Source organism: Erigeron canadensis, chromosome 9 (assembly GCF_010389155.1).
Source record: "Erigeron canadensis isolate Cc75 chromosome 9, C_canadensis_v1, whole genome shotgun sequence".
NCBI lineage: Eukaryota > Viridiplantae > Streptophyta > Magnoliopsida > Asterales > Asteraceae > Erigeron > Erigeron canadensis.
The window spans coordinates 6,865,199-6,937,287 of NC_057769.1; the positions used below are offsets into that span (position 1 = coordinate 6,865,199).

The 72,089-nt window shown below is 32.0% G+C and overlaps 8 protein-coding genes and 2 pseudogenes across 8 annotated transcripts; 4 read left to right on the forward strand and 6 right to left on the reverse strand.

Annotated features, from left to right (window-relative positions):
• Positions 1 to 5,848: 5,848 nt before the first annotated feature.
• LOC122581171 (iron-sulfur protein NUBPL) lies at positions 5,849 to 10,149 on the forward strand. Its single transcript, XM_043753338.1, has 8 exons — positions 5,849 to 6,030; positions 6,121 to 6,250; positions 7,251 to 7,373; positions 8,474 to 8,571; positions 8,691 to 8,817; positions 8,984 to 9,069; positions 9,531 to 9,656; positions 9,755 to 10,149. Exons 1-8 carry the CDS (start codon positions 6,004 to 6,006, stop codon positions 9,923 to 9,925), a joined length of 888 nt encoding a protein of 295 aa, XP_043609273.1. The 5' UTR covers positions 5,849 to 6,003; the 3' UTR covers positions 9,926 to 10,149.
• Positions 10,150 to 11,192: 1,043 nt separating this feature from the next.
• Positions 11,193 to 18,239, reverse strand: LOC122581167 (flowering locus K homology domain-like). The gene is made up of 7 exons (XM_043753333.1): positions 18,146 to 18,239; positions 15,571 to 15,955; positions 13,535 to 13,772; positions 12,976 to 13,124; positions 12,309 to 12,593; positions 11,910 to 12,104; positions 11,193 to 11,631 (listed from the first exon to the last, which is right to left on the reverse strand). The coding sequence occupies exons 2-7, from the start codon at positions 15,943 to 15,945 to the stop codon at positions 11,446 to 11,448; spliced, it is 1,428 nt and encodes a 475-aa protein (XP_043609268.1). The 5' UTR covers positions 15,946 to 15,955; positions 18,146 to 18,239; the 3' UTR covers positions 11,193 to 11,445.
• A 4,964-nt stretch (positions 18,240 to 23,203) lies between these two features.
• Positions 23,204 to 26,580, reverse strand: LOC122583116 (annotated as a pseudogene).
• LOC122581177 lies at positions 26,474 to 27,249 on the reverse strand (annotated as a pseudogene).
• A 12,589-nt stretch (positions 27,250 to 39,838) lies between these two features.
• LOC122581174 (ethylene-responsive transcription factor 8-like) lies at positions 39,839 to 40,447 on the forward strand. Its single transcript, XM_043753341.1, has one exon. The coding sequence runs from the start codon at positions 39,900 to 39,902 to the stop codon at positions 40,275 to 40,277; it is 378 nt and encodes a 125-aa protein (XP_043609276.1). The 5' UTR covers positions 39,839 to 39,899; the 3' UTR covers positions 40,278 to 40,447.
• A 2,864-nt stretch (positions 40,448 to 43,311) lies between these two features.
• Positions 43,312 to 44,436, forward strand: LOC122581169 (cytosolic sulfotransferase 11-like). Its single transcript, XM_043753336.1, has one exon. The coding sequence runs from the start codon at positions 43,327 to 43,329 to the stop codon at positions 44,326 to 44,328; it is 1,002 nt and encodes a 333-aa protein (XP_043609271.1). The 5' UTR covers positions 43,312 to 43,326; the 3' UTR covers positions 44,329 to 44,436.
• A 6,365-nt stretch (positions 44,437 to 50,801) lies between these two features.
• LOC122581170 (probable WRKY transcription factor 21) lies at positions 50,802 to 52,973 on the reverse strand. The gene is made up of 3 exons (XM_043753337.1): positions 52,162 to 52,973; positions 51,669 to 51,791; positions 50,802 to 51,153 (listed from the first exon to the last, which is right to left on the reverse strand). The coding sequence occupies exons 1-3, from the start codon at positions 52,809 to 52,811 to the stop codon at positions 51,009 to 51,011; spliced, it is 918 nt and encodes a 305-aa protein (XP_043609272.1). The 5' UTR covers positions 52,812 to 52,973; the 3' UTR covers positions 50,802 to 51,008.
• A 1,278-nt stretch (positions 52,974 to 54,251) lies between these two features.
• Positions 54,252 to 57,912, reverse strand: LOC122581176 (signal recognition particle 9 kDa protein). Its single transcript, XM_043753345.1, has 4 exons — positions 57,719 to 57,912; positions 57,553 to 57,621; positions 55,210 to 55,303; positions 54,252 to 54,514 (listed from the first exon to the last, which is right to left on the reverse strand). Exons 1-4 carry the CDS (start codon positions 57,788 to 57,790, stop codon positions 54,441 to 54,443), a joined length of 309 nt encoding a protein of 102 aa, XP_043609280.1. The 5' UTR covers positions 57,791 to 57,912; the 3' UTR covers positions 54,252 to 54,440.
• A 3,405-nt stretch (positions 57,913 to 61,317) lies between these two features.
• LOC122581172 (major pollen allergen Lol p 11-like) lies at positions 61,318 to 62,179 on the forward strand. The gene has a single exon (XM_043753339.1). The coding sequence runs from the start codon at positions 61,387 to 61,389 to the stop codon at positions 61,936 to 61,938; it is 552 nt and encodes a 183-aa protein (XP_043609274.1). The 5' UTR covers positions 61,318 to 61,386; the 3' UTR covers positions 61,939 to 62,179.
• An 88-nt stretch (positions 62,180 to 62,267) lies between these two features.
• Positions 62,268 to 70,209, reverse strand: LOC122581168 (E3 ubiquitin protein ligase DRIP2-like). Its single transcript, XM_043753334.1, has 8 exons — positions 70,020 to 70,209; positions 69,678 to 69,809; positions 68,401 to 68,500; positions 67,104 to 67,431; positions 65,655 to 66,091; positions 65,134 to 65,181; positions 63,061 to 63,133; positions 62,268 to 62,825 (listed from the first exon to the last, which is right to left on the reverse strand). The coding sequence occupies exons 2-8, from the start codon at positions 69,787 to 69,789 to the stop codon at positions 62,619 to 62,621; spliced, it is 1,305 nt and encodes a 434-aa protein (XP_043609269.1). The 5' UTR covers positions 69,790 to 69,809; positions 70,020 to 70,209; the 3' UTR covers positions 62,268 to 62,618.
• Positions 70,210 to 72,089: the final 1,880 nt, after the last annotated feature.

Consider the following 72,089-nt stretch of genomic DNA (forward strand, 5'->3'; position numbering starts at 1 on the left):
AGATTGCCAAAAAAATTAATAAATATGTAGTAGATCATGCAAGTATTTACCTCCCAGCCAAGCACATAAGGGTCGCGGGTTGGAGGGCGTCCACTATAAGGGGGCAAGGCTGATATTTCAGCATGCTATAAGATAAAGTAACATATGTTTAAGTCAGGTTATACGTGCTTGCTAATAACAGATCATTCAAACATATGTATATGAAGTAAATTTACAATTAACGCAGAAGCAACATCACATATATATTTTGTATGCAAAAGCAAATTTACAATTCTGTGTCATTTCCATAGTTTTTTTAAAAAAAATTTTGTGCATACTTCATTATTTTGCTGCATAGTTAAGGAATAAAATATCTACAAATTCATAATATATCACATACAACATCATAATACAATTTGTTAATTATGTTTATAAGCATTTTAATAGTGTAAGGGATACGTATAAGGCGAATATTTACCTCCAAAGGAACCACATGCGGGGATGGCTGGACAGGCGGTGGAGAAGGTGCAACAACCGGGTTCAAAGCGGGATTGGGGGTTGGAACAGGTGGGGTCAGAACGCTGGTGACTGCAGCGGCATTGGGGGCTGCAGATGGCGGGTCTGGAGCTCGTTCATTGGATGCATTGATGGCAAAAGCAGGTTTTTGAGGCCCTCTGTGTGAGCGTCGGAAGGGTTTCCTTTTGCGCGATGAAGAAGCTTCCGTAGACCGACCTTTGTTAGTCATTTGAGTAGACAATGTAGAGATGGAAACGTTCTGTAGTATGAAAGTTTTTGTGTTGTGAGGAGCATATATATATGAGTTTATATATATATATACACCAGAATTTAATTGCACACATTGGGAATCATTATAAAAGCATGGGATATGTAGTAATGAATATAAAGGGGCAAAAGAAGTCTATAACGGCAGACAGATACATTTAATATTATTAAATGTATTGAAAATACAAAGAAGAGAGTGATCACATAAGGGACAAAATCAAGCCAAGTTGTCAGGTTATTTTGCAGCACGAGAAGGAGAGTGCAACGGTCTTTGAAATAAATGTTCAGTTTCAAATACAATGGATTGCATTGTGAAGCGTATAATAAGAAGTAACAGTAGTTACTTTTTTGGTTCTTTAGCTAGTATTGCTTCAACTGTGGCAGTGGTGATCCTCAGATATTCAACTGTGGAAGTAGTTACAATGGATGTGCTTTTTAAAAGGGTAGAAGATAAAGAGTCCATCTCTTACATATATCTTTCATATATCTTCCATATTAATTGGGTTGAGAGTTTCAAAGAGGAGACGGGCGTGAGATGGGATGGAAGGAGGCTGGAGGCACGACATTAATATTGCCTGGAAAAACCAAAAATATGACGACAAGAATATTAGGGTAGCAGAATAATAATAATAATAATAATAATAATAATAATAATAATAAAGAATTTTAAGGGAATTATTGTAGTGTTTGCACAGGAAGGGCATATTGGTAATTTTGCATCTCTTTTTTCAACAGGATGCCATTTTTATTATAAAGGAGTAGAGATATATAAAGCTAATTCATTTTTAAGTTAAAAGATATTTGGTTGAGATGGTTAAAGTGTTTGGTCTTTGATACAAGATTAAAGTCTTGTCATCAATATTATCTCTTATTTTGATATAATATTCAATAAAGGATGATCGGCAGAACTTTAGCCACTGCTTTAGTCCCAAAGACTACCGGGTTTTATCATTAGTGGGCCTTTGGGCACGTGTATTTTATCCGATACATGACGTTAAGTGGGCTAGATGCTTCGTGCGTCTGAATTGAGTCAGGTTGTTTGTATCTTTAGCTAGGGAGATTGAGGTTAAAATTTTTTTTTAAACAATCTAACTAATGAATAGTTCTTGACACACCTCAATATTCAAAAAGAAAAAAAAAATAGTGCCCCAAGTCCATATCAAAGTAGACAAGGTGAAGCCAAGAACTCTGGAAAAAAAAAATCCTCCGATGAATGTTATTTCAAAAGTAAAATCCATGATCTTAAAGTAAATTCCCTAAGTTTTAGTCCCCACGTTACGGGTCACAGTTATCGTGTTGAAACAGTTACATTATTTTATTGTATTTTGTAAATATTTGTTAAAACCAAAATTAAATCAAAAGTCTTAATGAGAAACACCTTGTACAGAACAACAAATGCATAATAAAATTTATATGTATGTGGAAAAAAAAACATAAAGCAATTAAAAACATCATTGTAACATATGAAATTACATATATTGGTTTATTTAGTTTATATTTAGAGAAAAACAAAACAAGATGAAAGGGGGGTTAGAAGACCTCTTATACTAGCATTAGAATTTAGAAGTCCATTAACCTAAACCAATTATTTAAAACCAAATTTTGTTTTGAAATTGCTAAAACACTTATCTATATTATCTAATAAAACAAATATTTTTTTCCTTAAATTTTTAGCCTTTGAAAGACCAAAAATACCCTTATCATTTATTTACTAATTTAAACATATTCATCTAATACATATGTATAAATATATAATACCCTTAATGAAATAATTTACAATATAGATCTCTCAACATTTAAAATAAATACACTAGCACCTTTAAACATCAATTACTTTTACATTCACCACCATCGCAGCCCCCACTGTCGTCCCTACTGGCCGCCTCCACTACCGTCATCACCACCACCTCCACCATCACTATCCCCACCATCGTCGTATTGTGCGGACATAAGTCTAATATATTGTAATCTCAATGTCTTATAAGATCGCTCAATAATAGATTCTACATTATGCTATGAAACGTACATTTTATGATTCACGTCAATTTCTGTAAATTAAGGTTAATTGGTGGATTTGTAGACAAATTTAAAGATCTAATGTCGGCATCTGTTGTCGACATTGGAAAAAATATATGATTGAATATAGAAGAAGGAATATTATATAAAGTTGTTAAAAGGAAAATTTTCAATGAAATCTTAAACGGTGTCAATATCATAATCTATATCTATTTATAATTTATATCTATAATCCCTTATAAAAAGAACAATGATTAAGAAATTAAGCATTTTTTTTCCCCCAAAATACCCCTACTTAACATAAATCCAATATATACCCTCCTTTCCTCTATTCTCACTAATCATTACACACTCTCATCGACCTTCTATCACCCTCTGCCGCCACCCTCCTTCGCCACCGTCTCCCTCGATCTCCACCACCGCCTTCCTTTTATATTGTCTTTATCTTCTGACCGCCGCAACGCGCGAATACTATGCTCGTTTTAAATAGAGATAAAGAATTGCATATAATATCATAAAATTCTTATTCTTAATATTATCATACTTCTAATCTAAAATTAAAAATATATCACATATACCCATCAATTAAAACTAAAAGAGTTTTGTTACAAAAACTTAAGGGTTGTAATTAACATTAATTAAATAATTATACACTTATTATAAAATTTAATTTTAAAGGTGGGTTTAATATAAATACATATTTTAATATAAGGAGTGATATATCTATAACAGATTTTGACCATCTATAACAAATGTATATATTATATTGTACAATTATATAAAATATGCATTATTGTAGATGTCCAAATGATATTAGATTTATCACTCCCCTTTCAATATAGTACTTGATTGGCATCTATTCTTATTTTATTTTGTCTTATATTGTGGATATGCATGGACACCTACTATAAACATTCATTATTCCCTCCTATAATGAAGATATGATTTAATTAAGCGTAACAAACAGGTTTTAATTTTTTTTTAAGTGTGGAAGGAGAACAAGGATATAATTGTTAGGGGTAAGGATTCCCTCAAGTTAACTGTTAGACTAATTTTAGTCATTGGATGAAAACCAAAAGCCAAGATTCAAAGATAACATTTGAATCTTAAACATTGATTTTCATTTAAGGGTCAATAACTCTCCAACCTGACTCAAGTTGGTGAATCAACTTGAAAGAATCTTCATCCAATTATTACCTTGGTTTTAAATACAATTAGGTATATATGATATCATTTTTAAACTTTAGGTTATGTTAATTTGTATTTAGAGTTTTAATTCTACATATATCTCTCTATCAAAACTACATATCAAATCATCATGCATATATATATGTTCTATGTTGTACAAATATACATATTACAGTATATGAAAAAGTACACTCAAACGTATTTAAATAGTTGTTAACTAGATTCTGTTACGGATAAAGCAACTTGTAACTTATATTTATTATCAACATGTCACAATCGACATAACTTTTATTTAAGTGGCAAATAAAGAGTACATGTGTCTTAAGAAAAACTTAATATCACAACAGAAGTCGTTGGTGCGAATTTAAATGGCTCGTGGCCTATTCCATATCAAATAAAGTTGGACTTGACTCATCCATGTATTTGGATACTCTTTTTCGAAATTATGATGATATTGCTTAAACTTCAAAACTAACACATTAAATAAAGTTGGTTGTAAGGAGTAATAAATTAGATTACTTGATGTCACATTTCAAAAACGTCACTCCTACTAATTAGTGATAAATCATCATTTGGAGCCAATGATTTCTAGTCTAGCTGGTCAAAGATATTTTCGGTTTTATCTCATTATCTAGAGTACGTGTTAGGCTTCACCATTATACGGTGAAGATTCTCTGATTTCGTATACCGACTGAATATTGGAAAAAAATATCCATTTGGAGTAAATATGTTTTAAAAACTATTTGGATATCGTCGATCTTTTAAATAAGTTGCTCATGAAAAACTAAACAATTGTAGATAAATCTCGTAACAAGTTTCACAATATATATTTTGCTAAAAATTATGTCATGTTATGCTCACATTGGCAAATGGCAACACAAAAGATCTTACCATGAAGGAGTAAGAGAGTTAACGGTTATAAATTTAAAATATTAGCATGTAAAAAAACTTAGACTGTAAAAATAATTTTTATAAAGTGATAGTTTTACATGAAGCTCGTTATTTATACGAACTTACAGAGTATATTACTACAGTAGAATTTTTATATATAAATGATACTACAAATTAATAATTCGTTAAGTTAATGTCATGAATTGGATGACAATAAATAATAGGTTACCAACTGTGGAGGCGTTAAAAAGGAGAGGAATTATTATATCACCGTCATTATATGCTTGGTGCGGAGAGGTCAAAGAAGACCTGGAGCATATAATCAATAAATATTTGCTCACCCAACAGGTATGGACTACTATATTTTCTTGCTGCAAAATTGTTCACCCACTTTGAATCTCGTTAAGAAATGTATACACGTTCCATGAAGGTTGGAAAAAACTGATAAATGTTATAGTGTTGACTACGAGTTGGAATTTATGGAAGTCAAGAAATTATAGAATATTTAATCAAATTCAGTTGTGTCCAGTATAAGTAATCTAAAAAAAAGTCAAGATATTATTTTTTTTGTGTGGATATCAAATAGGTCGAATAAAATGGGTAATAATTGAGATGAGTGGAAAGATTTTAGTGGGATAATAACTTTAGTTGTTTTCTTTAAATTGTTGTCATTGTTATCAATTACATCTTATGAAATGAAAATATCTCAACTTTAATGTTTAAAAAAAAAATACTACTCGCATTAGGGGAAAAAAATCGATTTGGATCTTCTAAAGTTGATTCAACTTTATACGTAAAATGGTGCGAAGATTAAATTTTTAAATGTTAACAATTAGATATAATCCAATGACCAAAGTTAATTTACGGACATTTTGACATTAGGACACTCCGTTGCTGGGGCCTGGGGGAGAAAACAAATTTCAATTTAACTTTACCAATGATCCTAATCACACAAAAATGGGTAAATACACGAAAGCTAATTGATTCTCTTGGATTGCTCCAAACAAATGAGCGAGATTGGGTTATACCCAAAACCCGACATATAAAGGGAACTCCACCTCACCCAAAACTTCCCAGCAGTTTTCCATTTTCAGTATTTTCACTCCTTCAATATTCCCAAAATATCAATCAAATACTGAAACATTCATGAATCAATTTTCCAAGATTACCACTGTAAGTTTCTGGGTCCTTTCCAAGATCCTATCTTTATCATATAATTTGTTGTTTTTTTACTTAAAGTTGTATTCTTTATGTTTAAACTAGAATACCCATTTAAGAAATAAGGTTGGAAGTTTGAGAAGATATGCCACTCAAAGCTTAAAGATTGATGGTGTTAAAGATATTATAGCTGTTGCTTCTGGTAAAGGTGGTGTTGGCAAATCAACTACTGCTGGTAATTTTATTTATTTTTTATAATTTTTTCTGGTTTTCCTTTTCAAATAAGGTTTTATAAAAATATTGCCTTTTTTTCTTTTCTTCAGATGTGACCCTGATGTATATGCCCTTACTAGTATTTCTTTGGCCATTTCTGGACTATCTATTACAATGAACATATTAAGATGTTTGTTTTCTTAGGGAGGTTTCGAACCGAGTCTTTTTGAGACTTTCGGGCCACCTTGTCACTAGGCCGTTTTGGAGATGGTTAATTTTAAGGGATTTTGCTTATTTAATCATTGATTTAGATAGTTAACTTTATATTTACTCTAAAAAAGTCTGTGGTATGGGCAAGCTGTTTGAGAATGTATTGAACATTTTTGCTTTTGTATGTATGGAATAAAAAAGTGCTCTATTTTATGTAGCAAACTTGCAGTTATTCCTATTTCTATTGTATCTATCTGAGTTCCTATAACATGTTAGTCGGTGCCACACGACACTTATCATAATGAAGTGATCATGAGATGACACAGTGGTGTGTATGGCTGTCATGTTTTTAAGGTGACCTGGTGAAGAGGTCATGGAGTAAATACGCTAGAAAGTTTTGAAAGTTTAATATATATAAAAGGAAGATTTTGAGTACGATGCATACAATAGCAAAAAGCATAAAGCTCAATGTATTCCCAATTATTGACCTTTATTTATATTTTTGAAACTTTGATCATTTTGGCCTTATATCAGAAAAACGGGCTTTGAATTAGTTTTGCTAGACAATACCTTGACAAAACTAAAAGATGTGATTGATAATAGGGGTCGAGTTCCAGTGGAAACACCCCTTTTTTTGTGAGAATTTTGTTATGGCTACGTTATATTGTGTGAAGGTGGTGAACTTTGACATTTCACGTTTTTGCCCCCTTCATACAGTGTAATGTATCAATTATTGAGGATTTCCCTCAAAGTAGGATATTCTCACATGAAACTGACACTTGATGATAATAGCATGTTCTTTGTATGTGCAGTGAATTTGGCTGTTTCATTAGCCAATAAGTGTCAACTTAGTGTTGGATTGCTTGATGCTGATGTATATGGACCATCGATCCCTACGATGATGAAACTACACGGAAAGCCTGAAGTAAGTGCAGGTGAAATTTGATTTGATGCTCAAATTTACATTCATCTAGCCCTATGTCAATTATTTCAAGTTGATTATATGCACTTCATTGACAATAAGATAGAGTGATCTTTAGGACCATGATATATGTTGCAAATAACTTTAAACAATATAGACAGCCTGCCTTCGAACTCTGCCAAAAGATGACAATGTTTAGGTTTGTTTGGTTCGTTCTAAGGGGGAATGGTGGGTATAAAGGTCTGTACTTTATTACAAACCCACTTGGAGGTTTATGTTTTCCAGTGCGTTTAGTTGTGTAGGTGATCTAGGAGGATTTGCTTGTCATTAGAAATCTCATGTTATCTTTTTCTCTATGATTATTGATTACATAAGCTTGAAGAAGCGAGCCTATTAGAGAAAAATAGTTGTAGCATGCATTTCGCCTTTCCAAATAAAAGACTCCCTTTGCTTTGGGAAATAAGGACCAAGTAAAAATGAAAACGTCTGTGAATGCCCATGGGAGAAGATTTTATAGATCAGCAATGATTTTAAAGTTTATGTAACCGCTATGGAGAAACGGAATGAAGTTGTGTAATGATATCAAGTCTGACAATGTACATTAACATATCTTTGTGCCAAAACCTTTAAGAACTACCTTCTAGAAATGAGGAATTAGCATGTAACTACACATACATGTGTAGGTTTGCCGGATCCAGTTACAGGTTATTAGAGGTGGCAATTTAATCCATTAACTGACAGGTCAAATATGCTCTATTATCAAAACGGGTCAAATGGGTTGCACGGTTCCAAAGTGTCCCAAAGCTCATTACAAAACCTAGTAAAACGCTTTATATAATTCATATTTTAGTAATACTGTAATATAATTTTGTTACCTTATCTGACATTTAAGTATTTATTAGGAGTGTTAAAGAAGTTAGACAAAAGTGTTTCGGGTCAACCCCAACCTGACCCTTTTGACTCTTATAAAAAGTCAAAAACTATACTTTACTCGAACCCATAGTTACCCTAGCTACCCACTTTGCCGCCTGTACGTGTTTTATAAGGTTCCAGTTCTCTGTGCGCTTGACTAATGTTCTCGGAACTCCTATTCTGATCTTCTATTACACTCAGGTAATAAAATGATTCCTATTGAAAACCATGGAGTCAAGTGTATCTCAATGGGATCTCTTGTTGAGAAAGATGCTCCGATTGTATGGAGGGGTCCTATGGTATGTGTTTTCCTACAGTGTTGCTTCCTTAGGTTGAAATCTAACTTTTCTATTGAAAAGATAGAGGATCTCAATGAAAGTTATATTATTCGACATTTTTATATAAGCATCATTTATAGGTGATGAAAGCTCTTGAACAAATGACTAGAGGAGTTGAGTGGGGGGAGTTAGATATCCTTGTGGTGGATATGCCACCTGGCACCGGTGATGCTCAGATTTCCATGTCACAGAGGCTGCAATTATCAGGTATATAACTTTATTACTTTATAGTGATAGTTTCTGTTGTAGAGATGTGATGTGAAACTGATGCTCTTTTATATATAGTATATGCTTCCTCGGTTATAAAAAACTATCTTTTGGAGGTTTAAAGCGTTGCATTTGCAACTTGATCAAATCTGTTTCTTGGTTGTAGGAGCTTTGATTGTATCAACTCCTCAAGATGTTGCATTAATGGATGCTCGAAGAGGAGTCAAAATGTTTTCCAAAGTCTCGGTTCCAGTATGATTCAATTTTATATATTTTTTTAAATATGAATACAAGACGAGTATTACGAATTATCATCCTTTTAAACAGTTGACTAGTTGAGTATGCTGTGGCGACTATTCAACCTATCCATTTTCTTTTCAGCCGGTTTATGTCATTCATATGAACCATAGTCGAGAATATTTAACCCAAATTGACTCATTTCACACAAATAGTTTAAAATTGCTTCATATAAGATTTCCAATAACACATGTTTGCCAAACAATGCCATCTTAACTTGTATGTGCCACAATTTTTTTCATTTTTTAGATGATTTGATTTTGTTTTCACTGCCAATGCAATTTTCATAAATTGTAAAATGTTCGTAGTTTCATTCGTAGATCTGGGCCAAAAGAGAAGCAATAATCGTTGTTGTTTCATACTATAAAATATTATCTTTTGATAGATATCAACACATTTATCATTTTTTTTCTTAGATATTGGGGCTTATAGAGAACATGAGCTACTTCAAGTGTCCACACTGCACCAAACATTCATACATTTTTGGAAAAGGTGGTGCCCGTAAAACAGCCGATGAAATGGGATTGGGATTTGTTGGCGAAGTACGTTTATACCCTTTGACCTCTTATGCACTTTATGTATTAACAGATCCTTTATTGACATTATGTGACTACTTAATCATGATGATTTATGGTTTTAGATTCCTTTGGAGGAGGAGATCAGAAGCGGGTCTGATGAAGGTGTCCCTGTGGTTGTATCTCATCCAAATTCTGCCGTTTCAAAAGCATATGGTGATGTAGCTCAGAAAATTATTAGCAGACTCCATGAATTAGCATCTGACCGACAGTTTAGACCTGAAATAACCCTTTAAAAAGCACCATTTGTTTGACTACCAGTTGTCCTAATGTTTCCATATTTATAATTTACGATATATGAGAGGTGAACACATAGCAGGCATTTTAAAAGTAGTTGAAGCGAATAAATTTTGGGAATTTTTGCCTTGCTGAACTTTTTGTAGTTAGAGATTTGAACCTATAAATTACACTGAAAAGGTCCTAATCATAGGACAAGATCAGTTCGGCAGTATTGTTATCTTGTTTGTGATGTGTTGGCATTTCATTTCATGTTCTGTATTGTTCTATAAGTATGAAATTTAATACGTGTTTTAGGTGACTTTTTGTTAACATTTTTTGCTCTCAAAAGGGAAAAAATTAGGTAAAACATGCAGTACCTATATTAGGTAAAACTGGGAGGAATTATGTAAAATTTAGGGGGATTATGTAAATTTCATGGAGGGTTTGTATATCAAATTCAAAGGTTTAATTTATAACTTTTTTTAACATAACATTACCTAAGATAGGTAAAGCGGTACAGTATGGATTATTTTCCCTATTATCTTTTATAAAAAATTTTCAAACTAGATTCTGCCCTTTTGAGTTATACGGTTATACCGGTATTTCAATATAAACCTTATTTCGTAGTAATATCTATAGTTCTATACTATGTTATCAGCGAAGTCATTGTCATCCCACTTCTCACCAGCCAACTATTATTACGTGATAATCATAATATGATGTACCGTAGCGGCGTTAGTGCATTGAACGGATATGATAATAGTGAATCTTTATATCAACCAATCTCTTTCCAACACTCTCAATGAGTCGATCACTTCTGCAATGTTCTAAGCTAGGAAATCATAAATTGGACTATTTTTATATTCTTTCTAAAATCTCAAAGAAAGCTCTTAAGTCTAGTAATATGTTTTTCAGAACAATATTGTGACTTTAAATTGAACTTCCGACTTTTAATCATTTGTAGAATGGAGCCTTTTAATGTTTCATGTCAAAGAGACAACTTGGTAGCTCAAAAACGTTCGTTAAAAGTTAAAACTATAAATCCTTATTTAGCAGAAAAGTTGGAAATTTTTAATGAAATAAAATTTTCAGATAACGGTTTGATTCATGCTTTTCTAGATATACTAATTTCAGTGTTTATAACTACTTGAAGTTGTACCATTTTACAGATTTTGTGGTTATATGTAAAAATTAATTTATACTCATATTTCAATTATTCAAGGTAGTTACTAAAGAAACGCAACCACAGAATCTCATGTATATCTAGCATTTCAAAACATTGCCTTCGTTGCAAAAGCTCTTGCTTGTATAAACGGCATCTATAAATGAAGAAATGCCTTCATAATCTCTCGACACAATCATTCAGAACAGAATTGCATAAGAGCAAAGAAAAAGAGACATAAATCAAAGATTCTCATGTTCTAAGCAGTTCCATAACGAAAGACCTAGCTATTTCTAGACAAGCACACGTCTGTTACAACAGTAGCCCATACTCCTTGAAAAACATCTAAAGGGCTTTTATATCAGAACAAATTCTTTAATATCCGTAATTCCCTCCATAGACAGGTCCACCATACTCAGCACCTGGAGGCGCATGGGCAGCAGGAGGAGGTTGAGATGGGTACACAGGTGCATGGCCAGGGTAGGGGTTATTGTAGCCTCCTTGAGCAGGAGGCGGAGCAGCAGCATTCTGGGCAGCAGCTGCAGCTTCAGCTACAACATTCTGAATCATGAAACAGAAAGTTAAAGATTAATCACTAAACAAAATTAATAATTACAAGATGCAATTTCCTTTAATTTAGTCCAAATAGGGAAATTCAGTTTTATGTTTATCTCTAACAGGCCAACTGGGGTTATGCTTCATCTCTGAAATGTACATAAATAACATGTAAATTATAGCACACAAAAATAAACGGGTCCGAACAGAGCCAAAAGTTGCCCAAATCCTAAAATGTGTTTTTATGCATAGTTTGACAGGCTAACCATTTATGGAATACCTACTTGTATCAACTGCTGAGCTGTCTGAACTTGTGACGCAGACCCGTTGATCTCAACAGTCATTTCATCAGGAACGCCTCTTGTTTCTTGTATTGCAATAGTTGCACCACTGGCACGCCGAATATAGCTAATATTAGTACCCGAGGTACCAATAACAGCATCAGCATATGAAAGAGGAATTTGCATGTTCTGCGATACCTACATAGACACAAGCCACAATATTTAATTTAGAATACAAGTGTAGTTTAAGTTAAATGGTTGGAACTTAGAATATTGATTGGAAATGGAAGTGGCAAATTTGCATAGGTTGGAAGGTAGGCAAAGGGACAAAAAGGATAAACGTTTATGGATAGGACAAGGATCAAACAGGCTTATAGTGGACTGCTTCCATAACAGATATACCTTCGTTACTATCGACTGTTGTGGCTGCACACTTGGTGTGTGAGGTTGTCCAATAGACGGATCCCTACCATAAGAAGGTGGACCCTGGTGATGCTGTTTCTCCATCGGTGGAGGCATCTCTGCTCGTGAATAATAGTTGTCATATTGGTGTTGTGGTGGCATAAATGGATTGGGTCCAAAACCGTGCCCACCACCAGTATTCATCGGGAAACCTTGATGAGATGGTGGCCCCCATGGTTGAGAAGGTGGCATCTCCTGACTTGGACGAGCATTTGGTGTTTGCATCTATCACAAAGAAAAACAAAGTTAACTCAATCAAGAACTGCTACATTTGAGTAAAATAACACAGCTTTTTATTCAAGGGTCAGATAAACCAGATATTAGAGTTAACAGGCAAGTACTATAATGCTCAAACGTTTGACAATGCGATCATTAACCAGCTGAGAGGTTGAATTTAATTAAACAAACTCACATAATCACTAATAAAAAAGCACATCAAAAAACCCTATGTATCAAACCTATATCATCCTCCACTTAATTAGCAACACATAGTCTAATTCTTACTCTGCAAGCCGGAATGATCATATTTAAAAGCATACATCCGCATTTATTAGTAATCTAAAGATCAATAACCACACTTAAGACAATGCTCAGCAAGAGGACTTACTTGCGTTTCAAAAATGCTGATAACACTTCGATCAACTAAAAACTTTCTTAGATGAGTTGCAATTAATTCTAGAGCAGTGCGCACACCAGCAGGGTCTCCTTGTATCTCAACAACGCTATCATCAGGTATAGCAAAAATTGGTAGGTTTTCTGAAGAATCACATCAGATAGATCACATCAGCATCAACTGGAACAAAAGCATAGATTCCACACGACTAAAGGCAGAAATTGAGCACCCATTCGTGATTAGGTCAATATGTACCAAATATTATCTTTACGACCTCAAATTGGTAAAATCACCTACATGGTTTCTTTACTTTTTGTCTTTTTCAAGTATAAAGCCTTCCCAGGTACAGTATTATATTCAAAATTTAGATTTTATTTATGTAGTATTTATCATGTAAAAGAACAAAATACACTCCAAGTCAACCCAACTTTTATGCCACGCCCCTGTTTAACCCAAACCACAGTTTTCCACCTCTACGTACTAGCTATAGGCCATAGAGTAGATGAGGCTAGAGTGAACTATATATGAAGAATGCGTTAAGTTTTATACATACCACTCATAACCCGAATTTTACAATTTGAAGAATCTTGAATGGTCTTTATGGTGGCACCTTGCTTGCCTATCAAGCTTCCACCTTGTGCACCTGCAACGAGTAACCTTGAGCAAATAGAGGTAGGTGCAGCCTGAGTAAACTCTGTGTCAGCATCAATGATGCGTTGATGAACCTTCAACAAACCATCCATTGCTGGAGGCATGGGAGAATCAGGCTCTTCTTTTGCAGAGATCAACACCTAGAAACATAGTGTATGCCTCTTAAGTAACAACAAAATCACAAAATATTTTAGCTAGCACGATTATGAAACAATAACTTTGTTAGGCTTCCATACAATGTCATTTATCTTATGTCACATATAATTTTGTGGCATTTTAGACCTAACAGTTTGTTGCCAACAGCACCAATTTTATTGTTCTCTCTTGTATCGTTATAACCTGACCAATCTTTTGTTTTATTTGTTACTAACGAGTACACTTTAACAACCTATCTCTATAAGAACATCTTCTGTATTTGGAGGTATAAATTTTAAGTGATTCTACAAAAGTTACACAAGTATTACGATTCAAGATTATTTGTTCCTTAACTATTATGGACCCCATGTTTAATGTTTTTATATTTACTTTTAGTTTGTTCATTATTATTGTAGACCATCTTATCTCTTGGTCCTATACTTGTTTGACAAGCAAAACGTGGTAAGACATCAATCCATCCAGTTCTGAAGTTACCAGATAACATACATGCTTCTCGACAAACGCTGAACTTCAATCTGAATCTTGGGCTCTTCTAAATGAAGACACTTTGACAATTGAAATGTTGCCTTAAATTTCAGAGAACCTGCACACATTCATTTAAGTTATTGGGATAACATAAATTTGCTTTGAACTGATCTGGTTTTGTTCAGTATTTACGTTTGTCATTTAACTTCTTCATATTTTCTTTTGGGTATTACCTATGATCAGTTCTTCTAGAGTACAACATGGGCAAATGGACACACATGTCATACTCCACCTTTTTAAGAGAACACGAAGTAGTTTGTACGGACATATATTGAATCAAGTGATAATTTAATTTACTCTTTACTGATGCCAAAATCACCAAATGATACACAATTGCCCAAATAATTACACAACTAATTTTTAAATTATACTTATGATCGAGATGTCTCCCCTTTCTAATAGTCCTGAACGGTTAAATCATTAATCTTAATATGACCAAGAAAATCAGCCTCAATTACAGACTTCTTTTTATCGCACTGACACATTGAAGGTGCTATTTTGTTTATCTATTGAAGCCATCCATGTTTCCATGAAATCCGTTTATTAAGAGTTATATCATATCAAAATTTTATTAAAAAGGTGTATATCATTTATTGTTTTCTATTCCACTGTCACTTGCCTAGTTGCCAATGTGTTTTTAAACACTAAAACAAACATATCAAATATGTAGTTTGTTTCATATATTCCCTTGGTTTTTGGTATGTTTAGAAATAGCTTACGAGGAGCTTATTTTACGTGGAGCTTATTTTTATAAAAACTAAGCAGCTTTGTTTGATTGACATATTTTTAGAGCTGATTTAAAACATAAACACCTAGAAAACTAAGCTACTTGTAGTAGCTTATAAAACTAACTTGAGCGTTTCATATTTGTTGGTATGTCTTTTTACATTTTTTAGCTCCGAGTTAGCTACTCTTTCATTATGTCTCCTCAACTAAGTTATGTATACATGATATTAAATCCTAGATTCACCAAGGGTTATTTTACGAAGTTAATCAGTATATCAGTTTAGTAATTATATCTGCATTGTATTATAATACATTCTTAAAGCAAGCCCATTTTTGGTCTTCTTGCTGATCATTTATGTTCGTACTTTTATTTGTTTCTGAAACATCCATAATAGGGGTCCATACTACAAAATAACTCTTATCTATATAAGTCGTGGTGAAAGATACACGACACACATATTGTAATTTGTAAAAGAAGGTGATCAAACTAAATATGCAGAAACCTAAAAGTAACAAGAACATGAAACTTACAGTTCTTTCCGTAGTACCAGGTGGACCATCGAGAATTTTAATGCGAGCCCGTGTTTCTTCGCAAGTTTTCTTTATGTATTCACCCTTACGACCAATTATGCCCCCAACTTTTTGCACAGGGACCAACATCCTGAAAACGCTCTCTCCAGGCCACCCAGGCCATTTCTTTTCCACAACACTTTCTATCGCAGGAGCACTATCCTCTTCCACAGCAGCACCAGCTTGTTCTTCTTCCTTATTATCTTGAGTCTCTACAGCATCATCCCCATGTTCTTCCACAGTTTCGTTATCGGGAACTTCAACTTCAACTTCAGCTGGAACAGAGTTCTCTGGCATCACCTCATTTTCATGTTCATTACTGTTTTCGTCTGCCATATTTTAGGAACTGTAACATATAAAACCAGTTAACACATATAACGTAACCCAAAAATGACGCGTAATAATCGCGTATGTATGTTATTGTTTCTATATATTCCTAATTTCTAATGTGAATCAGGGTTAGTTTCTGCATGTAGATCTTCCTTTTTAATCTTTCATTCTAAATAGTCACAAAACTTTTTTGAGCTGCTCTTAATTACATACTTCAACCTCTAATTGTGCTAATAAAAAGCTAGAGTTTCATTAAAGTGCGTTTCCACAGGGTATTGTGCTTTTTTCCTCTTCCAAATAAGCTGAACAAAAGATTTCCAATTTGAAGATTGATAAATTATTGTTTCATAGAGAAGCCAGTCACGATTTCCAGCTTTTAATCTGATAACTGTCTGGACTCTTTTTTGGTAAAAAGAGCCCCAACAGAAATTGGTTGGGTGGTTATTTATATAAAACTGCTTTCCAAAAACCAAATGTTGATGAAATTATCTTTTTATGCATTTGTACAGGAAATTTGAAGAATGGTATGTCTGTTTTTGTTGCTAATTTTGAAGAAGAAAACAACTAGTTAATTAGTATATCCCCTTCAATTCATTATTTCTTTTGGTTTCTGACTGTGTCGTAATTCCAATTATTATATAATATAATGGATTAGTATAGTAACTATTATATAAATTCAATTTATGGCAACATTGTCTAATACCACTAAAACTTCTCAATTGGTAAGAACTAGTATATAATGGATTAGTAATAGTAACACTTATAACAGCATTGTTCTGATAAAAGCTATTGCTTTTCATTTGGTAAGAACTACTAAAGAATTGTTTAATTTATACATCGACAACCAGATTAAATGGTGGGATACGTTTTTCTTTCAAATTACATTTGATATATAAAATTTTCTTACATGGGTCTTCTGATGTAGGCTTTGATAAAAGCGGGCTTTTTGAGGCCGAGGTTTGGTTATATCTGGCCCCAGCCTTACGATGGTAATTTTATGAGTGTGCACCCAAACTACAATTTCTATGACCTCATTTTGGATGCTATAACTTAAGATGCAAAGATTGATAACCAATGGGATACTTTTTGTCCATATCATTCAGATTGTAAAGTATATTGATGGTGATTTTATGCATACAGTTTTAATCAATAACTCTTACTTTCATACAAAATAATTTAGGTAGTCTGCTTGGTTCGTCTACTTCATTATTGCCCAACAAATCGGCATGAAAAACTTCTATTTTAAATATTAAGGTTTTAAGGGTTTGTAGCAAAAAAAAAAAAAAAAATTGGTTTTTTACCCTTCTTACAGTATTATTTTCCCATGCAATGTAATTTATCATTGGTTTCCAATTTTGTTCTAAAAAACGGCATGTTCGGAAGGTACCGAATTATGAACGGCCCTTGGTTAGGTTATAGGATGATGTTTATTCCGCATTAACTTCAATATTTCTAAAACGTAGAAATAGAAAACCGTTTCTTGGTACTAAAAAATCCATATCCAACGCAAAGTTATTCAAAAAAAAAAGATATATTATTTACGTAATATTTAAACAGATTTATCTTTCCTTGATACTATTGATTATTTGTTAGATATAAAGATAGAATGATTAATTAGATAATTTTCTAACTAATTGATACAATAATTTAGTTTATAGATATTGTCCAAAGAAGATTAAAATAAAAAAATAACGATATCCGCCTCATTGTATGATTTGCAATGTATGTACGCAAAATCCGAAAGAAACTAAAAACCAAGTCCAACACCTAACAAATAATCTTATCCGACGTTGCTATCCGAAAAACGAAACATCGATAGGTTGGGACTGATAACAACTATTAGCATTCTCATGTCAATTTTTTGCTACAATTTCACCTTCTAGCCTCAAATATTACTTCAATCTCATCATCATCATATAATTTGTATTTTATAAATTATTTATGAAAATTAAACAAATTAAAACAGATATTGTCATAAACCCTAAATACTATCAATTAAAACCCTAAAACATAAACAATTAACTTCAAATTACATGTTAATGAATTCGCTTAAATCAAACATATATAATCAATAACAACGCATAAATCATTAATTCCGCAATTACATACAAAAACACAAATTGCTATTTAAAAACCTAAATAATATATACTGAAGATATATATATATATTAATAAATATTAGTGAATTTAAGAAATAAAAACTTACAAAAAAAAAAAGTGAATTCGCGTGATTGAATGAATGAGCGGGAGAGAAGGGGGCAAAAAAGAGTTCGGGGATTGTGGCTGCGCGATTGTGATGACTGAAGAGGAAATAGGGATTTTATCTGCTCATAAATTTTTTTAAGACGCCCCTATACATTTTGTTGTTTTACAGTTTTTACCCTATGTACTTTCACTCGCAAAATTGTTCAAACTGAAAAGTACGTGTGCAAGTGATTGACTTTTAATTTTTAAGTCATCTCCCCAAAATTTATACCATTTTAATGTAAAAAGTATATATATATTTCAATAAAATCCTAGAATGGTACCCTCACGATTCAACATACCGTGATAGGTGGTGGCGGCGATGGCGGTAGTGGCGAATTGTAGAGTTAAATCAATTAAATATACTATGTTATTCGACATAATAAGCTATAGTGTACTGAAAAATAGAATGGATAATTTGTTCAAATCTGTAATTAATTTATTTCTTTTCTCATGATATCAAAAGTTGTCATTTCCAACTTTCTCATTATTTACTTATTATACCTTTATGTTGTGTTGTACATATCATAACAATATTCGGATATCATGATTTATACGTGTTTCATTGAAATGTTTTTATTAAATTCCAAACCTAGCTAGCATAGAAACTAAGACAAGTATAATCAGTAAGTAATAGATATACATCTTGATAAAACATCTTTCTAAATTGAATTATGAAACTTCAATATAGTAAACATAGAGCTTTCTCGAAATAGTTTTATAGTTTTTATAGTTTTTAAAATAGTCATATGGTTGGTTGTATCTTAACTTGTATATCCCTTCCATTATTCTTCGAAGACATTTTTCTTCGCTGCACGGTATCGAAGGTACCACCATTCGGCAAGCATAATGGACAACATCAGCTGTCAACCAAGCATGTTCCGAAATATGCTTCTGCACCAAATTTGTTTCTTTTTAGTTATTAAGTACTGAGTGTATTAAGTAGAATATAGGTAATTGACGATTAATTTTGTTTATTAAGTAAAAAAACATAAATTTTGACTGAGTAATTAATTTTGTTTTTTTTCCACTAAACTAAACTGCTACTAAATAAAAGATTGCAACTAAAGTAAGGGTGTGTTTGGTAGGGTGATATGAAGCTAGAGAAATTAAAATGATTTAATTTCTCATGTTTGGTTGGCCAAGAAAATCATTGAGGCGGAGAAATTAATTTCACGGGAAATGCGATCCTTTGTAATTTGATTTCCATTCAAATAGAGAGAGAAATTGCATTTCTTAACCATCATTTCTCCGTGTTTTTTTAAGGAGAGTTCAGTTTAACATAAAATAGGGGTATACATACGTATATCACGTGCAAGTCACATTATTTACCCAATAAAATTGTTAAAACCCCAGTCGCCCTCCATCTGTCAATTTGGGATTTTTTTTTATGTCTTCTTCATTCTAGATTGTTGTTTCTTTATCTTTTAATTTCACCACCAATTGATCATCTTCCTTCCTTTCCTTGTAAGTTATAAGTTGTTATTACGATTTCGTTTAAGATTTTGGGATTTTTGCTTGATGAGATCTCTAATTTTGTGTAATTTATTGTTTAGTTTTTTCAATTATAATATATGATTTTGATTAGTTTTATATAGATTTTCTCCATATTTGATTTTGTCCAGTAAACATAAAGTTTGATTGGCAGTTTTTCAATTAGATGGTGTTTCTCAATATTAATCATTCTAATTGTTATATTAAATGAGTTTTCAAGAAATTATAATCTCACCTAACAAAAATTATCAAGAACAATGTAAAGAAAACAATATTAGTAACAACAGCAGAAGAACAATCGAAACATGACTAACTGGCTTTGGCTTTTTAAATGTTTTATTATTAATGTTTGCCTTTTTTTAATTAAAGATTACTCCATATTGTATATGGTGTATGGTAATCACTTTGCCAACTCACTTTAAGAACTTGAAGATGTTTTACTTCTGAGACCCTCACGTCCGGTTCGGAGGGCGGGGATATCCCGACCCTACTATCATTATGTCTTTGCAATGTTACTTGGTTTAACTCTATCTGTGACCTTTTTTTGTATGGTGGACTCTCTAATCGATTGTCTTTCATTTGGATAGTGAGTTGTTTTTATAATAAGTCAAGTCAATAATCATAATCGAACTGGAGGAAGTTCTTAATATATTGTTACTGGTATTTTTGTTACTTACTTGTATTGTTACTCTGTTTCATTTCTCCGTCTTGGTCTACCAAACAATGGAGTTTACTTCTTTCCGAATTTCTCTAATTAATTATCTGTCATTATCAAACAAAGAAATTATTTTATTTCCTAGCTAATATCATTTCTCTACATTTTATTTCTCTACTTTATTTTATTTCTCTGAATTTCTCCTTACCAAACGTGCTTTAAATGGATACCAGAGAAATGTGTGTTTGTCACGTATTGTTTCACTTGCAATGATTTTTTTTCTCTTTTAAAAAACGGCTTTCACTTGTAATGACTTCGAGTCAAAGGCGGAGCCATATTGGACCCAAGGGTGGCCAAGGCCCACCCACAATCCAACTGGCCATATGTTTTCCGTATAGTTTTTGGGTTTTTTAGTTTTAGCCCACCATTTTTTTATTTTGTCTCAGTAAAAGTAAAAACATTTTTTTTATACTAATAACAATAATTGAGGTTAAAGTCCTAAATAAAAGATAAAGTATAATACCACACAATCACTTTTTGGGGAGAACATATGGCGTTTGGCGGTGGTGTCCTGCAAAGTGCTCATCTTCAATTATTCTTAGATTTTTAATATTGATTTTTGCTTCCTAAAATCCTAATCGATATCTAGCAATCGATCAATTTGGTATTTCACTATTTCTCAATTTTTTTTATTTTTTATTTTATTGTTTTATATATATAGAATTATAGTTTTATTACTAATAATTATTGTTTAGAAATTAGAATTGTGGATTTGTGGTGGGCTGGCGATATCACTAATAGGCTATTATCAATTTATTATAATTTTATTAATGTCTAATGGTGATTGTGAAAATGTGAATTGTAATTACTAATTAGTGTTTAAGTTTTTCTGCTTTATAATCTATTTCAATCACAGTGATGTGCTTTGTACTAAATTACTGCAGTAATATTTTGTGTTTTGTAAATTACCATCTTACAGACTGATATGTGAACTATTTTGTGCTAAATTACTAATAGTCTAATACTTTCTGTTTTGTAAATTACTAACTCTTGTTTTGTACTAAATAAAATGTCTATGTTATGTAAAGATCTTGTAAAATGTCTATGTTATGTAATCAACTTTCAAATCTCGATTATTAGATTTACCTGACTAATAATAAAGTTACATGTGGCAGCTTATATGGTTGCCACATATACCCGGTTACATTCAATAACCAAGATTTGAAAGTTCATTACATTACACAGACATTTTACAGGATTTTTACATAACATAAACATTTTGTCATAGTTAGTTACATTTACATGTAAGAATCCCTAAATACTATGTTTTGTATTCTAAATTGTTTTGTACAGCCATAGTGACACAATCTTAGATGATTTTAATGATTTTAGAGGTCGTAAAGTACAACTGAAATGGACTATTTTACTTTAAAAGTTGCACATGATTTTTGTACAATATTAAACTTTTTGGCACTTGTTTGTGTTTGAAAAATTATTTGGCACATCCTTACCTAAAACCTGGCTTTTTTGAGTAGTTTTTCTTTGTATTTTCCAAAATAAACTTACAAGAATGCTAAGTCCTAGCAATACGTTGGGCCCAAACAAAAATTTGTTAAATTTCAATCTTTTGTTCAATTTCGATATATGATATATGTTGATGTCGAAGCGTTGTTGTGATTAAGATTCATTAATTTGTTTGATAGGGCCGCGGGAAATATGAAGATATACTTGATGGGCTCATATTTAACATTGGACTTCGGATTTCTTTTTGGTGGGCTTCAATTATGGACTTAAGATGACAATAAACATTTTTTTTTATTACAGTTTCTTAATATTGTTTAGTCTTTACTCTTTAAACCCTTAAACACCACTGGATATACGACTTTTAAAGAAACCATCTTACCACTCCATTAACTATTATTGGTTTGTTAAATTTCCTTCCATTATTAAATATGACTTTAGTTTTCTTTGGATATAAATCGAATGCTTTCACCAAATAGCCTATAATAGCTTTAATGAAATAACTTACAATATATATTAGTTAACCCTTAAAATAACTACACTGTCTTTCTACATCAACAACTTTTACATTATTAACCACATGCTACTGCCAACGCCTTTACCGCCACCCATTTTCGTCATCACCACCACTGCCCTTCTAGTCTCAGTTCATGACACCAGCTCCAGCTGTCTATGTATAACATTTAGTTTTTTAACTTGATAATCCTAAAACATAATGTAATTCGGAGATTGTAAAGGAGAAACAAGTAATTTAGAACCAAAAGGTTATCAGTTTGGTAGTCATCATAAAAATGCTTCATAAAAGCACAGAGAGATGTTAGATTCAAATATCACATGTCCAATTCAAATCTCATGTCCCTTTAAAAAGGAAGTTACACGATTTACTTCTTTCATGGCCGCAAGGATGGCTACCCTTTTCTCAACAAGTTTATGCTTCTTTGACGGCCAGCCGACCAAGAACTGCAATATATAAGATGAAGTAAAACTTAGGTATAAGACAAATAAATTTTTTTGGATCTATTGAATCCTTATTATCTTCTAGACTTCTAGTACCATCATGGAGAGAATTGATAATTATGATTCTATTCAACCTTGGAAAGTACATCCATCCATAATAATTATGATGATAGTAATCGTCTATAGAACTTTGTGCTTTTGTCAATTACAATGTTAACATGACTTAATCAAGTAAATATAGCAAGTGATAATAACAATGTTGTGTATTAAACTTTGACAATCTCAAATTAGGTGCATTTGCTTGACCCCTTATAAGCCTCTAATGCAAAAAACCAGAAATCTATAATTTGTCTGAGTAGTGTTGATCCTCACCGCATTCTTTGAAATGGTATATCAGTCTCTATATTTGACAAATTTGGCAATTTCCAAAAGCCTGACTTCCTCGTCACATCGGGCAATCCATTCCAAGTGTTCATCCCATTTCCCTTCAATTGATGCCAAATCCAGCAGAAAAGTGATAAGTCATAATTGGATATATATTAAATGGTCTAAAAATGATTATATAGATTAATTTTTCAATAGAATAGACCTACTTTGATATATTTGTATGTATTTTAGGTTGAATCATAAATGGATGAAAGATGGTTTAAATCAATTTATTTAGCTAATTTGAAGGGAAACACCAACCAAGATGAGAGATGGATCAAAATTTATGAAAGATGGAATTACAAATCAAGTTGATCATCAATGTACAAGTTAATGAAGATGGCATACAAGTCTGCTGAGAACAAACAATATAAGTTGCATTTGTTACAAGGATGAAATTAAAATTATCTACTTGAGAGTTCACGTGGGCAATTCAAAAGAAAAGAATAAATGTCCAAGAGAGGTGGTGGGCTTGTCGCCGAAGGAAGAAAGAAGCCCAAAGGCTTCGGCCTTTTTGTTCTTGTGGTCTTATGTCGGCTGAAACTCCTCACGTGATGATCAAGAAAGCAAAGCCTATATATATTTTATTATCTACAATCTTAAGGATCATCACATAATATATCCGCAACAATTAATTTAGTGAGGTTTTTCGAAGTTCAATAGATTCGAGAGCAGCTTTTAGTTTCGTGAGGGATATCATATATTTTTCGAATCATTAATTATTCGGAGAATATATTTGTTTGAGGAGGAAAATTCTAAGTCGACTTCATATATTATTCGACAATTGTATTCAACAGAAGGAAAAAGTCGAGTAACAAACAGTCATGCAACAACAATTTTCCACATCAAGCTTTAGTGATTTGAAGACAATGTCCGGTTAAGGTTTTTGCAATCTCTCCCGATGAACAATTGTTAGTTAATTTTATTTGATGAACTTTACTTTCAGTCGCGTAACATTGTTCTTTTTAGATTATAATTCATATGACTGATTGAGTATTTATTCACTATTATTTGATTTGGATTTTCGTAAGACAACTTATTGCGAGTTAATGATTTGTGCCGAGTCCACCTAGTTTAGGGATTAAGACAGGTCATATAATTAACATAGGTTGTGCCCAAAACTGTTCTTGTCAAATAATAAAATTATGTCTATGTAATTTAGAATAAATACTCGGTAAAGTTTATTAAGTAAATTAACGAAACTTTTGGGATTCGGGAGGGATGCACTTTTCATCATTGTTTACAAGTTCTATTTTTAATTCTACCTTGTTTTATTAGTTTAAGTATAGTTAATTAATTTTATATTGCTTTAGTTAATTAAAGTTACTTTTAATATTGTCTTTAAAATCAACGAAAATTGTTAAAATTTGACTATAACCACAGACGCTCTTCGTGGGAACGATACCCACTTACCCTATCTAGTATAAGGTATTTAGGTTTATTTTTTGATTGATACTTCGACGTCGATCAAAAAGCAGCCTCATCTAATGAAATCTGCATGTTTAATATAGACAACTTAGAGCAGTATACAACGGAATTTGAATGAAAAGATTAAAGTTACTTCTTTACCAATTGTTGGCATTACATATATGGATATATTATTTTGAATTCCAAAGTACCCATATCTACCAAGTAGTCAATACTCAAAGGTATTCTTACAACGGTCGAAAAAGTTTATTAACCCACGTGTAGATGCAGTAAATTACATTCGTTTATGACTAACAGACGATATTATTACCTGGGCAACATCCTTCCCTTTCAGCAAATCTTCTTGTTTTCCTTCTTCCGACACCTTTTCCTTTATAAACTCAATTTGCTCATCATCTCATTCAGCCATATCAGCAACTTCCTAACTTAAATCAACAAAATCATGATGACAATAGAAAGAAACTTGCATATATGTTGTGTATTCCTAATTTTACATTTCATACAACTATAATTCTTTGTATGATCATCAATTTCAACCACACCTGATATGGACAGCCTAAAGTCCAGCATGGTGACTTTAGTTCCCCTCTTGCGGCGTCTTTAGCTTCTGAATTAGGCCCAACCCTACAAGTTGCAAAGATGGCTTAAGATATAAAATACAAGTAAATTAACAACCCATATAATTTAAACCAATAATTTCTCATACTTGAGCAAAATCTTAGCATTGAAAACATAAGGCCGTCCAAATCCAAGAAAATGCTCCTTCTTGGTATAAAGTTCTCCAGTCACCATTGCCGAGACCTATTACCATCATGTGTAGATGATCAACAGTTATGCAAATCAGATTGGTAATACAGAGGAACAATGGTTAATGTTGTCTGACATGATCTCCTTTCTTGAAATGGTCCATCACTTTACGTTCCAGGATGTCTGGGAAAAGACCGACCTGCGAACATGTTTTCCATCATTTATGAATGGGCCAAAATGGTTGTACTTTATCTCATACGAGTAACAAATATATTCAAAGCAGGAACATATAACATATTTCAAAAGCATTTGCTTAACGCATAGAGCCTCCAATATATATTTTCTATGCAAAAAATTAGATAATTATTCTTTTTGTATTTATAAGATAAACATTGATTATTTATTAACAACTTCTAGAGTATTCTGGGCAAACACACCTTTGCTAACCTGTAAGGAATTTGATCCTTTTTCTGTAAAACCATATATAAATTAAGAATGAGCGAAATATCATCTCATTACCTTCTGGAGAAGGTACATATCTAAATTTGAATTGCGGGATTTAGCTAAATCTCCCTTTGTGTATAGTTTTTCACCAGTTTTGCCTGAAGCTTGAAACAATTCGTTGATGCCTTAGCATCCTCTTCAACTAGGATTCTGTGAATATATTGGTCTACCTGAAAAATTATTAAAATTTAGCATGCAAGTACATTGCCAGCTCTGAAATTCAACTAAGAGTACATCAAAACTCACATTCTTGGCCAAAAGCCACACTCCATAACTACGAACCTCAACCACTAGCATCTCTATACTATAGAGAAGAAACTAGATTAAGCTAAAAAGAAACGTTTCCATAATAGAGCCATTGAGGTGGCACGGATGGATTAAGCAATGGGTCAAAACAAGTTGACCCAGAATTGTTTTCATACACGATAGTGCAACAAACTTAATTAAAAAGAATAACATTACTTCAATAACTTTTTGAGTAAAAGTATTAAGGAGTTCAAGCTTTAAACATACACTTTGACCCTTTTTTTTTATTTAAATCTCAAATTATCAGCAATCTTTTCACAAAACTATCCAAACCGAAATCAACATAACCAATCTCTCAAGTCTTGTTTACTAATCAAACTAAATGATATCAAGCCTCGACACAAACCTTCTGATTCCATTGCTTCCAACCACACATGTTTAGGAAACAATTCCATCGTTCAGTGACAAACCAGCCAAGTGATTAGCCACACCACCACCCTGCTGCTGTTGTTGAGATACATTCCTCAAAACCTCCATAGCCTCCGCGACCTTTGCTTTCAGAGCATCAGAAGACTCAAGCAGGTGAAGAACCTCAGTCTGATCCATCTCCAGAAGCATCCCTGTTACCTTGGCTGCAACTTTAGGTTCTAGCTGTTCCACTAGAGGATATAGATTCTCTCCCAGCATCGTTCTCTGCTCAGTGGGAGATGCATTTGCAAGAGTCGAAGCTAAAGCATCAATTGGGATTGGTTGAGAGATTCCAGTATCACGCAATGGCATGCCTCCACTCATGTCATATGGAACAGAAACCATGCCTCCGCCTCCAATACCAGCCATGGAACCATCAGGTGCATTGCGACCAAGGGGGTACGATACATTCTTCCACATGGCATCATCTGTTGCTGCATAAGAGGAATCGGCTGCTGGTTTTGCTGACCAGGTCCAGCAGCACATCTGCCACCGGGCCTCTGTCCTTGCTGCCCTTGGAGTCCCATTGACATAAAGAAGTTCGACATTGGAGCCCCACCATGCCTCATTGCCGGTACAAGTTGCTGCTGATACCCAAATCCAGGCCTCATTGGTGCCATAGCATGAGTGCAACCTTGTCCTCCTCTCTTCCTTGCGTTGTGCAAGTGGTTATTTTAAATTAATAGCGTAATATTTTAAATATAATTATGTATACTGGTTAGAAGTCTTTGGGGTATTTTCTAATTCATCACTAGCGTTTGAGTTCCTTGCCAACTAATAACTAATATGCGTAGCATTCACACATGTTTGTTACTTTTTATCAGCTATAATTATTTATTTATAACTAATTCTAAGTATAAATATAAACATACAGTTTTTGTATTTAAAATCCCGTTAGGTTTAACCGGTTTGTTTAAATTAGTTTTTAAAACCATGAACCAAACCATAAGAATAATTTTTGAAATAAACAAACAAACGATCCAATTCTTTAATTTCAACCTGAATAACTTCCAATTTATTTAAACGGTGTAATCTTTTAATTGGTTTCAACCAAACCATCCTCATCACTACAGTAATAACTAGTAATTAATAAAATGGTATCCAAAGTGGGAATTTAAACAGTTTATAACGGTTCTATAAAGTTTTTTCACTAAACTGTTGCAATGACATGACTTTGAGTAGTTTGTCTTTGTGTTTTCCTAATGTACCCGCAACAATACATGCAAGTCCTAGCGATACGTTGGTCCCAAACAAACATTTGTTAAATTTTAATCTTTGGTTAAATTTCGATGTATGATATATGTTGATGTTGAAGCTTTGTCGTAATTAAGATACGTTAATTTGTTTGATAGGGCTTGGAAATATGAAGATATAGTTGATGGGCTCATATTTAATATTGAAATTCGGATTTCTTTTTGGTGGGCTTCAATAATGGACTTGAGAGTTGAGACTGAAGATAAACAATTTTTTGATTACGGTTTCTTATTATTGTTTAGTCTCTTTGATTTATATATCTCTCTCATATATATCCTTATCTTGTTAATACTAGAGGAGTTCTATTTTTATTTCAACGTTAACCAAGGTAACTAAATCACCTTTGTTGACAATGAATCTAGTTATTAAAAAACACATGTCACCGATCACATCAATGAGACGTTGGCCCCAATTTCCATAGCTTAGGTTAGCTGTGTAAGTCATTGGATTGAATAATGAGACCTTGGCTCCAATAATTCAACATCAAAAAGTAAAAAGGTATCACATTTGAAGCCAATTTTTTTCCCCATGTTTTGACAAATGATCGTACCGAAAGTTGTCCATGATGCATCCCGACATAATAAAATTTCACTAACTAATCATTCACCCCGGCCGTTCCTTTTGTTTCCAACTATCTAATGATCGATTAATGTAAATTCTCGTCATACTTGATGAGTGCCAAGTAAAAATTCTCGTTTTGTGTGACGATACATGTGTTCCAAGCTATCGTATCGTTATCTTATTTTTAGATTTGTAGTCATGATAGGAAAAACATCATGTTTGTGCACAAAGCGCCGTCTTTTTTTTATTGTAGTGTAATTGTCTCTTTCTTACTTTGGTGTCTTCTCGGAACATACATATAGTATCAATAAAAGTAGGGAAATGATAAATGTATAACAATCTTTTGTATTTTGTACGGTATATATGTACATTTGTTGTAGATGGTTAAAAGTGTTGTATATTTATTATTGCCCATAAAAGTAACGGTTTAAAGTAAAGCAAAACAATCTGAATCAACAAGACATAAAAGCAGCATGGTTGGATTAGTGGTAGACACCCTGACTACTGAAAACAAAAGTCATGGGTTCAATCCTCATCTCATGCAAAGGTTGGAGGGCATATTCTATCATTTAGGTAGAACATGGAAGCAATTCCTTTCCTTTCCTTTCCTTATTTATTTAATAAATTTTATATATACGACTTATAGTAAGACATTATACCATTGTTATCAAAAGGTTGCTGTTTGTGTTAATATAACTGATACGTTACGATCAACAATGTACTTTATAGACTTGAATAAAAGTTTTCTTAAAAAACATGCGTGCAAACATTCTTGTTCCATACATAAAAACTTATAATTAAAAGCTAATCATTTATTCTAAGCTTTTCCTAATGTTTACTTTGTTTCTTTATCGTATTATGACTTTTATCTCTGTTGCTATTATCGCTCATACAGTCATGTATTACCTAGAATTTTGAAGTTGCGCTCTAAACTTACACTTTTTTTTTGAACGACATTCTATTCTACTTCTACTCATAAATTACACGTATGTCTGAAAAGCAAAATTCTCGAAAAACCCCTATTAATCCACCATCACAAATGTAAAAAGTAGGACTAATAATTACTATTTTTATTTACACGGAACTTGTTTCTCGATCAATATATGCAACACTACTTAAAATAATTAATGAAACCGAAAAGGGATATTGAAAAAAGTATGCCGCTTTTCAACTTTAAATAGGTTTGTCCAATTATACAAAAAAGGCGATAAGATAGCAATGTCCTCTTGGGCTCCTAGCTTGAAAGTTAAGCATGGCATATACGCTTCGCATTTGACTCTTGGATAAATGGGTATGTGATTATAATGTACGTGCCAAACCAAGTATATATCGATCATTGTTGAGGTTAGATTCTCTTTTTTTTTATGGAACTATATAGCTAGTTTAACCAATGTGGCAATATCCAATGATGTGTCGAATGACAGATTAATTACAAACAAATGTTTACGAATTGAGTTGTGAGATATACGGTACCAATCAAATTAGAATTTTTTTTTTTTTTTATCTTTGATTATACTTACTACTTGCATTGCATTTAAAATAAGCATGTAATATATATACCAATTGAGATCTTCAATTTAAGTATATAAAAGTAGATTTTGTAAACTTTCTAATCGAATTCGTTATTGACTGCACAAAGTCATGTGAGTGTAGCATCAAATGCTAATAATGACTTCTCATATCTATGGATACTTGGAATTTCTTTTTAGGATAGAATCGAATGGTTCTCATGAAGTGTTTATCAAGATCGATATGAGTAGTTTTTGGAATCTATTAATTGTCCTTGATGTCTTCTCTTTTTCTATTTCGTAAAAAGCATCTACTCGAGAGTTGACCTTGTGAATGTTTTCTTCCTTTATATATCATCGTATGGCGTGTTTGAGGATTTTCCAATAGTCATGAACCATATTCTCGCATATTTGAGTTCTTATGACCAAGAGCTATCAACAACGACCAAAAAAAGTTCATTCCGGTACGGTCGATTACGTGTTGAGAGGAATGTTGGCTGGTCCAAAATCTTTCATCATAGCTACTAAACATGTCTGTTTTTGGATGATTTCGGACCAGGCTTCATTCCCCTTAACTATTTTTCTGTTTGGTTGCAATCTAGCTTGATACATGCAAGGTTCGTACTTACACTATTATTAATTATAATCTTGTTCATTTCGTCGTGCTCTTCAACACTAATTATGATTTAACGATATCAAAATACTTGCGGACTATGTGATGAGTGTCCACATGCTGTCAATACTTGACATAGATCCATGCTGACCATGACCATGCATGTGCAACAATTCAATAGTCCATATCTAAAGTCCTTGAGAGTAAGTTAAGATTGTTTAAATCTGAAAAAAGCTTTCAAATTCATGGTTACTGAACATGCATGATTTTGGCAAGAGACGAAGGTTTTGAGGTTTTCCATCTATGTATGTTTATATATGGTCGATTCTGCCATCATATCCTTAGTGACTATGCCGACTATACCCAACTAGGAGTTTTAAACTTAAGCTCTTGTGTCAATGTGGGGTCACCTTAATTATTATTTAGTATAGACGCTATAGTCTCTTAGCTAAGAAACGGCTCACCGTCGACGTTATTTGTAGGTTTTGAGCTTCAATATATACGGTACACTAGATAGTTATTTTTAGATTTTTTTCTTTTTAAAGACAACGACTCTTACACTTGCAGTCACGTAATTAATTATTATCGTTACTACAATTTGGCTATTCTCCATTGGCAAATCGTTTTTTTTTTCATTCACATTAATAATATAAGTTTAAGTCGACGAACTTGGAAAGCAATTATTTTTGTCTGGTGGTGGCCCCTCTGGAAACGTAGGGTCGATGTTACTTTCAAGTCGAGTATTATTTAAAACATACTAATTTATGAGTTTGAGCATCATATAAATACTGTATGTTTGGTACTTAATTATAAGTCCTTTATGGTTTTGAAAAACTAAAATCAGCTAACAAAACTTAACGGTTAATTAGTTGATGTTTATGTATACTTGGTTAATTTACATAGTGTTTTGGATGTGCTCTAAACTCTAATGTATGATAAATGGCTTAGTTTGGCATCCCAAGTATGTTTTTGAAAACTATTTTTCCTGTATCCCGTATGATATACGGTAGCTACATAAATTGTATCATAAAAAAATTTGAATATGTCTCATACATGATTCGTGAATATAAAATACATGCATTGTGGTTAAAGTAAACCGATGATTGAAGGTAAATTATAATAAACAGTTTTGATCAATATAATAAATCTTTAGTTAGAATTTTGGATTTACCTTAAATTGTTAAATCACATCGAAATCGAAACTTGTAAGCATACTAGATAATGACAAATAGCCTTGTGATTTTCATATCGTAAACTCAAATTTTTGAAGTTTTCATGTTAATAACTTATTATTATAGGTAATATAAGTAATAATAGGTGAAAATTTAAGAAAGTAGAAAAAATTTATTAATGAGAAAACGATCAATCAAATAATGTTATAATGTCTTTTGTATTAATAAGTCAAGAGTTAGAGTTTAATTCTAAGTCTAATAAGGAAATTGAATCTATATACAATTAAAGAAGCTAATTTAATAAGATAAATAAATTAAAACATATATCGATACAAGATTACGCCACGTGTCGTTACAAAGACATCTCAATCCTATTTTAGTTTATTGTTAGATCGTTAAAAATGATTATAATTGCTCGATGACTTCAATCTCGTGGTTTTAATTGTGTATCAAGGTTATCTACCAATAGATTAAAACATGATTGTAATATTGTTTAAACGACAGTTGGCATATTACTTGTGTGACAAATGTTCTTTTTAATTTATAAACATTAATTTAATTTAAAATTAAAATTTTTATTTGAGTTCGTATAAAACTCTTACTTTGATTTGATTCTTATATATTGTTTCAACATCATATTGTGTAACGATTTTATATATATGTGTACATATGGTTGTTCTTATAATGATATAGGAAACATATTTTTGTTAATTAATATATATTTTTTTATCCTTTTTCATGTCAACGTAATTTTTCTTTTATACGTATAAAAAGGATTTAAAATTAAAAGTTATCAATAGTTTATAGAGTCGCATCTTTAATGAAAGATAACAAAATTTAAGATTATACATATTTTTTGTCCATCTAACGAGGTATGGTTTTTAAAATAAAACAATTTAAATAAATTAGATTATTTTTTATTACTTTAATATACGGGGAAAATATATGATTCAAAATAATTTTCACAATTTTTTTAGGGGTTTTTAAAATAACACTTAGACCAAGTATTATCCTACTTATTATCCTATATGGTTAACATGTGTTGACTTATAAGATTTTTTTTTTTATTAAAGGCCGGCTATTTTTTTTATCAAATAAATATAAAAAAATTGATGATTAATAAAGAGGGAGTATTAGGCTAAAAGAGGGGGATTAAGGGTGCCAAGTGTACCCCCAACCTCCTATTTTAGTTATATTATAGTTGTTGTTTTAATCTTTTCATTGATATTGTATGCTTATGTAAATATCTACCAATAAACTAAAATAGGATTAAGATGTTTTTGAAACGACACGTGGCATAATCGTTGATCGACACTTGTTTTTTTAATTTATTTAAATTAGTTTTTTTAATTGTATATAGATTCGATTTCTTTATTAGACTTAGAATCAAACTCTAACTCTTACTTTATGGATATAAAACACATTTTTTCATTAATAAAATTGTTTGTTTTTCTTTCTCAATTCTTTAACTCCTATTAATTATATTAATTATAATAAGTTATTTACATTAAGACTTCAAAAATTTGAGTTTATGATCCGAAATCACAAGGCTATTTTTCCGTTATCCACTATCTTACAAGTTCTGATTTTGATGTGATTGTAAAACTTTAAGATTAATCCAAAACTCTAACTAAACATATAAGTTATTATTATCTGTTTACTTTAAACACAATTTATTTTATACTCACGAATCATGTATATGGCATATTCGAATTTTTTTTATGATACAATATATATGTATATCGTACAGGTATTAGGATTAGTAATTTATAAAGTTAAGCATGACAATGAATATATATAATAAAGAGTAAATTACACTTTTCGTCCTTGAAGTTGGCACGTTTTTCATTTTCCGTCCCTTAAGTGAAAAAATTACAATTTTGACCTTAAAGTTGACAGATTTTTTCAATCATCGTCCCTTGCCAAATGTCGTTAAGTTTCAGCCGTTAAGTCGGACACGTGCAACACACGTGAGGGACTGAAACTGCAAAAAATGACAAGTTCAGGGACGAAAAACTGAAATTTACTTTTCTGTTGTCATTATCTTCATCTTCTCCGGCTGACTTTCGTTGGAAAATTCGTCAGAAAACTTCAAATGCCGATATCTCACTCGATTCTTCGAATTAGACCATGAAACCACCACCAAACTTCTCAAAATTAATTTCTGCACGAATCCTAACAAAAAAAATCTTAAAATGCTGATATTTCATGAAATATAAATGAAAAGCATCGTAAATGAATTTGTAACTAAGACCGAGTTGACCAAAATAATCAACAAACTAGCATGGAACTTGTACGAACTGACAACTTTGAGTGCGAATAACTTATAACCGAAACGAGATCCAATGAATCGGTTGTCACACCCGAATTCTTTGTACCTCGATCTACTAATCTAATTATTGTAACAACTTAATAACCTTAATGATTGACCAGTAAACTATATCGAAAACCGTATGATGAAACTAACATCTAACTAACTTGCCAAAAATGAAAGGTAACGAATCGCTATGAAAAACGTGAAATGAAAAACTTAAGTGACGAAAAGTAAGAAACGTGTCAACTTCATAGATGAAAAGTGTAATTTACTCTATAATAAATTTTGGGAAGTCAAAGGAATTTTTTGTACACACAAAGTAGGCCAAGCCCATTTTTATTTTGGCCCAATAATGTGGACTTTTTAAAACCAATATGAAGTGGTGTTACAGTTACAATGCTATAAATCTAATCTATGATGGCTTATGTAAATGTGATTCGAATCCACAATATGCCGCTTATCTTGACACCTCTCTATATATATAAGCCTACGGAACTCTCAAATTATATTTAAAGTTTCGATTAAAAAAAAATACTAAATAAAACCAAACAAACAAACTAGAGAGCAATATGGTTTCAGTGGTAAACACCCTGATCATTAGAGACAGATAGAGGTTAGGTCTGTCTATATCTTAACTTTTTGCATACACCGTTGAGGTATCGGGACACAAAAACCCACGGAAGACAAGAGTGGGCAGTTTCTTTCTTTGTTTAACTAGACTCAGGGTAACTTTTTAGGCTTCTACGGTTTTACCCAAAGTAAAAATAGACTCTAAAGACTAAAAGACGAAGCATAAAAGTGTGTTTTTTTTTTCCTTTCAAAAAAGGCCTGTGCTTCTCATGTTAATCATCATCAAAAACAATTACAAATTATCATAAAAGTTGGATAGTGATTTTTTATCTATAGGACATTGTTATAAAAGAAGTCAAATAAATCAATGATTATATTTATTTTGCTATAAGTGGTCTGTCTGGACTTTCGGTTAGTAGGAAGCAGCCACATTCAGAAAAAGGAAAAAAAATTGTAGAAAGCAGCCAAGCAGCCACCGAGTATTTCACCGCGGAGTCAACTCCAAACTTTTGTCATCTTTATTTCAACGAAACCGTGTTCTGCTTCCTCGTTTCCTACAAAATTTTCTTTACAATGAGAAAATTCTACAGAGTATTTTTTGTTTTACATCTTAACAAATATATTCAATTCCCTTCCAAAATAATATTTTGTGATAATTTCAAAAGTACAAAACGTAAAGAAACTCTAAATTTAAAAATGAGAGTAAATGATGAAGCAAATATAATGTGATAAATTAAGTATGAAAGTCTATATTAAAAAGTATGAACTTTTAAAATATCACAATTTTTAATGTGAATAAATTTTCACACATTATTAGTTCAACATAATTTTACATATATAAAAATATAGCAAATTTATTAATTTGTCTATGCTAACTAAAAGTGTGAATAACTGTAATATTATTTGTAGTTATTAAACTTTTAAAAGATATAATTATAATAACGGTCACGTCATCCATGTAGCCACTCATGTTATTTTTGTACCATCAATAAAAGAGAGTTTCTATTGATGATGATAATTTTTGTAATATCGTTTAAGAATGATAATTTAACCAAAGTTCATTTGTTCAGTTATCCCTAATTAGTGTATATGATGGTATTGAGATTTATTATATTTTGGCTTTGTCCAGTTAAGTTTAGTTAAGAATTTTTCTTTAAAACTTGATCTAACTATATATATAAATTTAATATTGGAGACCATAAAAATTATTTGGTTCATGGTTAAAGTAGTAAAAGATCGATGATCCCCCGAGATGAAAAACAATTTTGCTGAACTTTTGTGCCACAAGCCCACAATAACGTATAGGAATTATTTTTGAAAACTTAAAAGTTAACTAAAACACGCTAAATTTCTTTTCTGTTCTTTTTAAAGTCGTAAAAAGCATGCTCAATATAGTTCTAAATATGTATAATTATAGAAATAACTAATATATCCAAATAACAATACCAACAATACTAAACTCAATCATGTTAGAGACATGATATATATATGGGGTGCAAGTTTACAATGTTCTTATAATTAACATTTTAACTATTCGGAAATTAAACGTTGGGAAGAAATCCAATGTCATATCATTATTAGAGAATTCATACAAATTATGCTTAAAATTTAGACAATTAAACGGAACATATATATAAGTAAAGAATTGCCAAGCATGAACGATTTGATTAAATATTGCATAGCGAGTTGATTATGAGTAAGTTACGAGTAGTATTACATATATATTGAGATGCTTAATTTGTATGTTTTTTTTTTTTACAATGCTTATTTTGATTATCAAAAAATGGCTATGGTTCTGATTTTACGATATCGATCTATATGGATGATTCGTCTCCAAACTGGTTTATGTTTTTCCAAATCGATTTTGTGGTTATTTATATGAATTAAAACTTTGATAAAGTTAAGAGATTAATTAATCGAAGTTATTATACTTATAATTAATTAAACCTATGATGTCCTGATGTCCATTAACTAATTAGGAACATGCAATAATAGATATAGAATAGTGATAGAGATAGAAATTGAGATAGAGTTAGAGATGATAATATAAATTATGATAGGTTAAAGTCAATTAAAGCATTCTCCCGAACACGTATCATAAACCCATGCAATTATTTATTTTGTCAACGTGGAAATATAAGGACCAATAGTTAAGCTGGCCGGTAGTTTTGTTAATACGTATAATCTGATATATATTAAAAGTAATTTCAAAACAAAATCTAACAAATTGATTAGGAACGCCTCAATTCGATATAATACTCACCATATATATATATAGGAAATATAAATGTATACTTTCTGTTTGGTGGGTGTTTAACCATATGGAAAGTATACATTGATACTTCTCCTATGATAATTTAACTTTTCTAATCAAAGCGAGTATATACAAGGCCGGCTCTTAACATAGGCGCGCAACCTAGGCTTGGGCCGAGGGCCCATTGGTCTTGGGGATCCATTTGGTTAAATCATCTTATAGTTTTATGTGTCTCAACTTCTTCTCGTGGACTCATAAACACATATTTGGAGTCTCAATCATTGCCAGATGCCACGTTAATATCTTATATTTTGTATAAATCATCAATACAACATTAAAGTTTACCAAAGAATTTCAATCGAAACATCATTGTAGTTTTTATAAAAAAATTTTATGTTATACATAATTAAAAATATTACAGTTGATACGAATTTTCTTATCGTGAAGGTATAATACTTAGTGAATTTATCGACTATAATTTTAGGGGCTTATTTTTTCTTTTTGCCCCGGGCCAAATATTTTTTAAGCATTCTCAGAGACGACTCTGAGTATATATATACTTCACATATAAAAGCATACTCACGTATAATGTTGTTTATGGTAAATTGATGAGTATGTGTATAAACGTTTCCTTTAAAATTTCAAGTAACTAAGTTACATCACTAATTGATCTTTTAATTAGCCTTATATTTGTATGGGCTTTGCTAAACGAAGCCTTAAGGGCTTGTGTTACTTTGTATTAAATAGTTATACATTTACCATAAAAATCAGAGGTTGAACTTTTGATATGCAAACGTACAACTTTTTTATGCACTTCAAGTGAAGCCCTAAGGGCTTTATTTGTATTTGTATTTGCAAGGCCGGTTCAAATAACAACAAAAATGCGTAAAGAAGCTAGTGTTAGAAAAATAAAGTCAACTCACTCCTTCAGTTAGTGAGCATGACTGCATGAGAGCTTGGATTTTATTTGGAAAAGTTTAAATATTTATTGGTTTCATATTGACTTTATTGAACACGTTCTAGAACCCGTTAGGTGTGACATCAAATATTTTAGCCATCGCATTTTTATGACTATTTTTTTCCTTAAAATGTCACTTTACATATTACTGTACTTATTTGATTTGATATGGGATGTCAATACTATTCTTAAAATGTAAACTTGCTTTTGTTTCCAAAAATTCATCTAATAAATAAGATTTTCCTAATTTGTGTCGTCAGACAAAGGCATACTAGTGTGCAACTGTGCAATAATCATTAAAAATGTTATATTTTAAAAAAAAAAATTTACTAACTATACGATCATGACATTTAATAGATATAAATGATGAAATTAAAAAAAGAATAAGTGGATTATACTTGTAATATTTTAAGGTTTTAAGAAGATTATTACTATTCATTAAGAGAACGAGAGTTGGTGTTCACGCGTTGCAGCCTTAAACGGTAATGATAATACAAAACAGTTGGGAAGAATCGATATGCGTGTGTGTATATAGGAAGGAGAGAAAGAAGTCACTATGTGTTATATCTTGGTAACATGTTTGTCTGATTGTGTTTACGGATATAAAATTAGAAGTAATGTGTGAATTAAAGGCAATATGGAGATATTGAAAAGATTGTTGAGTTTCCTAAAATAGGAAGTCCAATATGTTTACAAAGGATTATAGATATATTGATTTTATGGTTAAAATTTTTCGAGATCTATATCAACCATTGTATATTATATAATTCGAAAGTTTTTCCTAGTAATGAAATTACTTTAAAAGTCCTATTTAAGTAGCTCAATGAAATATGATAACTACCAAAAGAAAAAAAAAAATCATCTTAAAAACTAACAATAGAAATACATCGGTAATTAAGAACTGCGGGTTAATTTTAAAATACTCGTATTTGTTTGTAATATGTTTGTCTAAGTTAGTATTTCTCGAATATTTAACGTCCATTTTTCAATATATAAGGCCGGTGCTTATACACCTTCTTCGTGAGCGTCCAAGGAAGAAAGACGCATACGCCTTATTGGCCGTGGTCGTCCTCTCGGCTGCGTCCTCGCAAGTGTTCTTGGCCAAGAAGTTCGAAAACGCTCCTTGTGGGTCCTTTTTTAGCCGTTTGAATTTTTCTTTTTATTCTCCAACGTTCAAGTTTTTAGAATTCCTATATAAGCACTAACAATTTTTCATATTTAACACAACCAATTCAAATCACTAAACAATTTCTTTCAACTCAATTTTATCCTCCTCAAACCATTCAATTTCAAAATGGCAAGACAAGTGTGGACTGAATCCGAAGATCTTTTGTTAATCAGGTGTTGGATACAAGATTCTGAAATGGTTAACACAACAACTGATCTTTTTATCAAGTACTATGTTTTTAAATTTTGTGTTGTCTTTTATTTTTAAGTAATGTAATTTGTGTGTTATTAATAAAATGTGTTTTTTTTATATTATATTTGAATGATGTTTTGTTAATTAAATAAATAAATGATAAAAAAATTGATGATGTGGCGAAGAAGTTATGAAGAAATTGTCCTTATAAACAGTGAGTGTCCTGAGTAGAGTCCTGAGTAATGTAATGTTGATGTGACAGTGAAGAAACTTTAAGAACCTTATAAGCACAGGCCAAATAATGATTCCCCCATTTTTAAAACATGACTATTAATAATAGTACTATACTACTATATAATCCTACAAATGAAATAGGTTAAAACTCTAACTATCACCAACAGAACGTTATTATGAAATACTACATGCACGTACGTAGCTAGGTAGTATATTGGATAGGTTGGTTCTCTTTCCAATTTGTACGAGTATATTTTTTTTCTCCAATACAAATTAATTAAGCTTGTAGATATGATTAGCAACCAATGTTGACTAAAACACTTTCTTTTGTCAAGTTATTAAATTTTTTTTTTTTTGTCAAGTTATACACAAACGCATGCATCATTTGTAGTATAAATATACATCACATATATGCCAACACGCCAAATAACTCATCATTCATTTTCCTCTATCTCAACTCAACCACCGATTAATGGCAATCAACACCTTACGCCACCATAACACCACCGCGAACCAATCTCCGGCACTACAGCCATCAGCATTTAAAGAACTTCATTATCGTGGTGTACGAAAGAGGCCATGGGGACGGTATGCCGCAGAAATACGCGATCCGTGGAAGAAAACACGGCGGTGGCTTGGTACATTTGATACCGCGGAGGACGCTGCTCGAGCTTATGACGAGGCCGCATTTAGTTTACGTGGGGCAAAGGCGAAAATGAATTTTCCGGCGGTGTTTTATCCGTCAAGTAGCCGTGGTGTGGTGGTGATCAATGAGGAGGAACGAAAATTAAGGACGGAGAATAATAAACCTTTTTTGTTTGATTTGAACTTGCCAGCACCGCTGTTTTGACCGTCTTTTTGATGGTGGTTTTGGGATGTCGGAATGTTTTTTGGCCACGGCTTGATGGTGGTTTTTGGGTTCTTGGCCACGGTTAATTAGATGGTGGTTCTTGTGCATTAATTTTTGTATTGTGTAATTACATATACGTGAAATTTTAATTTTAATTTATAGATTATTAACTTGCTGTCCCAATAATTATTCGTTATTTGTGAATTATATTTGTGGTTTCTAGTTTTAGCCATTTTCATTTCTCCGATTATTTTATATCAATCAAACTACTTTTCAAAAAAAAAAATATCAATCTAACTAATTAAAAATAAGTCTAATGACTAACTTAAAATTTTGGTCACCGGATTATCAATTTCTTCCTTTGATTATGTCTAATTTTGACAGTGAAATATTTGGATCATAAATTACGAAGAAATTAAAATAAATATTAACGATATCTAATCAATAAACAAAAGCAGTATTGAGATGTTCTTGAAATAACATGTGACGTAATCCTTGATCGACACATGTCCATTTAATTTATCTATTTTATTAAATTAGCTTTTTTGAACTGTATATAGATTCAATTTCTTTATTATACTTAAGATTAAACTATAACTCTTAACTTATAGATATAAAATATATTATAATCTTATTTGATTGATGGTTTCTCATTAATAAGGTTATTTTTTTTTCTTTTTCAGTTATTCAATTTCTATTACTTTTATTACTTATAATAACTTAATAACATAAAGACTTAGTTTCGTTCATCGATTTACTTTTACCATAATTTATTTCATACTTACAAATTATATATGAGACATATTTAAATTTTTTTTATGATACCAATACGAGACTAGTTTAAACACAAAGAACTATAAAGTTTCACATGAAAATAAAAACACAAGTACATTAATAAATTTTAATAACCATAAGTCCCATTAGTAAAATTTAATAACCGTAAGTCCAATAGTCAATATCGTCATTCTATTCTTTATTTCCGCGCGCGACCTTCTATAATTTGAACTCCATCCGACTCGTAAGTCACCTTCTTCATATACCATCTCCTCACTCTCGAATTCGAAATCTTCATCAAAATTAAAGTAGTTCTCTGGGAGTTGCTTTAGCCGCATTAATAATTGTTTTAGAACATTGTCTGGGATGTAGAAATTTATCGGCTTACAAAGCTTCACTAGTTGCTTCCCATTGTGCTTCTGAATTGGGTAGAACCTCAACTTCTTCATCTCCATCTCCGTCACATTCAACAACCCATTTTTGAGCCATGTCACTAAGGTATAACATGTCACAAGAAATCTGTTAAGACACGAACCTGTTAAGGTCAAATACGAACACGACCTGTTAACTAATCGTGCCACTTTTTTCAAACATGATCACGACACGAAAATTAACAGTTGCACCTTTTAACATGTATTTTATAAAGTTCTTAATTAATACTTATTGAAAAAACATTAACGATACAAAAACTATTGCAAATCTCAACTATTACATAATGATAATAATCCTTACACTACAAAAGTTTATAGAAATCTTAACTAATACAAATCATACATCAAATGATAAAATTAATTCTTAGTATTTTATATATATCTATAACCTTAACAAGTCTTAACATGTGCTAACAAGTGCGAAGTTGTTAATACACGAATCTTAACAGGTCTTAACAGATATAGCCTTGTTAAAACAACACATGTTACAATTAAACACAAAACCTGTTAAAAACAGGTAGAGTCATGTCATGTTATCAGGTTTTATATCAAAATTGTCAGCATTGCATGTCACCATTGTTTGATAATAGCACTTGCTTTGCATCTCTAAATCTCATGTAAATATCGTTTCAAAAAGCTTAGGAATAACATCGAATACATCGGGATCATATTTGACTAGATTTGTGTCCGCACAATGCAGCGACGGTAATAGTGTGGTTATTAACGTAAAAGTAATTTCGTTGCGGTTGGAGATGTGATGAATTGTTTCGGTTGGATATAAAAGAGGGGGGGGGGATGAGTTTTGAGTTAGGGTTTTTGTTATGTGTTTCTGCGTGAGGGAGAGATAGAGATTGAATATTTTTAAAAGATATTTTAATCACAGTCTATAAAATGAAAATAAGGATGCATTAAGATGGAGGGTAAATGTGTCATTTCAGTTTTTTAAAATTAAGGAAGGAGATAGTTTCTTTTACAAGAGAGTATAGATATGCGAATCCTCATATAAATAATACAAGTAAAGGTTTAAAAGATATAAGCCGTCAAATACATAACAGAATCTAACCAACCTTTCATCTTCGTCTCTATTTATTTTAATTGAAGAATCATAAGCTTTTTGGTTGCCACACAAAATTCTTTGATTTGCTCCTTCTCTTTTATCAGCTGCCAATAAACAAAACCCATTTAGGTCTTTCAATTTAATTTGCTATTATACAACCATTTTAGTCTGTGCCCAATATTGCAAACCATCACGACCCAAACCGATTTTGGTCAACGGAATTTAAAACTGGTTTAGACCAAACCCGAACCGGTTTGAAAGCGGTTTTGGTTAAAGGTCGATCAAGTTTTTTTCGGTTATTTTGCCCAATAACCAAACCCGATTCGATCTTAAACCAATCTCAACCCAATCTTAGGACCTGAAAATCAAACCGATTTCAAACCGTCGTTTTTTCCAAAACCCGAATCAGTTTGGTCAAATCCAATTTTGATTTTTTCAAACCAGGTTTAAAAAAGACGGGTTTTTTTTTTTTGGCACGAGTACAACCATTGGAAAGACTTTTGCCAAAGCAATACGTATATACCTTCAAACAAATAGTGAGACACTCACCCTTTAAGAGTATAGAAAAATTTACACATGACCGGAATGTGGTATTGTAAAGATAAATTATTTTTCCTAAGATCGTATGGGGTTTGAATATATATAAACATGGTACACCATACGTACATTAAAAATGGGCTGCTTTAATTATTTCAATTATTTGTCTACCAACCTGTCATATTTCATCAATACGGTACACACATTAAAAGGACGCAAAATTACACAAATTATTATACTTCACTTCTTCATGATGTCAAATTATTTTCTCAGTACCACACCAAAAACAAAAGAAGAAGAAGAAGAATACAATTTTATCTGCCAACAACACAATCAGTTGATAAAAACAAGTCCAAAAGGCAATGGATGGAGGGTAAAAACCTTATACAACTACAAAGGCTTTTGGATAAACCCAAACACCCTCAAAACCAACTTGATTTTGCATAGTTATTTCAAATGTCAACCCACAGACATTATCTTGGCCTCTTTTATGAAATCCGGAACTACGTGGCTTAAAGCCTTAATGTTCTCTACTCTTAATCGCGACCGCTACACCTTTTCTGACCACCATTTGCTTCGCAACGGCCCTCAAAGCACTTTCCCTTTTATAGATTGCGAATGCTACCCCATATCCGACTTCACACACCTTCCTAAACCTCGTCTCTTCGCTACACATTTTGCACGTGCTCTTTTGCCACCATGCATGACTAGTACATGCAAGTTTGTTTATGTTTGTAGGGACCCGAAAGATGTGTTGATTTCAAAATGGCATTTCATGAAAAAACTAAGATCGACAGATTTGCCTCCTCTTACGTTAGAAAAGGCGTTTAGTCTTTTTTGTCAAGGGGTTTCCGAGTATGGGCCGTTTTGGGAACATGTTTTGTCGTATTGGAAAGCGAGTTTGGAATCTCCGGACAAGATATTGTTCTTGAAGTACGAGGAAATCATGAAGAAACCCGAGGTCGTGGTGAGAAAGTTGGCCGAGTTTATGGGAAAGCCATTTGTAGAGGATGAAGAGGAGAAAGGAGTGGTGAATGAGATTGTGAAGTTGTGTAGCTTTGAGAATTTGAGTAATTTAGAGGTCAACAAAAATGGTGTAGAGAAATTTGGGAAGCTTGTTGAGGTGGAGAAATGCCAATTTTTTAGGAAAGGAGAGATTGGAGATTGGAAAAACTATTTGAGCAAAGAAATGAAAGAATGTATTGATGGCATTACCCATGAGAAGTTGAAGGGTTCGGGTTTGGTTCTTTAGCAAGTAATTAATTGGCCTTTAATTTGTTCTTGCTTCTACTTTAATTTTCTATTAATTTGTTGGTTGTTTGAATTCGGGATCATCAATATATAAATTAAGGTTGTTTCATGTGCTCCTAGCTAATTAGGATATTGTTGGTTTGATTTGTGTGTTCTTGTAATAACTTAATGTACTAAATGGCTTTTGGCTTGGCAGAGTTGGTCATTGCCAAAATTCTTGACTTGTGTGTATTCTAGTCCAATTACCAACATATGTGTTGATTGTGTGACGTAAAAGCAATTATTGGTAGATGGTAACGAATTAAAAAAGTTAAACTTTTAAGACCTTAGAATTCAAATCCGGGTGTAATGAACAAAATGCTAGGGATCTTTTCCAAAATAACCTGATTTTGTTTGGATAAATAAGAGTTAGATATATTATGTTGCTAAGTCAAATTTTACAAAAATTAAATTTTGTGAGTGAGAATATTTGATTTTCAAAAAGTACTTAATAATAGACGTGGGCCAAAATATTCCTTGGTTAACTACATCGGACAAATTTCATAAAAAGTACATGGTCCAAAATATTGTGCAGTTAACTAGATAATAAATAAGGCATGGGGATTTAACTTAGAGGCGTAAAATTAAAATAATCTTGATCATTAGATTAAATTAATAGTCAAGATTTAGTAATTATCTTTGGATCTTGATTATTGAGTTGATACAATGGTAAAAATTTATTCAACTTTAATCTTTAAGTTATTCTAACTTCAGATGATTTTTACCTATAAATAAAACAAATTTTATAAAAAATAAATATTTTACAATTTAACTTCTTAAAAAAAGCAACCTATATCCGCTTTGCTATCTAAACGGATTAAGTTATGAATGACAAATAGATAAGAAAATATCGTTACTGTTTCCTCAAATGCTTACATGGTTTGACACAGGGGCGGAGCTACGATGAGGGCAATCGCCCCCATAAAGTTTCGAAGGCATGACCTATTTTTTTTCATATATCTTTTTTTGCCCCTACATAGTTATATAACAGAAGATAGAGTTAAGTAAATCAATATCCACTTGTAGCCTAGTGGAATTCTCCTAACCTCTTAAATAGAATATGGTGTGTTCAAACCTAGCCTCCAACACTTTAATATTTTATTTTCTTTTACATTTGTATATATATTTTTGTTTATATGAATTGTCAAGTTAGTTTTCCAAGTCTACATTAATATTATAATATAATTATAAAAGTTAAAAAATGCAAGACAATGCAAGTAAATACATCACAGAAAAATATAGTTTTAGTTTTGTTGTTTTCTTTAAAAGAGAAAGTATGCTTCTTTCACAAAATATATTTTTGATAAACAAACGATAATAAGTTTTATCATTTTAATTGTTTATTTTTTCCTTTTCATATATAAATGTGAATTTGCATTTTATTATCTTGGTATAACACATCAAGTTTTAGTTTAGATGAATTTAGTTTTACTAAATTGTTTATTAGAAACCTAATACACTTAAAAAATTTTTTTTGCCCCCATATGGAAACGTTTCTGGCTCCGTCCCTGGTTTGACACGTCACCAAATTTCACGTAGACTTTTGAGTTGGATCTGAAATCCAACCAACGACTCAGGAACTCTTCTAAACATATGTAAACGCTTATAGACGACGCTTTTTGATATTTTGATGAAGCCAAATAAACTGTTCGTATATATAGAGGAGGGTTCCGGTCGTAGATATGATGGATTTTGTATCAATCTCAGGAGTTTACGTGAATTATTTTTTTTGACATGTCATACCACCTTGATATTATTTAACCGATGAGTAACAGATGAAAGTAACAATCTTTTTTTTTTTTAATTTAATATATGTAATTAAACCCTTAAAAAAACTAAACAAACGAAAATAGATACTTTTTTATAAACAATTTTGGAAATTTTTAAAAAAATCTTTTTATGTAATATATCCTAATAAATGACATGCGAAGAAGGCCGAAGATGATTGCAATGAGTTAAATCTAACTCATTAGGCCCGTCTTTAGAATAAAACTAGTTTTTTGTCCCCGGGAGACATTACGTAACATGTAAACATGTGGAAAATTATATAAAATGAAATTTTTGTGGCAAAAGTTAAAAGGTGAAAAGTAATGTGATAAAAGTAAAAAAAAATGAAATGTTGGTGGCTGAAGTTGAAAAAATAAAAGTATAAAAATTAAATAGAACAAAACTTTGTGTGAAAAGTAGAAGAAATAAAAGTGATGTGGCAAAAAGTAGAATGACGAAAAATTCGTAAATTTATGTGATAAAAAGTAAAGAGAATGAAACTTTCGTGACAAAAGTTAGAAAAACAAATGTATAAAAAGTAAATGGGGAAATAACACAAATATTTCGTCCAAGAAATAGAAGGAATAAAGTTATGTGACAAAAAGTAAAAGTTTAAAATTTTCTGTGATAAAAAGTAAAAAGAATGAATTTTCGTGGCAGAAATTAGAAAATCAAAAGTTTAAAAACAAAATAAAACAAAGCTTTCGTGCCAAAAATAAAAAATTATATTTATGTGATAAAAAGTTAAAAGTTAAAAGTTTCCATCATAAAAAGTAAAAAAAAAAAATGAAACTTTCGTGGCAATAGTTAGAAAAACATATGTTTAAAAACTAAATAAAAGCAAACTTTTGTACTAAAAGTAAAAGAAAATAAAGTTATGTGACAAAAGTTAAAACGTTAAAGTTATGTGGCAAATATTAAGAAACCTAAAATTAAAAGGTTAAAGTTAGCTGATAGGGACCATTGTTGTAACAAATTTAACGACAGGGACTATAATTGCAGGAAAAAATTAGCAGCCGTTAGCTAATGAGGACCATTGCTGCAACAAATTTAACGATAGGGACTAAAAGTATTAAAAATGTATGGCGCACGCAAACCAATTCATGCTTTTTAGTATATATAATAATATATTTTAATTTGTCTAGAGTACAAGGTTTCTATCCCAAATCACATTATTCAAGAAGGGGGAATTCGGCATATGGTTTGTATGGAGGTTTAGCTGAATCAAGTGTTTGATTGATTTATTTTTGTTTAGTGTAGGCAGCTAGTTAGATCTGTGGCTATATCCGTTTTTAAAGGGACATGCTATAGAAACCCCATTTACTAAGGAAATCCTATAACATTAATTTCTAGTCAAATTTTGTATTCATTTATGTTTTCAATGTTCTATTTAAAAAAAAATTATATCAAACATTAGCATTAAATACAACATATTAATTATGTTTAAACATTACATTTAATGATTTAATACATCAAATTAAAACTAATTAGATATCTTTATATATATTAATAATATTAATAATACAATTATATAAATTTTATGTTTTTTTAATTATTGTTATTTTTAATCATTATTATTATTATTTTATTTGTTATTATTATTATTATTATTATTATTATGTGAAAGATCAATGGATTGATTACAAAGCTAAGACCAAAGTTTCTCTTTCAAAAGTCAATCAATGTGAATATATAGGATATTAAAATATTTAAAAAAAATAATTATGTTAATAAAAGAAACCTATTATAAGTACTCTCATATATACTAATATGAATTAGTTTGTAAGTTTAATTTTTTGTTTCGTCTATACAACGTTTATATTTATATGATCAACTTTGTCCGTATGAAAAAGTTTTTATCGATGTAAGTGATTTGATATTTTAATGTCATTATATTTGGTATTGTTTTTGAATAATTTATTTTTTTGATTTATGTTACATGTTTGATTTTTACATTTTTTATATAAAAGAATAATATGTATACCATAACATCAAAAAAAATTTTCCTAATTTTATTTCATTAACACAATATATATATATATATCTTAATAAGTTTTTTTTAATAGTGGACTTTTATGGAAAAATTTTTTTATTAATATTATTACTCACACAATTATATATAAAGATAAAAAAGATATTTATATAAAGTATTAAAAAAAAGTTTCTTAAAAAATATATATGTTGTGTTAATTAATGAAATAAAGTTAAAAGACGGTTAGATTAGTGAAAAAAAAAATAAAAAATGAGGTTTTAATTAATGAGATATTTAATGATTAGGAAGAAAAAAAAATATTTAATGAGATAATTAATTAAATTAATGATTACATAGGTGTGTATCTAGTATATTGGGTTTTTTAGACACTATCTTTTTAAATCAGGGGTGTATGTGTTTCTATTTAATGAAAATGGTGTATTAATCAAGGTAATTATTAATACAAAAACAAAATAAAGATCGTTTTAAATGGGTTTTCACGTACGTACGGTCATGTGGTCCTTCTGTTCGACCCATTTATTTGATCTGCGTTTTTTAGTAACACAGTTAAGGTTGTATTTAAAACCTTGGATCTTGAGCCTGGGCTAGGTGGATGTGAACAACATGACAGACAATTAGTGATATTATTTCTATTCTACTACCTAACAACGTAGGTTAGCACTTCGTGTTGTGATTCGACAGCGGGAGATCTAACATACGTTGTTTTAATCGGTTCCGCGTTAGAAAGTTCCCTCAAAGTAGAAATGCTTATTTCAAATACTCGATGGGGGAAAACCCCATACTAATCCGCCTAAAGGCACGACGATCAATAGGGGTAAACTCTGTCTCCTCAGACTTCAACCTGGGTATACCCAAGCCAAAACCTTCATAAAAAGACTTCCTATGTTCTTCCCAAGTCTTAAACCCAAGACCTTGTAAGACAGGTGCTTAACCACTTAAACTAACTAGTAAATACTCCATACAATTAACTAGCCACTTATAATTGGCCCATTGCCTTGTTGGTAAATCTATGGCCACATAGAGAAACGTATGTCATTGCAAATTTGCAATTGATTACCTTTTTTCTTTGTATTGACGATATACCTTTACCGATGGTAGTTAACCGAGTCTATTTTTCAACATAACTGTCAATTACGATTATTTGAAGTAAATTAAAAGTCGAAGGAGAACTATTATAACCTATTTAAAGAAAATTTAGATAAATAATAACACATCATGTGGCTTCTGTTGATTGGTGAAAGAAATTTCCAGATGCAAGATTTAGCAAACACATATGATAGATAGTCTTAGATGGACTCGTCTAGCCGTTTTGCTTTGGTTTTTTAGATTGCATTTACCTAAATATTTTTTTGTTTTTGTTTTCTTTGTTATGTTTAGAATGAGTTTAAGGACTTAAAGTGAGTCCGTACAAAGGCGGTACTAAAAGAGGACAAATGGGCCAATGCCCTACTCGAAATTTAGATTTTGTCATGTATTTTTAAATTTTTTTATATATTTTAAAATTTTCTTATAAGTTTTTAACATTTTGTTCCCTTTTTGATATATGTTTCATGGAATTTTTGAATTTGCCTCCTTTAAAATTTTTTTTTCTGACATCAACTCTGGAGTCCCTTATGATTTTTGGATTGGAGTTTAAAGCATCACATGTGGGGTTAAATTTAAGCCCATATATTATTAAATTTAATTTCTTGTTAACATTTAAAATAAACTTTTAATAATAAAAACGTAATATTTCACTCAATAGTCAAATTTAATATTGAAGACTTATCTTATATTATCACGGACCAGCAGTTGACATAGCCAGCCACCATTCTTAGTCGTTGTGCCTCTACACTCAAAGATCCATCTTCATGTATTGTGTGCATACAGTTACTTCATATGTCGACCTTATATCTAGAAATAGTACGTAGTATCCGACAATTAGGTTGTTGAAGTTTATACATACGTAATTCAAACTTTATATTATCATATAACAAGCATATTATTAATTATTCTGAATGTTACCTTTTTGAATTTTGACAATTTGACTCCTTCCCCCCCCCCACCCCCCCCACCCCACCCCCCCCCCCCCCAACCCCAAGATTCCATCGAAATAAGATATCAGATAAACTTTATCGTATAATGGTGAAGTCTTGCACGTACCCTAAACAATGAGATGTTGAACATACATCGTTACAAGTATTCAGAGGGAAAAACCCTACGACTTGTCATCCCTGAGGATCGAAATCAAGACCTTGGGTAAAACCGAGAGTGCCTACCCTTTCGACTTTAATTAAGATACATCACGTAACGAGGACGGCGGGTACAATTAGTCAAATTGTACCAGTAATCAGTATGTATACATGTTTCTTCAAATTATAGGTATCTACAACATGTGAGCCTTTTGTATCATATCATTTGCATTATTATACCACAGTAATTGGTGCCTAAAAATGCCAAGTCTTATGGTTGAGCGCCAGCTTTAAATGCTGAAGGTCTCAAGTTCGAGACATGAAAAAGACATTTCAAAAAATTTCACAAAATATGTACTTAAGTACCACAAATTCTTCAAAATTGCTTTCTTACATATAAACTAGTGTGTTCTTGACGTTTTTAAGATTAGTATGCAATACAAACTAGGCATGATTACAGGAATACCCGGATTTGATATATACCCTACATAAAGACAGGAGACAAGCTTCACAATGGTGATCTTTTTTCTATCTATATAGATGTAGACCTCGATAATGAGTTATTACAGTGGTACAGAGCATTCAAAAGGCCGTGTTAATGTGTTGTTCTGATTTATATATTCACTAACTCTTACTAGTACATACACATGAATCTCCCAACTGCTAATCAAAGAAAAAAAATATAAAGATTCAAAACAGAAGTTTATGTATTTAGGTGTTTAGAGATTGAGAAGGTAACAAGGGATGATTATGGACACCCTCATATGTGACAATAAGCATTCCAAAATCATCCAAACATCTTTCCACATGCTTCCTTGCTGGGCAGCCTCTCATGCTGCTACATCTATAATATCCCCTGTTTTGAAACAACAAAACGTAAAGCTTTGAGCGGAATTATCTCTAAACTAGTGGTTTTCATTAATATAAGAAGCAATTCAAGATGATCTCATTTCAAAAACCTGATATCGAAAGTGATTAAGAGCTAACAGTACATAAATCCTAGTGGACCATAAGTTTTGGGCTGAGCAATAATCTATATCATCTGCTAACAGATTGTGCTGTCAAACTATTTATGGCAACACTAAACCGCGGACTATAATCACCTGATTGCCTTACTCAATGCGAATTCGTTACACCATTTTAACCACTTTGATAAGTAACCAAAGGGCCTCATCAGACCAGTTATCAAGGTGACCCATCAACGTAAATACTAGCCCGCTTAGGACAAATTTGTAGTTGTAGTGTGTTAGTATTTGTCTATAAATAAAATCATTTTGATATCACATCCAAACACCCTTTAGTACCAAATTACCTTTATAAGTAGAAGTTAATGCTATTGAATTACGCCAAGAAAAAGTAAGTTGTAAGTACCTCGGATGAGGAGAACCCTTGATGGGTTTCTGGCCATACTTCCTCCAAGAATACTCATCAGGGGGGATATCCGCAAGCTTGTTACTAATAGCAGGAACTTTGATTGATCTTTTAATCCTATGTCTTATGCCGAACAAAACAAACATCAACACTTTAGCATAATTAAATCTCGCAAACAAAATACTAACAAGTACTAGTGACAACTTTCACTTACTTACTTATGATTGAGTTGATTAGGATTATTCTTATTATTACTTTCTATCTCTAACGATTAACGAGTCTAACAACTAATAGTAATAGCTTACAAGGAAAGATGATCAAATGGGACGGAAGATTCTTCAAAGTATGTTTAGTGTATAAAACCTACTAAATCATTTTGTGACGCCCAAACCAGATTTATACAGTTACCCGAACCACTTATTAAGTTATTATACCACCTACAATAATAACATCAATAACTTTTTTTCAAGATTATAAACATTTAGATATAGACCTCTTCTTGGAGCAGTGACATCTACTACTACCAATAGAGCTCCCAACATCACCTCTATCCGAACACCTCCTTTTGTGTTGGTATGTCTCTTGATCACTTAACCGTGATGATCCCATCAAACTCATCGAACTCCCACTCAAACTAGCCACGCTTCCTTCCATACTCAACGGAGAAACAAAAGATTTATTGGATGACATCGAAGGGGTGCAAGTTGAGCTATCAAAACTTGAAGTAAATCCGCTGTTGCTCTGCCTATACATCATCTCAGCCGGCTGTCTAACTTGGTACTTTTGTTGGTTTTGGAAGAATTGATAACTAGAAAAAGGGATATTTTGCGGAATTTGAATCGAGTTTCCTATTGAATAATTGCTTTTGACAACATCTTGAAAGGGTTTTGGTAAAGATTGATGATCCTTTTCTAAAAGTATGTTTTGAGGAACAAGTGTTTGAAGTTTCTTGAATTTTCGCACTCTTGAATGACTTAAATCATTATCAAGAATAGATACAACTCTTTTGAATCCAATCACAACATCTTTTGTTGATTCAATGAGCTTCTTATGATGCACATGATCTTGGTCTAGGGATAATAGACTTATAAGTCTATGAAAACTCTCAACAGCAGCTTTGTTAGCTGCTTCAACCTCTTCCATGTTGAAGTAACTAGTTTTCAAAGTTAAAAGTTAAAACAAAAAAATCAGTTACAACACAAAGAAAGTACAATCTTGATAGCTAAACAAAGAGAATGCCTTTTTCTAGTGGATGTGTAACTGTTGAAGAACTATAGAATATGAGTCTTTATATGTTCTCAAAGAATGTTCAAAATATGTTCTCGATGAAAGCTAATGGGACAGAGTAAAAAGGAGAATGGAATGTAGAGAAGAATGTTATGTTAACATAGCAGCACAGGAGTGAGGACTTCAGTCGCAATCAATGAATGGTGATCCAAAGATGGATGTGACATACATTCCCATAGATGAATTTCGTTGCTAACACGTGTCCTGATACCTTCGCAAGAAGTCTCAAGTTTCATTCTCACAGGGTAGATATTTTGGGGTGACTAGAAAAAAAGTTCTGAGATGGTCATGGCCGGGATACCGAGTTAGGCCGTATATGTCAAATCAAAAACTCATCTATATAACCTGAATTGAAAAAACCTCATCCGTTTATACATCTCCATATAAATACTTTATAGGTTTTAAAAACTTATAATCTGATGATCATATAAATTTAAAAGAAATGTTTTTGGAGGATAATGGAAATAATTGACAGTAAACTATGATTTGGGTGGGGTAAAGATCAATTTTTCCCAACTTGATTAGTTGGGCAAACCATTTGTAGCCTATAATTGATGTTGTCATGTTATACAAATTTGTATTGCATATAAAAGACAAAATAAAAGAATACTACAGTACTTCGTACTAAAATTCTTAACTCTATTGGTTGACTGTATTGTTCAATCAGGAACATTCATCAATGTCAAATGTATTCTTCTAAATGGCGAGGCGAACTCAGTGACTCACACACACTACACATATCCACTTCCTGACTAGAAGCCACAATCTTACGATTGGCAAGACACTAATTTATTACCTTTTCGGTTCGATTTGAAAGGTAAACAAGGCATGTACACTGAGAATATGATTTTTCAACTTCAAAATCATATTCCCCACACATTTTTTGGCATTTGGCAACCACTTTAAAGGAGGGGCCAAACCATTAACTTTGTAAAGGAAAATTCCATATCCCAAACTAAATAAATATTGTCATTTGAACTGATTTGACTAAATATTTAGAAATAGAATTACAGAAAAGCAGCCAACCTTAACCACAGATAACGCTGTAACTCAACCTGTCTGGCCTGTCCATTTTGCTTGCTATAGTAAAATATTTCATATAATCGTATACTAAAAACTGGTTGTGGAATTTCTAACCGTTACTCATCCCAGTTATGGCATAAAACAATCTTGGTTCGCTCAAATCGGTTCCACGAAAATAAGAGATGCTTTTCTAATGCTTTAGAATGGTGGAACAATTATAGCCCAGAAAGGCAGAAACTAATACACACATATAAGATCTATAATAGTATAAAATGGTCAAAGAAAACTTCCATTTAAAAATAAGACTCGGATTCTGCATTTCAATCTATCCAATTCATACATCACAAAAAGAACTAACTTTACTATTTTGAATATCTAAAGAAATAGGGTTTTGTTAAAACCATTGAGAAGTCCAGAAAACCAACAATCCAATGACTTGAAACCTGCACATTGTAACGCAAGTTATTGCTTCCTTCCCCTTCCTCTCTTTGCAGGTTGTGCTGTTTGTTCTTTCCCAGTGACTTCAGTTATATCAGCTGCAGAAGAAATAAGTTAATGACTTACCACAAAATATATCAAGAACGTAACTAAAAACCGGTCTTGGTCTCTGTTATTTCTGACTATAAGCCCACATTTGCATCAAATGATATATCCAAAACAATGTTCTTATGGGACAAACAGAGTTGGCATTTTGTTTAAATCAATTTTGTTTCTCAAAATTTTGTTGAAACCTTCTCTGGTTTTATGACTTTTACCTCTCTTAATACCTCATGTTCAGTCTTTAGAGGTGGCACTTTTGAACCCTTTACTTATAGTAATAAGTCGATTCAGGTTAGATTTTATATTATATGAGTCAAATTCGCCATATCAAAAAGTTTATTTAGAAGAGAAACTTCTTTAATGCGCAAAGGGATTGAAGGTTGTCCAAACTCCAATGTCTTTTTTCAACACATACAACCTCCTAAATTGTTCTTATTCAATATGTATATTATACTATTGTAGTTGTAGTATTGTTGTTTTTGTTAACATATGAATGCACTGATTGTTTATAACAAACTGAGATAAGAGGGTCACCCATTCCGTCCCTTTTGACCCGTACTAAATTTGATCTGTTTGAATCCATTACCCCTATACATGTGCTGCAGTAGTTTATAGAGTTCAAATAACTAGCAAAAGATAACACCATATACAGTAAAAAAATGGCTAAAGAAGAAACGAGAAAGGATAATACTTTCAGGACCCCGAGCCATGAGGGTAAAGAATATGTTATTGAGCTTCTCCATCTTCTTAGCATCTTGTGCTTGGTCCGTCTTAAACTTGAGACACTGAAACAAAATTATCCACAAGACTTATAAGTCACATGTAAAAGCACAGCATAGAGAGTAGTAGAGATGAAAAAATGGTAAGCTGCAATATGGTAATTTTTCTATATACACAAGCCATTTACACTTATATTTAGATGGCCAAAATTTTCACACTTTGATATATCCCTATAAAGCTTTTGTCATTGGATTATTCTAAATACTCAGAAAACTAATTAATTTTGCTGATGTCAAGTAAAAAGTCCCTCAATGGAGTTCTGCATATCTCTAAGATAAGAATTGTAATAATAACCAGAGAACAAAGAGTGAGGTAACTTTTTAGTTATCCCCATTAAGATGTGACCCTATCAAGCATACTGATGTAGAGTCTCATAGTTAAGTCCAGATTAACAGTTGTTAAGATGGCAGCACTACTCTATTTCAATTTTTAAATGACTTCAATTGAAATCTTGAGTAGCATTTTCATTTAATATGCCAATGTGTATACACCTAGATAGTTCATACCAAAACACATATCTAACTAGCATGTCTATAAAGCTTCTTACGTTACATGATGTAACTACTAGCTTCAGTTATCGTCACTAATAAAATATCAAATTCATCCAAAAGAGTATTTATATGGTGCCTATAATGTCACATGACCACAATACTTGAGAAGTAATTCATAATACATCTTTTGGACTGACAGGCAATTGGAATTTCATCTAATTAAGGGTCTTTTACATATTCAAGAAAGTGATTAACATCCTCATAGTCAATAAAAAGGTGTATTCAAAGCTTTGCCTGATAATGCAATTCTATACTTACACTTATAATCCAAAATTGGAAACAAACTCAGCTATGTGTATAATTCTCCCTACAGAATATACCGGACAGCAATTTAACTAGATGATTTAACATTTTTGGACTTGCTCTTTCAGATACATAGTAACTCAACAATAGAGATGATACAAACCAGGCTGAATCGTATTGATAAACAAAGAAAACAATAAATGGATTCCTGTAATTCAAGAAACACTGATCTCCTAAAAGTCAAAGACTCGATAATCATTCATCAACATATAAATTATCACTCTGGTCTATATAATCTTATTGCTTTAGTAACAAGCTATTAGTAATAAAGGAAACTAACTAATAGTAAAGATTCCTGAATACATACTCCTAATCTAAAACGATATCATCTAATAAGTAGATGTCGTATCAATAGGTTCTTCTATTCACCATATTGTCAAAAAGTGTAAGTGAATGGAAACACCTAAATCCCAAGTACTGGATCACAAACATACTTCCTCCCTTGCCTTTGGCAAGTTTCAAACCCATTTATATTTTGTCAACCCCCTTTGCGATAATCAGAGAATTTTACTCACTTTAATTAATCAGCTCTAAATTTATGTAGCTACATCAATAAACAAGAGACGCTTGTAAACACACACAACAACATTAACTATATTTTTGGTGAAAACGAAAGTGAAAATAAGAATACCTATTTGTCTATTTGAAGTGTGCAATTCTACCATCCCTGAAATAACTAAAAACTTAATCTGGCAAAAGTAGCCTAAAATTTTTCACCAAAATGGATTCATGAACTAAAAATTTAAATAAAAGGTTTAAAATTTAAACCTAGACCGTAAAGGAGAAATACTTTCTTTTAGCAACAAAGATTAATACACATCTATCTTACGTCAAAAACAATTTAATGGTTGGTTAAATATTTTAAATGCATTCAATTATATCCCGAAATATACAGTATGCATCCAACTTTAGATATTGTTCTTGTGTGTATCCAGCTTCCAAATATTGTTATTTCATATTTATAATATTCAGCGTTATTTTAGCTGATGTGGCAAGCAATTTCTATAAATATCACGCCAACAAAGATACAAACGGAAACATAAAATCGAATTATCGGAATGCTGGATACTATAGTAGAACCGCTAAAAGTCGGCTTACGTATAATAGAACTTCGTACTAAAGTGGAACATATTCTTAACAACTTACTACAATTTTTTAGCTATAAAACTTACTAAGGTATCTAGCTACGGTTTCGGTTTCGCTACGGTTCCGACCCTAGTTTTGCACATTCCCATTTATTAACTAACAACTTACATCACTTTAAGATGATCAAATTTGTACAAATTTCACTAAAGAAAAAAAACCCAACAAAAAAAATTTAAACTTTTTCACATAACAACATTACTATCTTTTATGTAATTAAAATAAAAAAATAAAAAATTGTACGAGTAAAAGAATACCTGTTTATCATCAGTAACTTTAAGGACTAATTTACCATCAGAATGTCTGTATTTCATCGAATAACGAGTCTGTGAATCAGAATTTATTTTTACAGTCAGTAACAAAATAAATAAATAAATTATTTAGATCTGAAAGAAAAAGTTAAAAAAAAAAAAAGGGCGTTACGTCATGGGGATTAGAGCGGAATAACTGTACGGATTGTTCAACGAAATCGTCCCATGAGATTATGTACACCATTTTTCCGATCGGCTGAGATGACGGACGGAAAGCTCTGAAAACCCTCGCAGGCGGTGATCGAATTGTGAACCTGAGAGACGGTTTGTGTGTTTTTATTTACTTATTTTTATATCGACTTGGGTTTTGTTTTATAATTTTTTTTTTCTATTTTATTTTATGTTAAGGTAAAGCTAATTTTAGTTTTTTTTTGTTTGTTTGTTTTTTTTTTCTTTTTTTTTTTTTGTAATTTTCGGATTTTTACACTAGAGTATCACACCTATTGGGCGGCATCGGTTTTTACGTGTTGTCACGTTTATCTATTTTTTTTAAGGTTGCTATCACAATACCGCAATCTTCTCCGTGATAGAAATGTTTTGTTATTGTTGTTATTTTAGCTAAAAATTTTGACACATTAAATATATATTTATTTAAAAAAAAAAATATTACAATGACATTCAAAAGTTTGTAGTGTTATAGAAAAATACACATGTTTTATTTTATTAAAAAAAAATCTAATTGGCAAATACCAACAATAAAAAAAAGGATTGCGACGTGATAAAAGCCGTACAATAATACGGGGAAAATAAAATGTAAAAGAACCATAAAAAAGCAATAAATTAATATTGCTTAAAACTTTGTCATATTAAATACATAAATTATTTTTTAAAAGAATCTAAATCAAAGAAAAAAAAACCCTTAAATAAAAGGTGCTTAAGGGTTTGACATTAAATAACTACAATTAAGAAATATTAGACGGGCTTGCAGCTGCGTCAAAAAAAAAAACAACGTGGTAAAAGCCGAACAATAATACGGGGTGAAACGTAAAAAATAAAATGTAAAAAAGACCATAAAAAAAATTATAATAATCTTGCTTAAAACTTTATCATATTAAATACATAATTTATTTTTTAAAACAATCTAAAAAACAAAACAAAGAAAACCATTATAGAATATATAGATGAGCCAATTAGAAAATAAAGATAAACAAAATCCAAAACAACCTTAAATATAAGTTGCTTAAAAGTTTGACATATTAAATATCTACGATTTATTTAATTAAAACAATAAACAAGCAGGCTGACAGGTAACTGATTTATTTAATTAAAACAATAAGCAAACAGAATGACATATAACTAATTTATTTAATTAATTAAAAAAAAAACAAGCAGGCTGACAGATAGCTATGCAACTACCTGTCACTGTTCATACCCATGCTCTTTGTTATATAGTAAATTCGCGATTTAAAAACAGATAGTTAATTGTTTAAACCCATAAGTGGTTTAATAGCCTAGTGTCATTTTGGTGGTGGGATAAAGCCTTATAACCATAAGGTGGGTTTTCTCATATCGGGTTTTTTTCTGAATTGATGTATTCCCATTAATACCTAGTGGGAATATAATGAGGTGGTACCTTGGTGACACGGTGATACTCCAGTGGTCCGTCAGTGATCCAAATTTGTCCTTTGAAAAAAAAAGAAATAAAAGATGTTTAAACCGAATCCCGTTATCACGAGTTAGGCAACTATGCTAAATGGAAAACTTTTTACTATACTCCCACCAACAACTTTTTTGAGTTCATTTCACTGATCGTCTTTCAGCCGCTATGTTTCATTTGAGTTTTTCAACCGCTATGTTTCATTTGTATTAGCACTTGAGGAGTGTTTGGCCTAGCCCATCAATTTTAGCTTATGGTTGCAAACTAAAAGAAAGTTATTGCTGATAGATGTTCTTGTGAGTTTGGATTGACTTATCATGAAGCTTTTGAAGGAAATCCCCTCATCGTAACAATAAAAGCTAAAAAAAACTTCATGAAGTTGGCTTCTAAAAAAGAGCTTATATAAGTTGAAAAGTATAAGTTTATCAGCTCATCCAAACACTTAGACTAGCTTATTTAAAACAAAATAAGCTATAAGCCATCTAAGAAAAACTAAAACAAACACCTCTCTATTACATTTTGTATTTGTATATCACGAGCCCACTAACAAGCGCTAGTTTGTGTTGCATATTGTTCAACCGCAGTATGTGACACTAAGATCATCTTTAACTATTCACCATTTTTTTTACATTTTAACCCCATATTTATTTAATTAAAATAAAAATAACATATGTCATTATATCAAATAAAAGTACATTAAAACTAAAACCATTACCTTAATTGAAAAAAAGTAAATAAAAAAAGAGTCGTAATATCACTCTTTGCTATGTTAATACTTTAATGAAAACCATTACAATATACAAACTAGTTTATATTTATATGATTTACTAATATATATCAACTTAATATGTATGAATTTAACATATACATATATTAGTCTCACATTCTCATCAAATACTTTGTTATTTTTATGGGGAAAAAAAAATAATGAAATTTCATTTCACTCTATGTCATATTTATGGAGAAAAACAAAACAATAATGTCAATCGGTGATCCATTCCATCGAATCCATTTTTACCGAGATCTTTCACTGAGCAAGCTCTTAAAACTTTCACCTCATTTGATTTGTCATATCATCTATTTTACCTAAACTTTACAAATGTTCTAAGAACACTCCTAACCCCCCCCCCCCCCCCCCTCCCTCTCTTCTACCACTAGTCACCTTTAATCATTGTTAGCGGTTAACATGAGAGTCACATCAAAAAAAACCTCTCTCACTACTAATTCACTACTAATCCTTTCCAACATTTATAAAACACCACTAACCAACCAATAGTTCGAGATATATTTTTTCATTTTTAACCATTAATGTGTGACAAGGGTTTTTTTTAAAAAATCACATTTGCCAACCCCCCCCCCCCCCCCTACCACTAGTCACCTGTAATTATTGTTAGCTGTCACATGAGAGTCACATAAAAAAAAACCCTCTCTCACTACTAATTCACCATTAATCATTTCCAACATTTACGATACACCACTAACCAACCAATAGTTCGAGATCTATTTTTTCTTTCTTTACCATTAATATGTGACAAGGAGTTTTTTTTTTTTTATAAAAAAATCACATTTGGCTCCGCCACGAATCACACCTAATGATGTTGACTCGGTGACAATGATGTGCCGCCTATAACGAGCGACTCTTTGTGGCACTAGGAGTCCTCAAACAAGCTTTAGTTTGGCTCGTATGGACACTAAGTTACCTTGTAGGATGACGATTTTTTTGACTCAAATATATTTGAGTATACCAAAATATATCCATGTCATTTTCTCAACCTTTTTTCTAGTCATCCATGATGTTTACCTCACAAGTTTTAAGCCCAGAATTCATTAAAGCAATTCATCACTATATCATTTTGATGATGGTTTGATCAATTATGACTGGTTTTGATATTATTTCTCCACCTAATTCCCAAAACCATTTTAGTTTTGCTTGAGATATCATATAACATCCCTAGATTCATGGTTACAAATAAAAGCTAAATAATATCCACTATTCTAGACCCTTGTGCAACTTTCTAAAGATAGAAAGCTAACTGTCTTTCCCGCTATTTCATCTCAACCCCAATCCTTCCTATCAAAAGATCCCATTCTCATTCCCTCCATTTAATCTTACCACCATAATATTATAACTTCATAATTTACCCTCCTTTTGAACAAAATCTAAACTCAAAACAAGAAAGAACATGGCAAAGTACGTTGCAGTTTTGGCCCTTTTCTGCACTATTCTATCCATCGTGGGGCCGGTCACCTGTCGTGGGGACTCCACAATAACCTCCCCTGCACCGGCCCCTTCCTCTCCCACTCCATCCGCACCATCCACAGACGGAGAATCATTCACGGTGGAAGGAAAAGTATATTGTGATCCATGCCGTATTCAATTCCCTATCAATATCAGCTACCCCGTCCCCAACACAAAAGTTGCCCTAACATGTCGTCAAAGAGAATCAGGGGCTGAAACCACTAAAGTTGAGGGGACCAGCGATACTAATGGGATGTATAAGCTCACGGCCAAAGGGGATCATGAAGAGGAGATATGTGAAGTTCGGGTTACAGAAAGCCCAGATAGTAAATGCCCAGAGGTAATGGATGATGAGAGCAGTGCTCGGGTTTCGTTGACTGATAAGAATGGAGTTAGAGGGAATACCCGTTTGGCAAATCCAATTGGATTCATGGTCAAGGAAATTGACCCTCGCTGCAAGGCTATTCTTGCTGAATTTGGTATCACTGGAATCTAAATTTGATTGTTATGTTGTAATTGTTTTATGAATTAAAGTTGATTACTTGTAAAGAAATTTAATGCCTTTTTGAGGAAGTTTGTTTATAAAGTTTTTAGTTATCGATATATGGAGGAAAGATATGGTATCAAGTTTGAATCATCTCGGTGTGCCGGTGTACAATAAACAGATAAAGATGCAATGAAGAACATAGTTTCTGGTGACAATAGACGTTAACTTTATGTCAAAGATCCATTGATTAATACTGAAGATTGCAATTTCAACCAATTTACTTATTATCGTGTTCATTCGGGTTTATCTTTCATATCTAACATGTCAAACAAGTAAAATGAAATATATAAATTATCTTAAGAATAGTGGGTAGAATTGGTTAAACGGGGGTAACGTACGAAAGCTTAACAGCTTCACCAGTTACCCAACATGTCGTCCTCAACCATGTTGCCACCTCCAAAACAATACAATAATTGATCGACAACATTAGTCAAAGCTAGATTTTAATAAAATGCCAAATTTCACCAATATGAATAATGGCATAACACATTCAAAGAGTTTTTGAACAATAGTCCAAAAATCTATTAAGAAATTACCAGGTACTAACTATAATCTCATAAACTATATCAACTATAACCAACACAACAGCCAGATTCTCACGTTCTGTTTCCCTTTGAATTCATCGGCATTCATGATGTTTGTGGGGTTGGGGTTGGGGTTGGGGCTGGGGCTAGAGTTGGAGCCTTCTTTGCATATGATATTTTCATGACAAATTCTTGTGCAGATGAGCCGATTTTTGCTGTTATTATGTCCGAATGAGCTTGTAGCCACAGCTCCATCAAATTACGTAACTGCAGTGTGGGTACGACTAGCTTACCCATGCATCTAAGCTCAACCTACATGCACAAAAATGTGAGTTTCACTTATATTTATTAAAGTTATTATGAGATTATAATAACCAGAAAAGATGATTGTAGCAAAATGCGCATTAGAGGTAAGTGTTTGAATGTGCTTTGTTCAGAATCGTAATTGATCAGACACTCACATTTTTTCAAAATTATAATTGATCAAATACTCACATGTTCAAATACTTGACAAATGCTAATTTCTGAAATGACCAATTTGACTTACCTCATGTTCACTGGGAAGAGCCAATTTGTTCATCACCAGCTTTTGGATAATCGAAATAGGTACATTTCCATCACTGTAACCAAATCAAATCAGACAATGAGAACAAATATTCATTGCTATATATAAACATATAAATGCAGGCTAATATCCAAGTATACAAGTGATCAAGTACCAATTATGGCAAAAAGTAAAAGAATAGAAACATAAAAATGACCAACAATTTGAGTCAAATAAAAAAATTTACCTAAATAGAAAGGGATCAAAAAGATCAGTCGCCCAAAGAGTATTGTTAATGCTTACAGCCTTCTAAATCATTTTATACTTTACTCTTATTCCAGTAACACAATTTTGTAATAATCTATAATACACCAACTATTGACAGAGAATGAACAATAAGATGTATGCAGGTCAATGCAACATTGCAACCCCAACTTAAAACAAACCATTTCAACTCAAACCCATTTTAACCCGTTACCTCCCGCCTCTTTAGTCACCTTTACCTAAATAACTACAATCATAGATAGTTACAGAACATTAACAGAGTAATTAAACAAGGCTTATGTGTTGGGCATTGTAAATTTGTAATCGGTAAAGTAGTGGTCCTATCAAGTAGTATCAGAGTTATGGTTCTAACTTAAACGCGGACGACACAAGTGGCACGACGAGAGGTCATCAAGCATGTAGTGCAAATCCCATTATCCCCATAGGAAGTTGTAAGAAATTAAGGCATATATAAGCATATGGTTACTCACTTTATCACCAACTGGTTTGAGAGCCCTATATATTGGGTATTGTTAAGGGGTAAGTGTCAGTCCTAACTCCTATTATTATAAAAACAGATATAGTTTGTCTTAACTCTTAAGCATTAGAGAACACTTTGGGTGACTATCAACCAACTTGACACATTTCTACTTTACCCACGTGGCTGAGTCCAAAAAAAATTCCTCTTTTACCAGTGGGAGTTAAAATAAAATCCAAATCGACCCATTTTCAAGAAAATGGACTGAACTCGCAAAACATTATATTCTTAAATAAGTGAAATCAAGATATAAGTTCCTTTTATGGAGTTAACACAAATACTCTTGGGAGTTCTGTTGAGTAACTATGAAACCCCCAAAAAGTTCCCAAGTTCATATTCATGTGCACACCATGATTTTTTTAAGGTTAAAAATCAACAATGAATATCTGTGTTAATAAAATGGAAACGGATTTAATAGATCATACACAGTAAATTCTCCCAAATGTATTCGCTAAATCATTTATTCAGAAATGAGATATTCACCGTAACCACAAAGTTATCCTAACTATATTTAAAACATAAATTATTAATAGAGATCACAAGAAGAAAGAAAATTTTCTATTTAGCCTCAACCAAACTTGACTCTTACTAAATGTTAATTACTATAAAAACTACCTGTTTGGACCTTTGACCAAGTGAGTCCCATTGTGTTCATGGACAAGATCACTCTTTTCTCAGTTTTAAGTACTCCTATCAGATTACTTGAGTATTATGATAAATAGAAGAGCATCTAAACTAGTTTAGTCAAGGCCAAAAGGTTTGTAAAAAGCAAATATTTCTGTTTATTCTAATAATTTGGGCAAAGTACAGACATCAATGTTAAGCCAGAAAATCAATATGTACAGGGTCATGCAGATTCCTGTTTATTAATTTAAATTTCATTTGTCTTATTTCTAATTTGTTTTCAGTTTTCCCCTTCATTAGCGTTGTTGATTGATTACATTTAGGTCCATTTTATTTGAACTTCATACAAAAGCATTTAGCATCTTTCAGGCTCCCAAAGGTTTGTTTGCATCGATCCAGCTCCATCTAGATGAAAAAATTACCTATTTACGCATAATTAGATTACAATAAATGTACTTTGGTTGTTTGAGTTTCTACTTTTAGACAAACCGCAAAACCTAAAACAAGGCGTACATTTTCTTCAACAACGCTAGAATTATTACAAACCCTAAATCAAAGATTATAGTGTCGAACCAATAGCAGATATGCAGATATTCACAAATCACAACACATGGAGCTTTGGACATAAACAGCAGAAAAAGAAAACTCACTTCAATTTGACATAACGCCCTTCTATCTGGCGCAAGGGTTCCCCTTCCCTGAAAAGTAAAGTTCAAAATGAAACATGTATAAGTGACTAAAATAGTGTAATCCATTCCAAGAGGGTAGGTAGTAAGTAGAGGTGGCAATCTAGGAACATAAGAATGGATCAAATCCCGATCGTGTTTAATATTAGAAGGTTAAATAAAAAATTGGCTTGACAAGAAAATGACCGACGGGTCGAAGATTCAAACAAGTTGAAAGTTGCCCAAAGTCTCTGTCATTCTATTCATAGATTATTCTTCTGGTAGTAATATCGTTTCTATAATCATACTTAATGGTTTTAAGTATTAATGATCCATCAAAAATATAAAAACAGAGCCCCACCCAGCATGTTCTGCATAATATTATGACCTGACCCGTCTCAATCTGAACCCGTTTGTACCCAGGACTTAACCCACCCATCTTTCCACCTCTATTACTAAAGGTTTAGACTAGGACTACTGGTTTAAAGCCTAGATGGAGTCCTCACTGTTGTTCAAATGGCACCAATTGAAACCAAATAGGATATGTTCTTTTCTCACGGGCCATATTGTTGGTACCAGCATCCAAAATAGCTTGGGCAGTAGTGACACTTGAATCTTCTAAACCATTTGACTTGTTTTTGCGATTCCTCCTAAACTTATTAGGTTTTACTGATTCCGTAACCTCTTTATCATCTTCATTAATTAATCTCTGTAGCAGGTCTTTCCCTTTAGTTTTTTGCATATGCCCGTCACTTTTGTTGGTTAACGATGGTTGTAATTTGGCTATGGACCCCTGAGAAGTAAGTTTTGAAGATTTACTCCTATTTGCTGCTTCCACAAGATCATTCAAAGGTTTCCAGTCAACTTTCCCTTTCCATGGTTCACCACCTGTTTTTTCTTCCTCACTAGGAAGATGACCAAATGGCTCAGCGGTCAAAGAATTCTGCAAGTTTATTGTTATCTCTCATTAAGAATACAGATAGTTTTCAGAAGTAAATATAATGATCTCTGAGTACAATAAAATTAGATTTTCAGAAGTAACTATAGTGATCTCTGAGTCCAATAATATGAGGACATTATCAGATTTATAAGTGGTAATTTTGACCCAAATACCAGAAAATGGGATAGAATTTCCCTGTAGTGTTTTCAAAGTTCAATGATAACAGCCTACAAAACTATTTATTTAATTAAAGAAAATAGATTGAACAGGTAAAGTTTTCATAAAAGTTATCAATGTAACAATTTACTAAATTACAGTAAAGCGTTGGTGGGTAACCCAATCTGACCAGCTGTTTTCACTCGTACCAAAAAGTACTTGTTTACACCCAACTCCTTTGTCAGAATTGGAGGCAGTAATTTTGATCTATCATCTAAAATGGGTCATGGGTTATACTTTATCTCTAAAGAATCAGATGGGTTAAATGCCCCAAGTTGCTTAAGTGGGAACCCTACTATATCATGTAATATTTCTTTTAGATAGATATCAAACTTATAAGAAATCGACAAAAAGGATGTGACAGGTCAGCCCAATCAAACTAGACCAGACTTGTCTTCCTGTCCCCCCGCACTATAAGCACTCATTTTCACCTGAACCCATTTCGGAATCAGAGGCGTCAAGTTGACCATTACCTAAATGTTGAAATGGTTATAATTTTTTTCAAGTCAAACAGATTACATTCTGCCAAAAATTCTGTTGAGGTGCTTACAACCTCCCAAATAACTTCATAAAAAAAAATCAGTACTTCTAATGATAACTAATATATTACTTATTTAGCAAACTGAAAAGACGACTAGAAAGTGAATATGTGTCAACCAAAACAACCCAACCCTATCAGACAAGACCTGTTTTAAGTAGCACCAAAATGCACCCATTTTATCCCAAAGCCATTTGACACACTACACAGATTACACAAGCCGCCATTCTACGACCTCTCAAAATCATTAATCTTGTTTACCTGCTTTGAATTGTGACTGATCCTGTTTGATGTCTCCTGTGAACTGGAACTCTCTTGGCAATCTTCATCAGAGTCATCTTCTTTCTTAACAGATTTCTCAGCTGAGAAACTTGAACCACGTGATTTCTTCCTTGAAGTAACTCTCGACCTTTTTCCAGTCATTGTGGGTTGTGTTGACACTCTTGGTGTGCTGACTACTAGAGATGATAGTGATCTCTCTTTTCGCCTTGATGGTAAAGTAACAGAAGGCATAACTTCAGGGGCCTTCACCCTTCTCCGTTTATATGGAAATATTTTGGCCCTCACATCTTGTAAATTATGGTCGGGCCTGTTTAATGAATATCAAAGAAAAAAAAACTTCATTAATGTGATTGTCCATTACAATTCACATATATCATACCCTTTTATATCAATTTTGTTCAATGTATGATTTGATGCTGTAAAAAACCAATGGCTTCATCCCAAATGAATTTCACTAGCCTTCGCAGAGTCCAAGTGGACTATTGGTTAGAGGCAGCAATATCGACGCATTCACTTATGAATGGGTCTTATTATGGCTTGGTTTATCCGGATTTCCTTGTACTTTCACAGTAAAGACGGCGTATTAATATAGTTCTTGTATGGGAGGCTTTGTCTATGAACACCCACCACATAAACTTTACATAAACTAGCCCATAGTCACATTAATGAAGTTCAACTACGGAAATGAAGTGTCATTGGGATTGCATGCAGCACATGATTATGGGTAACATGAATAAAATATAATCATTATTTATGATCCTACTGATTTTCTTAATGAAATAGCAGATCCAATCGGTCAGAATTATGTAAAAGGATGCGGCCTAACAAGAATCTGCTACACTTTTGTCTAATAAAAAGTTAAATGTCAACTTCACTGAGCTATGGGATTCAGCTTTTTTAAGACAGCAAAATGCTAAACAGGTATGTACCTTATACCATATATCTATATCTATGAAGATTGCTCATGAGATATCTATTTGTTTTAAAGTATTAAAATAAAACAGAATAACCCCAACAAAAACTATGACACTGTGATTACACTGCTAATGGAAGAAGTTTAACAAAGGTGGTAAATTAACACGTAAAGCAGACCTGAAAGTATCTGAACCAGATAGATTAACTATATATGTTGAATTTGGTTACCTATATTTTACAGACTTGCAAAAACCTTCAAATTTATTTGCAGGCAACAGTCAACAAGCACATTGTATCTGACATAACTATAACAGTTAATAGAAGCATAGCAACAATATTTCTTCAGAGGGAGAAAGGGCACCTCAGCTTCTCCAAAGGTACGCAACCTAGATCGATATTGCATATTGGACAACATTCAAGTTCTTCATCTACAAGCTTTTTACGAATACATTTCCTGCAGACTGGATGATGTACAAATTGCATAAAGGTAAATAACATTTTCAGGAAGCATGTAAAAGAAATAAAAATCTAGCAAACGTTGAAGATACATGTTACTAACATAATAGCAATAACAAAAAAGTGATATCCTTGTGACCTAGCCATCTACAATGAACCCTATACCCTACAACTAAGTGTTCACATGCCCGCATGAAACAGAGGCATCATGTACTGATTTCGGTTCTTAAACACACTTAGACAACACAAGATCACTTTTTCATTAATCGTATTTCTTTTTCTTTGTCTAGTTGAAACCCTGGAAGCCAATTAGAAGACACAGAGTCGTAAAAAGGCTATATAAGTAGCATAAAAACACAGCAATCAAATGTCATACAAATATAGGGGAAACCAATACTCGGGGCAATCCAATATCATGCCTTTATCTTCAACCTCTGTCCTTTACCTCTAAATGATTCATACAACAAAATTACAAAAATATACTGCAAATTACATCTAGCAACATAAATTGAATTCAATCAGGGATAGATTGTATTGTTAAGGAGGTGCTTAATAGAATCTCACACATTACCAAAAAATCACAACTTTTTAGTACCACAAAAATCGTAAAAGTGATGATCGTACACATAACAATTGAAGCAATAATGCCAAAGCCCAGTGAAAAAGAACTTAACTTACACCTCATGATAAATTCCCATAGATCCCTATTTTTTAGTAGCATATCGATTATAGAATAGTGAAGATTCCACATCCAACACTTGAATAACATATATCAAAACCCCATGAAAAAAGAACCTAATTTAAAACCTAAAACATTCCCAAAAATCACAACTTTTTAGTACCATAACGATCATAAAGTCTTGATATTCAACAGTGTATATCAAGACCCCGCAAAAAAGAACTTAGCTTGGACCTCATACCTTGCCAAAATTCACAACTTTTTAGCGCCACATCAATTATAAAGCAATGACAATTACACATATAGCAATTCAAGTGAAAACCACATGATGAAAATGAAACTTTTTAAAAAACCCCAATTTAGACCTCATAGAATCCCCAAAAAATGAAAACAATTCAAGAGTATGTCAAATGACCCATGAAACAAGAACCTAAATTAGACCCCAAAATCGCAAACTTTTAGTACTATAACACTAACAAAGTAACCGAAAAACGATTACTTACATGTATGAAGACATTCAGGGATAGTAGTGGCATTTCTAAACAACTTATTACAAATCGGACATGTCATGCATGCCGCAACCTCAGCTCTCCTCACTTTGACCACCGGAGACATCTTAGCATTTCATCAAACACCTGGTGTGCATATTTAACCAATACCCACGTTACTATATATATAATAATATAATAATAATATACATGTAAATATATGCATGTTGTTTGGGGAAACACATGGAAGTTAGTAGTTAGTACCTGCATTTAACAGAATAATTGAGGGAAGGAGATATATATAGATATAGATATAGATATGTATGATGTATGATAAGAAAAAGGGGGGAATGTTACCTTGAATATGTGAAGATGGATATAATTGACGTTGATTATTATGTGATTAATTTGGAGATAATTAATAATATTAATAGATCATATGATATATTGTTGTTATATTTTGTGTACAGTAGTAGTAGTATTTGTGATTTTGTGTAAAATCGAAATCCAGAGATGGGAGAGAGAGAGAGAAAGAAAAGAAAGAAAGGCGTCGTACTTGTGAAAACGCTACTACTGTAGCATGGACCGAATAACAGGTTTATTTACCCTTTTTACTTTTTAATTTAATCTATTTACATTTATGGTCCTTGTAGTTTATACCAATTTCATTATTTGTTCCCTACTGTTTCTATTTCGCTTCATTATTTGGTCTAAAAAGATGGCCGTTAACTCGTTAAGTGATCATATTTGGTCTAAAAAAGATGGGTATCGTCCAACTTTCAACAATCAAAACTTTGGGCATTTATCCCTCATGGATAAGAACGAGTCGAATTAAGTCAGAGTTTCCATAACTTTAGGGCTTTAGGATTGTTTTTATTCACGGTTGCCTTAACAATAAATTATGGGTTAAGCATGGGTATAATACCCCAAAATACAAAGGTCTTCAATTTTTATATTTTGGGCTTAATATTTTAAATTAGACTTCAAATTTGTAAGTTACACTAGCTAATCAACCCGGGTTTAACCCGGGCCACTTAATTAAAAACAGAAAAATATATTGGATTATGTATGTAATTTGTTGTCAATACATTATAATTTGATATTGAGATAATAACATACTTGTAAAGATGAACATTAATATATAAAACCGGTTAGGGTGATGAAAAGATAAAAAAAAAATAAGTACCATAAATCAATTGTAGATATGAAATTAAAAATAAATAGTTAGAATAAAGTCGACCGTTTTTCGTATTAATTAAAAAAAGTAAGGTTAAAAAATGAAAAGAAAAAAAATGACATAAGGCCTAATATAAAAATAGTTTTTGAAAGAAAAGAAAATCTATTATGACATCATATAATTTTAAAAAATAGCTTTTAAAAAAATGTTGGAATGACACATAGGAAAAAAGCTTCTAGAAACAATTTTGTTTTATTTATATAAGAGATAGTATTGTTCCATAGTATGTAATGGAAGGCTCGACTAGCTCATAAAGCTCGTTCGACTCGTTTTTTAAATAGTCAAACGATCTTTCGAACGTGTCGATCCAAAAAGGAATTTTTCTAAGTTCGCTTGTATAACTATCCAAGTTCAATAACTCGGCTTGTGTTCACCTTGAGATCGAAACAATTAATCTCCAACTCGGCTTAAACGAGCTTGAGAACACCCCGGCTCGATTCTCACCCTACTTATAAGTAGGAGTATATGCACGAATATAGTAGTGGTAGCAGTTTCTAACAATTTTTTTATAACTTTTAGTTTGTTGTAATTTACTTTGTCAAAATGTATAAAAATGTTTAGAAAAATGATTATTTAATTCCATTATATTGTACGGGTATAATACTAAGGGGTGTTTGGTGTTGTATTTGCAAAAATTATTTTAAGTTTTTAAAATAAATTTTGTGGATTAACATTCATGTACATGAATCTTTGAAACTTAGTTTTCATATATTTTTGTACAAATACCTTTTTGATTATTTACATTGAAACCGTTGAGTCTCTCTCTAGTTTCTCTCTAGAGATCTAGATATGAGAGATTCTGGCATTCTTCTTCGGAGAAGCCGTTGAGATTATTTTTTCAAGGGTAAAGCCCTAGGCCGGAGGTCCTTAGGAAGCAGCCTCTTTACCTAAAATAAGGGTAATGTTATCTACATCATACCTCCTTCAAATTCGGGCGCTCGCCTGAATTGGGTACCGTTGTTGTTGTATCATTTACATTGAGAATAGCTATTATGCTTCCCTAACTTAGGTACTTTTAAAGGTAAAATAAGGGTTAATGTATATTTTCAAAAAAACTTAAGGATTGAAAATATACATTAATTTTACAAATTTGTTTTGGAAGCACGTAAGTTAGGTGCTTCTAAAAAGATGTATTAGAGTGCATTCTTGAGTTTTATTTTGAAGAGATAAGAAAAGAAAGGGTAAGAAAC

Coding starts and splice junctions, on each gene's coding strand:
- LOC122581171 (XM_043753338.1), top strand. CDS start 6,004: ATGAATCAATTTTCCAAGATTACCACT. Junction 6,031..6,120: donor AATTTTCCAAGATTACCACT/GTAAGTTTCTGG, acceptor TGTTTAAACTAG/AATACCCATTTAAGAAATAA. Junction 8,572..8,690: donor TTGTATGGAGGGGTCCTATG/GTATGTGTTTTC, acceptor CATCATTTATAG/GTGATGAAAGCTCTTGAACA.
- LOC122581167 (XM_043753333.1), bottom strand. CDS start 15,945: ATGGCAGACGAAAACAGTAATGAACATGAAAATGAGGTGATGCCAGAG. Junction 13,773..15,570: donor CTGGTACTACGGAAAGAACT/GTAAGTTTCATG, acceptor CTATGTTTCTAG/GTGTTGATCTCTGCAAAAGA. Junction 11,632..11,909: donor CAGCTCAGCAGTTGATACAA/GTAGGTATTCCA, acceptor TTCATGATTCAG/AATGTTGTAGCTGAAGCTGC.
- LOC122581174 (XM_043753341.1), top strand. CDS start 39,900: ATGGCAATCAACACCTTACGCCACCATAACACCACCGCGAACCAATCT.
- LOC122581169 (XM_043753336.1), top strand. CDS start 43,327: ATGATGTCAAATTATTTTCTCAGTACCACACCAAAAACAAAAGAAGAA.
- LOC122581170 (XM_043753337.1), bottom strand. CDS start 52,811: ATGGAAGAGGTTGAAGCAGCTAACAAAGCTGCTGTTGAGAGTTTTCAT. Junction 51,792..52,161: donor TGTCACTGCTCCAAGAAGAG/GTCTATATCTAA, acceptor GTTCGGCATAAG/ACATAGGATTAAAAGATCAA. Junction 51,154..51,668: donor AAGGGTTCTCCTCATCCGAG/GTACTTACAACT, acceptor GTTTCAAAACAG/GGGATATTATAGATGTAGCA.
- LOC122581176 (XM_043753345.1), bottom strand. CDS start 57,790: ATGGTGTACATAATCTCATGGGACGATTTCGTTGAACAATCCGTACAG. Junction 57,622..57,718: donor TCCGCTCTAATCCCCATGAC/GTAACGCCCTTT, acceptor TCTGATTCACAG/ACTCGTTATTCGATGAAATA. Junction 54,515..55,209: donor CATGGCTCGGGGTCCTGAAA/GTATTATCCTTT, acceptor TTTCTTCTGCAG/CTGATATAACTGAAGTCACT.
- LOC122581172 (XM_043753339.1), top strand. CDS start 61,387: ATGGCAAAGTACGTTGCAGTTTTGGCCCTTTTCTGCACTATTCTATCC.
- LOC122581168 (XM_043753334.1), bottom strand. CDS start 69,789: ATGTCTCCGGTGGTCAAAGTGAGGAGAGCTGAGGTTGCGGCATGCATG. Junction 67,432..68,400: donor GTACCTTTGGAGAAGCTGAG/GTGCCCTTTCTC, acceptor TTCATTAAACAG/GCCCGACCATAATTTACAAG. Junction 62,826..63,060: donor CTCTTCCCAGTGAACATGAG/GTAAGTCAAATT, acceptor TTGTGCATGTAG/GTTGAGCTTAGATGCATGGG.